Here is a 71,872-nt window from a genome sequence, read left to right as displayed (position 1 = left end):
CAGAACCCGTGCGAGAAAGAAGATTGCGGAGGAGAAGAAGAGGAAGATGGAGGAGGAGCAGAGGAAGCGGGACTATGAACGCCTTCAAGGCCTAGAAGCAAGTCAAGCGGAATTGGCAGTCAAATTCCAGCGGCAGCAGGAGTAGATCGACTCACTTACCCAGCAAAGGGGGTCTCAGCAGCTGCAGCAGCTAGCGGATGATCCAACATTGGATAGCACCGGCCCATCCATGCCGAGAAGCAGCGTGGGTTCCGTCCCGGACGATGCAATGCTGGGTAGATACCCCGTGGATGACATCACGGAGAACACTAACTGCGAGCTACACGTTAAAATGAAGAACATATCCATGAAGGTGGCGGACGGCGTTGCTTTTACAAATCCCCCCGAGGCGACCTTCCATTGCAACCCGATTCCAGCGGGCTATACTCGTGTCTTGGTTGATGAGATGGTGGACCCACCATATTCGGAGCTACAGCTTGACATTCTTGGAGGTGACGGCGAGCGCTTTCTCGGAGAGGCCAAACATCGTATCATCCTATGGAAAAAGGATTGCATCATCTTTCGAAGGCAACCGACACCGCGTCAGCCGACTCCTCGTCGAAGTCCGCCACCAAGTCAGCAGACTCCCGCTCCTGCAAGTCCACCAAGTCCAGGAAAGTGTCAGGCCACTCCTCCTCCAAGTCCGGCAAAGTGTCAGGCCACTCCTCCTCCTCCAAGTCCGCCACAGCGTCAGACGTCCACTCCTCCTCCAAGTCCGGCACAACCTCAGGCCACTCCTCCTCGTCCAACTCAGCCCCGTCAGCCGTCTCCGCCGCCTCAGCAATCACAAAAGAGACACCCCACAGCTATGGTGCGTAGCGGTACGAGTCGAGGTAGTACAGGAAGTACAGGCGGAGGCAAGCGATATAAATATGGTCCAAGCCTCACGCCTCTTCCATAGAGGGCTTATAACAGGTCCGAGGAGGAAACCGCAGCCATATCGAAGGCCGAGGTGGAAGCCCATTTTGCCGAAACCGCCACCGCCGCCAAGGGAGAAAGTGCCTGAGGAAACGATTGACCACTTCATTCGTATGGCTCAACCACCAGCTCCCAAGCCTGTTGACACGGACTATGAGCGCCACATCAGGAAGTTAAATCGAGCACGTCTACAAAAGTAGGCGAGCACGTCTACATCGGGATCGAGCAAACAAGAAGCAGCTGTCAAAAAATGCGGGAAAACCATTCCCCAGCTGGGAGAACAGGCGGCGCAATCGATCCCCTCGCTTGTTGTGCCAACAACACGTGACAGTACGCGCGCCCAATATTATTGTGGGCAAACAGTGCACGTTCCCGAGGTGGGCAATGTGGTAATAACGGAGGAGCATATAATGCAGGCTGAAGTTCTCAACATCACTGTTGGAAACCTCTTCGAGATCGAGCCCATGCCTTTGCTTAGAGAGAATGAAATAAAACGGAAATATGTCTGGGGCCAACCTTTGGTCGAGTCAGACAAGGTCAAGAACCTCCCAACGAGAATGTATGAATTGCATCAATGGTACATGAACATGACCAAGATTTCAGATCGATTGTCCCTCATGGTGAATGTCAAGGAGGAGCATTACTTCCATGAGAAAGCTGTGTCCGTTGAGTATACTGAACTGTTTCAGTTATACAATCAAGACGCACTCGACAAATCTATTGTCAGTTGCTATTGTCTGTAAGTGATTTCTTTCTGTAATTTAAGTCCCAAGCTAGTTGTATGATCCTTTTGATCAATCATAACCTGTAATTATCCTCACTATATTCTTTTCTGTGGTATTATGCAGGATGAAGATGTATGAAATGAGAAAAGGTGGACGCTTTGGCATTGGGTTCATTGATCCAAACACCGTTAATGAATACACATGGCTAATAAATCCACGTCAGCAAAAGAACGTAGAGGACAACATGCTAGAGTTCTTGAAGCGCCTCAAATACAATGAAGATATACTACTTCCTTACAACTTTCAGTGAGTCACACTGTCTTGTACTACAAATTCTCTGTTTTTGCCTACTAGCTAGCTACATGTTTTTGCTTACATATGCCCGCTTAATTAAGACATGCAAACGTGTGTGCATGCAAATTTCACTGGGTCTTTTGTATCATTAAAGTTGACGCCGGAACAGTTGAAGTACTGGACTCACTACTCAAAGAAAAAACTGACTATAACATCTTGTTTGGGATAGTCAACAGGTAATTTCAATCATTATTAACTATATATCTTGGCCTATTTAGTTCGTCATTTCATGATATGAACTATTTAATAACCCCTTTATTCATTTTCTTTGTCAGCGGGCAGGGCTTGGGCAAGTTCATCAGCGTCACGGAAGGCGAATGGAAAAAAGGCTTAGATGGTTTCGACCCAAGGTAAGTAATTAAGTAGTACTAGCTAGCTAGCTAGCTGCCATCTCTTTAATTATCATGCTTGATTAATTGTTATCTAATCAAATTCCATTCTCGTAAAGGCCCTGAAGCAGACGCAGGGGGCTGATCTGTGTGCATTCTGCGTTTGCGAGAACATTCGCATGATGGCGTCCGAAAGGAGCAGATCTCAAAGACAGGAATGGGTACGCTTGTCAGAACACTATTCATAATTTTTACACCATTATTGATATCTAGTCACAGAACTAATACACATGCATATTGATCTCCTTCTTAACAGTTCAAAGAGGTGCGGGAGAAGCTCCTAAAAACGGAGCGCGTAGAAGCACTTCAAGAGAAAATAGCGGGATTTTTGCTCGACCAGGTCATAAATCCGAAGGAAGAATACTATTACCCGCTACCGCCCCCATGAAAACCACTTCCAATTGTCATCGTGCTCCGAAGGCACCAATTAGGCTAATGCCACTGGCTCCGAAGGCAACATGCATATGTAGGAGAAATTGTATATAGCTATACATGTGTGTATGTGTGAATTAATTAATATGGTGGTTTGTGAGACATTGATGAGATATATATAACGTGTACAATGTGTAGTATCGTAAAATACCAGCAAACGAAAAAGAATTAAAATGGAAACACAAAATTAAATGAAAAAGAAATCATAAAACTAAAACCCCCCAAACCTTATAGTACCGGTTGGTCTTACCAACCGATACTAAAGGGCTCCAGGCCTCCGGAGCTGGCTCGTGCCACGTGGTTGCCCTTTAGCACCGGTTCATGCTGAACCGGTACTAAGGGAGGGGGGGGGCCTTTAGTGACCACAATTTAGTGTCGGTTATGGAACAGACACTAAAGGGCCTTACGAACCGATGCTATTGCCCGATTCTGCACTAGTGAGGGGAGCGGATGTGTGGGAAGGGGGTATATGGAGGAGGATGAAGGAGCAACTATCGACAGTTGATGGAGGATGGGCTGTGCTGAGCCATGGAATCCTCAACGTTGAAGTTTTGTACTACACGGCCTTGAGGCGGAAGTGCAGCCTTGACTTGACGGGTCCTTCCCCATCTTAAACTAGCGCGGCTGCATGTCATGGACGTCAGATTAGCCGGCCTTTAATCAAGACTACATGCGCGGCTGCCGGTCAGCAAATAGGCACATAGATACTTGGCTTGATTCGCTGGGACACACGAGTACTCCCTCCGTAAATTAATATAAAAGCGTTTAGAATATTAAAATAATAATTTAAACACTCTTATATTAGTTTACAGAGGAAGTATATGATTTGGCTTCGAAGGCAGGCAGCTGGATCAAAAAAAAGCTAGCTTTCCGACCGGCCGGAAACGAGAAAACACACAGGCGTACCCTGGGCTAATTGATTTCCTTGGTGAGCTCGGCCAATGCTTTTGTCTAGCGGCAAGACATGCCCGCGGTGCACTGCAAGAAGCCGAGAAAATTCAAGGTACGGTTTTTATTTTGTTGCCTTCTATTCCTTTATGTCGGCTGACTCGGCTCCATTGTCATGTATAAACTGCCAAACTGCACATATAGCATAGATATCTACAGTATGATGTTTTTTTACAGCTAGGCTTCCGCATGAATAAGAACATGAATGAATGTGGTTCTGTTATAATATATTGTAATAGCTAAATTTAGTCTGATGCTTTCTAAGTACTGTCGTCCATCAACAAATTAGTACGAGACCCTTGCTTTTTAATTATGTCGTCCTACTAACGAGGATTATAATAGAAGCGCAACAAATTTGGACCGGCTGAGTAGTGTTAATTAGTACAGCTTAGAGTAGAATATTGTTTCTTTTCTGGCTGCTTGATTTCTCCATCATAAAAAGAAGAGGGAGCGAATATGCTTTTTTCATTGTGGATGATAGAGAAATAAACTTCCCTAATAAGAATGAAATTATACAATGTCATATCTAGCTAGGAAAAAGGGGATGAGTACTACATGTAAAATATTCAGATATGATGTGGATATATTCTGCTTCTAGATTTATGGGTTTCTTATATTAGTTGATCCGACAATGTAATTATTTAATACAATCTTTTATATATAGTATCTGATATTAGCTGAATTTTACCAGCTTCCTTTGTTGTATGTAATTACAACAACGTGAAAGCTAGCGCGGATGATTTTGACTTCGGGTAAATGTAGTATTTCCTCTCTATGTTTTGTACTTCTCAAAATTCGTCTATGGCTCATTCTGTACACCTACATGCTAATTTCAAAATCACGTTTCTGTTCGTAAAAACTAGATAACGTTTTGCACGTTACTCAAAAATACAATTGTGGAAATTTTGACTAAATTCACTAACATGTAGATTAATATGATAAATTTGGATTAAAGTGGCCTAAACTCGAGTGATGGAACAAGCTCCAAGCCATATATACCTATATTATGTTTGGCTTACATCTGTTGCTAGGGATTTTTTTAGGAAGGTTGAGAGTAGTTATGTGTTTGCTTATGTGATGTGTCCTTTGAAAACAGTTTGAGCTATATATTTGTTCAAACAAAAGCATTTCTACAATATACTCTTTATTTGGCTCGGAATTTGTTCTTTCACACATATCACAAGGTAATTTACCTTCTAACCTCAGAATAACTAAACGAAATATATTTTCTCATGTACTATACATGGTTATGAACAATTATCTCTCTCGAGAAATTCGATAATTGTCTATATTGTATGCCAAAAAATTCATAGACAAAAAAAGTATTAGACAAAGCCTTCAATAATTTATGTTTTTTCTTTCAAAATTTAATACTAGCCCGTGCGGCTGCATGGGTTGATGACTAGTAGCCATAATGGTGATGGTATTGATTGTTTTTTTCTGAAGGGGACTGAGGTGCTGGAGTTACAGATAATGATCCAAACTGAACTTAAGGACATCACGTGCCAAGTTACTACCTGTACAAGGGAGAACTTAGGGACTTGCTTCAAATTGCAGGCATTAAAACAGTGAATCACGCCTTGTAATTCAGAAGCTGAGAACCAAATAGGCATGCGGCAATACAATGACCAGATTCTGCACTTTTTTTATTTTGAGTGATACTTTCTGGTTTATCATGACTCTGAAGTCTGAAGGCACATCAAGTACAGTGGAAGAATCGCTGACACTGAGAAGGAGAACCCAAGTAGCGCTTATGAGCTCAGCAATCCAGAACAGGGAGAGTCTATACCTTGCTTACGGCGAGCTAGAAGCTCGGGTCGCTTACTATGAACCTATATCGAGCCGGCTCAGGAACAAAACTACCACACACACAGAGCAAGGTTCACTGGCTTTTCTGTTCTTTTTTGTTATGGCTATAGTCTGGTTTTCCATACGGCTTTTTCTCTCCGTCTCTGGCATTTCCTTTTCCCTTTCTCTAATTCTTTTTCTTGTTTTCCTGCTTTTTTTCATTCCTTTTCATTTTTGCGTTACTTTTTTTCCGTTCTTTTCTTTTTGAAAACGATGCATGCATTTTAAAAATATACTAGCAGTTTTTAAATAGAGTTAAATACACCTATAGTACATAAACTCGCGTGGTGGGTACAAAATCATACATAAAGTTGAAAAATGATACAAATGGGTCACTGAACTATAATTTCTGGTACATTTTGCTACATCTTCTGTTAAATCTAATGGTAATTGCAAGGCTTGCCGTTAACTCGCAGGCCAGCATGGTAGTGGGTATATGTATACGCTGGGTCCACTTGTTAGATGACTAGAGAAGGAGAAGCAAACATGTAGACGTAGGATTTGACCTTCGGACGTGAGATGTTTCAAGCACAGGGCTAAGGGCATTTCCAACGCGGACGCAAACCTCCCTCAACGATTCAAATCACATAAGCCATCCAACGTTGGTTTGTATCAGTCCCAAGCCCGTTTGCGGGAGTCCAGACCGATCCCAAGCCCGCTTCTGACCGCCCTGACCCATTAAAAACTCTCCCCCTTCCCGTGCGTTTTCGGTCAGCACCGCTCTAAAGCGTCAGCACCCACGTACATGCTCGGTCAGAACGGATGCGACTGCTCACTGGCGCCGGCATTGAAGCAGCGCGCCGACCGAGAGAGTGCCACCCGCGTCGCTTCCCAGTGCAGGTGATTGCCTCGCGTTCAAACGACACGACGGCTGCTCGCCCGTCCGTCTGCCGCCTGCATTGATGGCACGCGGTTGCCGAGGTGTCTTCTCCGACGCCACCCGTCCATTCCTCTGCCGCTCACCGGCGCTATATAAAACCGCTGCCCCGGCCATATCCACAGTCATCCCTATCCACACCACTCCCCGCCATGGATCCCTCTGCGGCCAAAGCTCTCTAAGACGGGCTTACGTCGGAGCAGAAGAAGGCCATGCCCGCCATTGCTGCCGATTGGCAGGCCGGCAGGCAGCCGAAGGACGTGCAAATGGAGGACACCTCTGACAACGAGCCAACGCCACCCTCCTCTTCCTCCGCGCCACCCTCCTCTTCCGCTCCACCCTCGCTAGTGCATTGCACCATGACTATCGGCGAGGCTTGTGCCCATTATATGGACATGGTGCGGCAGGAGCAGTCTCGGGAGACGCAGGCCGAGGCCAACTACAACCACAACCTCCTTCAGGAGCATCTGCACGCGGAGGAGCAGGTCGCCGCTGGCAGGGCGGTCGTGCCGGACGTGGACTTGGTGGAGCAGGAGGCACGGCTCGAGTATTATACGAAGAAGGATACCTGGTCGATCTTTTTCGCAATTGAATGAACTCAATATCTCACGTACAAGCATGTGGTTTCTCAACCAGGCTAGCTAGTGGACTGATATTGCAGCTCGACACGTTAAAGCTAGCTAGCTTTGTACACCGGTGAGATCGTATTGCCAACGGGCAACATACCGAATACACAGGCCGGTGATTCAACCTCTCCGTCGGCAGTGAAGGTCAAGGCCGCAAGTATGATACCCACGTCAACTTTGCTTTACGAGAAGTCCAACCTCTCCGCCGTCGTCACCAGCACATATCTAGTCAGCTGACAGGTGGACCCGCATATACGTATACACAGAACATAGTGGGCTGCAAGTTAATGTCACACCGTTCGATTTAACAGCAAATGTATCAAAATGTACCCGAAATTATAGTTTAGTGGCCCATTTGTATCATTTTTCAAGTTTATGTATGAATCTGTACCCACCACGCAAGTTCATGTACTATAAGTGTAATTAACTCTTTTAAATATACAGGAATAACTTTTTAAATGAATGTGAACACTTTTAAAATTGTACACTATTTCATTTATAACCGTAAACATTTTTAAATATATGATGACCAATTTTACTACACAATAAGAATCTATTAGTTACACTATGAAGTATGAACATTTTTTAATTACAGAAGATATATTTTTTAAATAAACAATGAAAATTTTACAATATACTATGAACATTAATTAGTACATGATGAAGCTTTTTGAAAAATACATACTACATTTTGTAACATGTGAAGAATAGTTTAAATATGTGATGAACATTTTTTATTTTTAGTACACGATAACCCTTTTATCGGTACGAAACTACAGCACAAACAATATTTTAATAATTGCAAACATTCTTTAAATGCACAAGGAACATGTATTTTCAAAATATGTTCCATGTATTAGGAAAATGTTCAACATGTAATAAAACAATGTTCAACATGTATCAATATGCATTCAAAATATTTTGAATGAGTATTAAAAAATATTCAACGTGTATTAGAGAAAATAACATGTACAAAAAGGTAAAAAACAAAAAGGGCAAACAAACTGAAGAAAAAAATCGACATGTATTTGAGAAAAAAATATTCAAAAAAGTAAGAAAACCAAAAAGGCAAACAAACTGAAGAAAAAACATTCAACGTGCATTTGAGTAAAAAATATATACAAAAAGTAAAACAAAAACAAAAAGGCAAACAAACTGGAGGAAAAATAGAAAAATAAAAAGAAGCAGAAAACAAAAAGGAAAGTGAAAAAAGGAAATTAAATAAATGAAAATGCTTGTACGGAAAATTTAAAACCTCGGCGTAGTAGCATGAAACTAGCAGCAAACGAAAAAAGAAGAAAATTTATTACCGGGCCAGCCTAGGTGGGAGCGCTATATGTGCATTCAAAAAAACAAAGTCATATGGCCTAGCCTAAGTAGTATTGGCATCACGCATGCATCGGCCGATATCCAGTGCGGGAGCTATATCTCGCATTAAGAGAGACATGAGCTACTCTTGCGTCGAGAGTCTACAGCGACGGGTCGCGCACAACACTTTAGCCGCCAAAGATATCTTATATGCGGGAGGGGCATGGAGATTGAGGACCATAAGTGCTTCCTCTGCAACTCTAGGAACAAGTCTGTTAAACATTTATTTGTTGAATGCCATGAGGTTAAGCAAGTGTGGAGGGGTCTCAATCTTTAACATGTCAGGCAGCGGCTAGCAGAATGTGCAAGTGTTGACGACACCCTAGATTTGTTGTGGCAACTGCCAGAGAAGGACCGCATGGAAATAATTGTCATGTGGTGGCAGTGGTGGACTCAACCAAACAAGGTCCGTGAAGGGGAGAAGCCGATGGAGACTATACAATTCGCATTTAGGGCTGCATGCACTGTTATGGAATACCATGGGTGCTTTCTGCAAGTCGCCCATGCCATCCGAGATCCGGCCGTGATGGATCTCGCCATCACGAGATACTCTAAGTTTAATGTTGACGGGGCTTATAACCCAGGTGATGGGAATGGTATCTGGGGTGTGGTGGTGCGGGATAGTGCTGGTGAGGTGATGGCTGCACGGGCTGGTCGGATGGACCATGTCGCTGATGCATTTAGTACTGAACTGCGAGCTGTGGAGAAGGCAATGGACCTTGCGGCTGAGCTGGGTGTGGTGTGTCTGATGATCAGAACGGATGCGCTCCTAGTTGTGCAGTCCCTTAACAGACATGCTCCAGATTGTTCAAGAGAGGCCCATGTGATTGAAGATGTCAAAGTACAAGCCAGCTTATGGTTCTCCTCTTGTGTGTTTGTCCGCTGTAAGAGGGAGGCTAATATGCCTGCCCACCACCTAGCTAAGTTAGGCTTGGTTCTCCATGTTGGAGAAGTCCTTGTAGCCGATGATCTGGTTCCAGCCAGTGTTGCTGAGTCTGTAATGGGCGATGTAGCCCAGACTATTGAGTAATAAATCTAATTGCTTGCCCTAAAAAAGAATTTAATTTTTGTTGTATTTTCTTTGCCTTTTATGTTTTTTTTCAATTTTTAATTTCATGACCATTTTTTAAACTTGCAAACATTTTTTGAAATTCATCAACATTTTTCAAACCCAAGAATAATTTTTGAACCCATGAAATTCTTTGGAATTCGTGAACAGATTTCCAAATTCATGAATAGTTTTTGAAATAAGCAAACTTTTTTGAATCCATGAACATATTTTCAATTCATGATTTTTTTATTACATGAGCAATTTTTTTAATTTTTAATTTTTTCCTAAATTAATGAATATTTTTTTAAAATTCAGGAACATTTGTGGAATTCAAAAATATATTTTTAAATCATGAACTTTTTTGAAATTGAGACATTTGTTGAATTTGAGAAAAAAATTCAAACTCACAAACATTTTTTGAATTCCATAGCATATTTGAAATTCATGAATATTTTCTGAAATTAGTTTTGTTTGAAATGCTAAACATTTCTTAATGAAGGGAAAAAGCTGAAAGGACAACAAATTGGGGTACGAGAAATATTAATCGTACACTTTTTTTATGCACATCGTACATTTTTGTATGCACATTTAAAATTTTGTGTATGTAAAAATTATAGGTTTTCAGAAAATGTTAAACATGTATACAGTAATGTTTCCGATGTATACAAAAATGTACGATGTGTATGAAAAAAGTAGAAATTAAAACAATATAAGTTTTCAAAAAAATATTAGTCATGTATTTGCTTTTTTATAACATGTGAATAAAAAATGTTCCTAATGCATATGAAAACTGTACAAAGGAAAACTAAGAAAACCAATAATAATCAAAAAAGAAATAACATAACCAAAAAATGAAGAAAAGCAAAGAAAGAAAAAGAGAAAATCAATGAAACCGAAAAAGAAAAATAAGAAGAAAAGAAAATAAAACCAGTAAAAGCAACGAAAAACAGGTGAAAACAAAAAAACTATAAAGAAACAAATAAAACCTAAAGTAAAGAAAGAAAAAAGAATAGAATGAGCGAAGCGCAGCTGCAGCGAAGGAGCGAACGAAAATGGTATCATACGCCGTCATTTCGCCTCGCGCCCACTCCTGCGCGCACACAAAGATCGCGGCAGATAGCTTTGCTAATTCTCAAAAAAAGGAGTAAATAGCACTGGCGGTCTAAGAACTTGCACCGCGGGTGCAGTTAAGTCACACTACTTGCAAACTGGAAAAACCGGTCACAGAACTTGCCTTTTGGGTGCAATCAAGTCACACACGCCAGCTGAACCGCGCCGACGCCCGGTTTTTTCTGTTCTTTTGCACAAAAGTCCTTCCCAATATTGTGTGAGGGCCGTATTGCAAAGTCGCCAGATTTATAACCGAATCGAAACCTAGTTCCCAAATCGAACCGAAATCCCTAGCTCTCGTCCACTCTCACACCTTCCGGCGACGCTGACAGATGGGCGGCGGCAGCGGGAGCTCGAGCGGTGGCAGCGGGAGCTCGAGCGGTGGCAGCGGGAGCTCGAGCGGTGGCGGCGTTCCTTCTGGCAGTAGGTGTTCCTCCTCCGTGGCCGCAATCATCGTGGCGGGCAGTATGGCAGGCGTGGGCGGCAGCGAGGAGAGCGTGGCACTGGCTAGCCGCGTCGCCGCCGGCGTCGGCGATGGCAGGTCTTCGGAGACCGCCGTGGTATGGCCTCACATCCCAGACTCGCGTATCTTTCCTCAAGAGGTGTGGCAGCGGGGCGAGCCGGAGATGCGGCCAGAGCGCGGGCGGGTTGTCATCGCTCGCACTGCTGGCATGGCGGCGCTCGAGCGAGATTTCTATGGCCGTGTCCTGTATGCCACCATCATTGGACAGCCGCGGAGCGTGGTGACGCCGGAGGCACTAGCGGCGGCGATGGAGTCTCACTGTGCTGTCCGACGGACGACAACTAAGGTGGAGGTCACTTGCCCACCGTTCCATTTTTTCGTTCGCTTCGTCTCGACGGATGATTGCACTCGTGTGGCGCACGCGTCGGAGCAGCTTCGTTGTTGTGGCAGCAGGATTTCTTTCCAACGCTGGTCAAGCTTTTCGCGTGGCAAGCCGGACAAGCTCGAGTACAAGACGTTGCTGAGTTTGGAGGGGCTCCCGGAGGAGGCTTGGGATGCACACACCGTCAACCTGGTGCTCGCTGGTGTCGACGGCGAGCTCATCGACATGCTCCCGGCCACCGACAAGTGGGTGTTGCCGGTCACCGCGTGGCTGCGCAACCCTTCTGGTGTGCCAAAGGTGCTCAACGTGTCTGTTCCTGCACCTCCTACGGGGCCATGGAAGCCAGACTCCGACGACGAGAATGCACATTCACCACCGGCTCCAAATTCTCCCACAGAGCGTGCAACCGTAGAATTTCCAGTAATTATGCATGTCAAAGAGGTCGTCGACCGTGGCCCATTGCTAACTGAAGGCTTGGCTGTACAATTTCTCCCTGATGAAGATGAAGACCTTACCCGCAAGCATACTTTCAGCACATGGCGCGGCAAGATAGATGACACTGGCCCTGGTCAATATGGCCAAGCTTAATTGAGAAGCACTGGAGCTGGAGTACTTATCAACTTGTACCCTATTATGTCTGTTTCTGTCAGTTCCTATCAGTTTGGTTATTGTCAGTTTGTAATGTTTGGATGATGAACCAATCTGTTTTGTGAACTTTAGTGTTATAATGTTGTAATGTTCGCTATTGTGTTGTGTGTAAAACAATGTTCTGCAATTTGTTTATGCACATCCTACTGAACTATTACCAGGACACATTTGTTAAGCAATGCTGAACAAGTTTACACAGACTGATAGCATGCAAAAGACCACACCAAATAGTAGTAGTACTTAAGTTACAAAATACCAAAGCAAATGCAATGTAAACCATCTCATTCTTCATCTGCTGGAACATGTGTGGTTCTGCTAGACCCTTCTCCAAGTAGCAGCCACTTCAGTCCCTTTGTTTTTGTTTTCTTCTTTCTTGTGGCACTTCCTCTTCTTCCTCTTGTTCCTCTTCCAGCTCCAGCTGCTCCACCTCTTCCTGGTGCTTGTGCAGAATCACTAGCTCTTCCAGCTCCTCTTCCTCTTACTTGTGCTTGTTCAGAAGCACTAGCTCTTCCAGCTCCTCTTCCTCTGCCTGGTGCTTGTGCAGAAGCACTAGCTCCTCCAACTCCTCTTCCTCTAGCTACTATGTTGGACCTGTGCTCGACTACAAATGCACTTTCCTCTGGAATTTGGTGTATCCTAGTAACTGGAATTCCTTGTGTTGTTCCCTGTACAAAGAAACATTGGTACTGTCCCAGGAACATGCCTGTCCCAGGAACATGCAAATCATCTTCTGGCAGCTGCAAATCATCTTCATACACATCATCTGTCCCAGGAACATGCCTGTACTCAGCACCCATACTTTTGCCTTTCTCAATCAAAGCATCATGCACAACATCATCTACATTCTTGTCATACTCCTCATCATCCTCCTCCATTCCATAATCACTGTCATACCAAGTAGGATCTATGTCTGAATCACATTCATACTCTTCTTCTGAAACTTCTGAATTTTCTGATAGATCTGAACTTTCTGCCTCCTCTGTACCAGCTGCATCTTCTTGTTGCTCTGAATTCTTCCTATTAGATGCATTGTTTGAACTACCTGACAGTTTCTCTGATTTCATCTCCCTAATCTTGTCCTTGCTAGGTGGACTCAGTATAACTTTGGGTAGAACAGGGCAACCTTTGAATAGAATGTCATCTTCCTCCTGCATCTCAGGTTTTCTCATATGCCTGACAAACAAAACCAGTACCTTTGAGTGAACAGAGGCTTTGGCCGTCTTCTGGCAGTCAGCTTCTAGGTTTATTTCCACCAGATCTGCAAGTGTTTTTCCAGGTGGGCACTAATACATAATTTTCACTTCATCAGGATAATTCAATAGTGCTAGCATGTAGTAGATGCAGTCATTGCAGAAAGTTCTTCTGTCTAGGTTGTCAAACCAACATATCTTCTCATCCAAATATGTCAGATTCACTCCCTTCCCCACAAAAAACCCACCATGATGCACCTCCACACTGAATTTCACTGATTCAAAACCTACATTCAACAATGGACAGTGCATTCAATAAATACATTCAAAAAAGGACACTACTAACCCTAGCTGCCATCCCCAATAATATTGTGTGATACAAATCGTAGGTGAATACCAACATACCCTAACTACTACTGTTGATTCATGGAGTAAAACTACTACGATGCACCGGCGATCGTCATCTATTGGCGAAGGGAGAAAACCTTAACTAAATTGGGGAAAAACTTACCGTATATCGGCCTCCCGTGCGCTTCGGTCCTCAGGACTGGCAACTCCATCGCCGGATCCTCCGTCGTCGCCGATGACTGGCTTGCCGCCGACCAGCTCGCCACTCCAGTGGCGCCGCCTGTCTCCTCTCCCATCGGCGAAGAACACGAACAGGCAGAGAACAGAGGAGAACAGAGGAAAGGGGGGCTATGTGCCTTTTGCCCTGGATCCAGGGGTCTTTGTGCAAAAAAACGATGCAGTCCAGAGGCCTCACGTGCGCCGCGCGTGACAGCGAAACAGAAAAAACCGGGCGTCGGCGCGGTTCAGCTGGCGTGTGTGACTTGATTGCACCCGAAAGGCAAGTTCTGTGACCGGTTTTTTCAGTTTGCAAGTAGTGTGACTTAACTGCACCCGCGGTGCAAGTTCTTAGACCGCCAGTGCTATTTACTCCAAAAAAAGGGCAGATAGCTTTGCCTTTTTTTGCGGTTGATGAGGAGGCCAGATCGCAAGGGACGCGGCTGCGCACCGAAGCTCAGCGGCGGACCAGCGCTGTGTCTCATCTATGGAGCTGAGTGTTGTCGGCCGGTCGATATTTGTATCATTAGACGTTATGTTCCTGTGGTTTAGACCTCAAAAAGATCAAGAACGAAGAGCGGGTTTCTGGATGCTGGTGATGATGGGTAGCTTTCCGATGAGCCGAGCAACGACGGTACAAATATAATGGGGTAATTCACTCTTAGGTAAGAGCAACTTTGCACCATCATGGTACTGTTGGTGTAGAAACATTTTGTTGTGTGTGTCTCTGTTGATGCAGATGCCTGAAGAAATAAAATTCTTCTTTTTTCCAGAAAGAAACACACCCAAAAAGCCGAAAATACAAGTATTTTGCTGGTTTAGCCTTACTTTCTCTAGGTGATGTTACACTCTCTTATGTAGTTTGCTGCATGCATCCATGCACGGGAACTACAATCAGGCTGTGTGATCTGCTCTGCGAACATTAAAAGGGAACTGCAAGGATTGCTCTAAAGTAAAGCAAGGGATAAGAATCTTAAGAAAGAAAAAGAAAATGTAAACCAGACAAGAAAATCATCATGACAAACACATGACATGAGTGGTACCGATATTACAGCAAACACACAAGGAAAAGCCTAAAATATTGTGGTTGAAGCTGCTGAATCGTATGGGTTCACCTTTACCCTGAGATCACTGCGAACAAGAGACAAGAATTGCTCAAATAAAGGCAAAGGGTCAGAGAATCTGAGAAACAAACACCATCGGTTATTAAAGGTACTGGTTGAACTCTTATCAGTTTCATGAAAATGAAATTGGGAGCTTGAGCTCTTTTGATCGAAAAAAAACCGATTAATAAAGGTGTTGGCTGCCCGGGTTTCGGTCTGCTTCTTCAGCCAGTCTGCCCCTCTATTTTCGGTCATTTTTTTCTAGTGTTTGGCCTTCCTCTTGGGCGTCTGGAAATTCATCACACTGTCAACGAAATATGTGAAACGCAAAATCACTGTTTTATTTATCTTACTCTGAAATCAACATAGTTCCAGAAAGAACTAATTAATCTGACATATGCCTATCATAGAGTAGAGAGGCAACTGCGCTTTGGTTGGGAACTGGTCCTTGAGCATTCTGAGACAAAGCGGTGGATGTGGATGTGGTCACCTAGATCTAATCCTGGCCTCATAAGGTGATTTCTTTTCTTCTTTACAACCCATCACACCTAAAGTGCAATTTTCGTGTAGGTTACCAAGATATTGTGGGGCAAACTGAGATGGATGGAACATTACAGACTCTTATGAAGCTTGCTTCAGGCTAATGAGATATATGCACATGCTTCCCTGAATCTGGTTCTGAGCTGCACCTCAGACAAGCAATGAGAGAACCAGTGATTGCTCTAAAACAAAGCAAGGGATAGGAATCCTAAAAATGAAAAAACAAAAGGCAAAGAAGAATGTGATCATGATCAACACGTGAGTTAGTATGTACCAGTATTACAACGAACACACAAGGAAAAGCCAAGAATATTGTGCTTGAAGCTGCTAAATCATATGTGCGCACCTTTACCCTGGGATCACCGTACCACGAACAAGAGGCAAGAATTCCTCAAATAAAAGCTAATTAAAGGGTGAGAATCCTAAAAACAAAGGTAAAGAAGCAGGATATCGATGCGTTGTTTCGATTGAGAGCAGGGCTGGCAGGAATGTTACCACGAGGACTCCAGGTACGACGGCATCAAATGAAAGCTCTGTTGTGCACAAGTTGTCGTACTCTCTCCATTTCCTTTTACTTCACATATTTGTTGCGTCTCGAGTTAAACTTTCCAACGTTTAACCAAAGTTTTAGTTCCTAATGGATGATTTTCAAATTAATTAACCTACTTTACATCACAAAGGCAGCCGCCAGTAGCACCACTCGTGCATCATGTATATATATGGTCATCCACACACTGGGTCGCCCTGGAAGAAATTAAGCTTAGCTAGCTAGAACCAAAATACCCAAGTGAACAAGAGAGGAAGATAAAACACCGCATGCATGGGTCTCTCAGACGCAATGCAATGGTGGGATGAGTGGAAGCTGCGAGTCCTTGTCTTGTGCAGCCTCGTTATCCAGTTCTTCCTCTTCTTCTCTGGTTGGGTGCGCATATACCATAAGCTACGCCGGTTGAGGCCGCTGGTGTGGATGGCGCACATTGGTGGGGATGCACTGGCGATCTACGCTCTCGCCACCCTCTTCAACCGCCAAAAGCAGCGAACTGCGGTTGATGGGAGTGACGCCCTCGAGCTCATATGGGTGCCTATCCTCCTCATTCACCTTGGTGGCCAGGACACAATTGCCTACAGCCTCGAAAACAATGAGCAATGGATGCGGTATGCCATAACCCTGGTGTCCCAACTCGCGGTTGCCTTGTACATCTTCTACAATTGGTGGTCTGGGCAGAAGAAGCTCCTGCAGGCGGCAGTCTTGCTCTTTATCATCGGTATCATCAAGTTCAGTGAGAAGTCATGGGCGCTCAAGAGGGCCAGCTTTAATAGCATGGCCACCAGAAGTCTGTCCGTACGGAGTGAAAATAGATCCATTCCTCCATATTGGACATTGTGCACTTCGGATTGCATGGGCTTTTTTTCAGCAAAGCATAAAGGAGAGGAAAAACACCACTGCAACCTTTCACTTGAAGACTATGTACAAGAGGCACACAAGATTGTACAAGAGACGGGGAGAACAAGTGACCAAAAAGCAGCTATTATCAAGTTTACTGCCGCTACAATGGACTACATCTCTATGATGCTTGTGGACCGATCTACTCCGTACTATGTTCGTCTCAACTATCTACAATGTTTCCACCAGTCGGATGACGAGTATGGACACAAAAACTTACAAGTGTGGATTAGGAATACATATGGTGCCCTGTACACCAAACAGAGGTCAAACAAAACTTGTTTGGGCTGCTGCTCATGGTTATTGCTTCCTTTTCTGGCCTTAGCTTCCCTGGTGCTCTTCGCCAAGAGTGACAAGGATGATTACAATGAGAAGGACATTATAGTATCATACATCATGTTCTGTTGCACAGTCGTGAATCAATTATCACCCTGGTTGCTCGGGCGTTGCGAGATGTGGTGCGCAAACAACCTTGCTTTTTCGCAAGACATGGTTTCACAGCACAACCTCATGTCCTTTTGTGCTCGCGAGAAGCAGCTCACCACTTTCAAGAAAATTGTTGCTTTCATGTGTCCCATGGAGTACATTAACAAGCATTGCTACAATTGGCAAGAGACTGCGGCTCTCCAGATTGAAGTGCTGATTCGCGAGTACATAAAAGATGGGTGGAAGGAGTATATAGGTGATCCTACCGCATACAGAAGATTCAATAATTTCAGGGGGCAACACACTCTGTCGAGGCACCCTCAACATCTTTGGAGCCTCAAACTAGGATTCGATGAGAGTGTTCTTGTGTGGCACATAGCCACAGATCTCTGCTTCTACCACCCTGACACTTTCTCCCAAGGTCCAAGTGGAGACACCATCCTACGCAGCACGCAGATATCCAACTACATGATCTACCTGCTTTACGTGTGCCCTGAGATGCTAATGGCAGGGACGAGGCAAGATTTTTTCACATATGCTTGCGATGAAATCAAGGACATTCTCACGGACCAGAATGATCCACCAAGCATTGCACGGAGGATTCGTCATATGAAACATGATCAACTTAAAGGAGTTGTGCTTCAGAATGCGCACAAACTCGCTGAGGAGCTCATGGAACACCCCGACGAGGAAGAGAGGTGGAAGGTGATCCAAGGTGTTTGGGTGGAGATGCTCTGCTATTCTGCCAGTAGATGCAGGGGCTACCTGCATGCCAAGAGCCTGGGTGAAGGTGGGGAGTTCCTTACAAACGTCTGGTTCTTATGGTCGTTCATGGGAATGGAAATCCTAGGTGACAAGATCCACCAGCCTCTTGAAAAAGAAGGAATCACGGATGCTCTCGTGTGAAATTATATTCTCGTTACTTGTTCAAATAAACTGGTGTGGTGTTGTTCTGATTTTCTCTTCATTCATTTTCCTATTTTGAGTTGAGTGCGTTGTTGGTTTCTAAACTTGTGTGATTTGCTTTCAATAAGAGAGCATGAGCGTGCAGCCTGTGCACGTCGTGCCTTGTCGAGTGCTCGCCCGGTGTCGAGCATGTTCGCACTGGGCGATGTCCTAGTGTTGCAGCCGCCTCCATAGCGCCTGGTTCTAGCTGTGGGATGGCACAGATACAAAAGAATCATGGCGCCGAGTGAGCGGATTGTTGTAGCACCCATGACCCATGGGGTCCGTTTGATCTTGTTTATTTAAGCTATTTGTGTGCCCTATGATGTGCCCCAACTTGTCTGCCGCGAGTGGTTATGCTTATACGATTTCATGTACTTTTACATTTGCTAGCATTACTTCTAAACTGTTACAAACAAGTTATCTTTAGTTTATACTAGAAGTAAACCCACACATTTATTACATAAAATTGACCAACATTATCAACAAAAATATTAACATCTACAATACAAATCAATATCACTAGATTAATCATCAAGTATATTTTCATACTAGATTTATACGACGTTGCGGATGTTAAGAAGCCCTCGGAGGATAGATACCATCGACTAGATAGTAGCCAAAGTTGTACTCATGTCCATTGACAGTATAGTGGCAAGGAGGAGCTTTTCCTTCAGTCACCTTCGCAAACAACGGTGATTGTTGCGGCACATTAATGTCATTGTGAGGCCCGGACATGCTAAAGAAAGCATGCAAGATCCAAAGATCATGTGATGCAACTTGTTCACGAATGATGATGGTCTTCTTAACATGACCCTGATATTGCCCTTGTAAAGCCTTCCGGCAGTTCTTGCAATTTCAATGCATGCAATCAAGAGATCCAAGCAAACTTGGCCACCCTCTTACTTATGAGATTGCCAAGAGCCTCTCGGTGTTTGCCACAGTTGGTTCTCTCAGGTACTGAGGTCCGAACACCTCGACCACGGCAGTTGCTAACCTGACCATGGCATCTCCGCATGTGTTCTCAGACATCCATAGGTACTCGTCCCACGAATCAGCAGGCGCGCCATATGCAAGCATCCGTAGTGCGGCCATGCACTTCTGGTAACCAGAGAAGCCAATCATTCTCGCGGCGTCGTTCTTCCAGACGAAGTAGTCGCCATAGGACTGAACGCCATGGTACAAACGATCGAAGACAGTCTTGCGCATCAAAAAACGCCGACGAAAATGGTCAGCGAAGAGTGCATCCGGGGCAAAGTAGTCGGACATCAGTGTCAAATGGCCGCGCGCCCTGTTGCGGTTGAGCATCGTGACCCTTGATCGAGCCCTTGAAATTGAGAACATGCTTCTCCGCACGCTCTGCATCTTCAAAGACTGCCTGCACATCATTGCCGTCTCATCCAGGTAATCCACCTCGTCGGACGAGCCGTTGGACTACTCAACATAGTGCTCATATATGTACTCCAAATCAGAATCCATTGCTAGATAGAAGAAGGGAAAACTGTTTTTAGCTCAGGCAATTCATCGAACAGTTGCCGGGCATGATGAGTATAGCAGTAGCCGGTGGTACCTGGCGGGGCAGTCGGAGGACAGGGGTTGAACAGGGACGGAGGAGAAGCGGGGTGGAGCCCTGCTAGAAAGTTGGAGGTAACAGAGACGTAGAGTTTCAGCAAGGGTGTGGCGTGACGGCCGAGGTGGTGGAGCGGCGGCGAAGGCAAGAGAGAAAGAATGAATGAGAGAAAATGAGGAGGATGGAGGCGCGGGGTCCGTAGAGCGTTTTAGGTGGCCAGGGATGTCATAGTCCTACATGTCTAGTGTCCGGACTCCCGCAAAGCAACCCCATGTTTGTCTCTGGCGGAGAAAGTACGTCCGGACCGCACCGTGGACCGATAGAGACCCATGTTGAATGGCTTATACGGTCCAAACGGATGCGGGCATTTTGCGAGTCCGACTTGAAGATGCCCTAAAAGCACTTCACCTGCCCCCTCTTGCATCCAAGACAAGTCTTGTGATGCTCTTCCCAACCCCTCTACTTTCTGGCGCCCAAGTCACGTCATATTGTGATTTCTTTTCTTATGCACTTACTTTCATTCAGTTTACAATACCAGCAAATAAGCCTCATAACCTTTAGGGCTACATTTCTTTACTTATCGCACTTGGAATAATGCCCCATAACTTGTGGCTATATTCCTTTACTCTCTTTTTTTTACAGGACATCCCTTTACGTTTTTGTACTCGGAACGAACTAACTTGGTGATTGAAGAAAGAATCTGGCAATGCTCTAGCGGGGAAGAAACCGTCCGGAAAAAAAACAGTCGCTGTGGCGCACAACGTGTGCCCTGAAATGTGGGGCATCTGGCAAAACGTTAAAAAAGATTTATAAAGGGTAAAATCTGGTTCATGTTGGGTTAAATGGGGTAAGTGGGTGTTTTTTTTCCTTAATATGGGGCATCCCTATCCTAAATGACAAAACATATGCTCCCTCCATCTGGAATTAATTGCAGTAGAAATGAATGTCTACACGTATTTTAATTTTAGATACATTCATTTTTATCCATTTCTGTGACAAATAATTTGGAACGAGGGGAGTATATAGTAAAAAAAAGGAAGTTAACTCAAAGAAAAACGGAAATGTTAACGCCCACACGTGTGGGCGTTTGCAGATCGCCCACACGCCTCCACCACCACTCATTTTGCCACATATAAATACATGACATCAGCAGAAATCTTTTTAGTTTTTGGCTTAAAAATGTTTTATCTCCTAAATAAAAAAGCGAACTAAAAATCCGTTTTCACCATTAAATCCGTCTCGACGAGATCTTCAAAACTAGACCCCATGTTGATATGTTTCGACGAAAATTTTTTTTTGCCCAGAAGTTGCCATGATGTTTACACTATAGTTGCCATAGTGCTTAAACTAAAGTTGCCATGTGGCAATTTTAGTTTTTTTATGATGGCAATTCCAGTATTTTGACCATGAAAATATTTTTTTATTGAACCATGGCAATTTTAAGTGCATGTATCGTGGCAATTTTAGTTTATGGTGCATGGCAAGTCTAGTTTCTTAATTCTTTGGTTTATAATATGTTCAAATTGCTTTTAAATATAAAAGAAAATAGTTGAAACATATCATGGCAACTTCAGTGTAAATATCATGGCAATTCATGTGCAATAGACATGGCAACTTTTAACCAAAAAAAAAAATTCGCCGAAATATATCGATATGAGATCTAGTTTTGAAGATCTCGTCGCGAGGGATTTAATGGTGAAAACGGATCTTCAATCGGATTTTTCATTTAAGAGATAAAACATTTTAAAAACTGAAAATCCAAAAAGATTCTCGCATGCATGCATGCGATGACGTGGCAATCTATTTACATTAGAGACATGCGGTGCGTCTACTTTCCCGCCACACGTGTGGCAGTTATCGGGACCCAAGAAAAAAGGAAAGCACAAAAAAAACCATCATGAAAAACACGTGAGCAGCAGTAATATGACAACACACACAAGGAAAGCAAAAAATATTGCGCTTGATGTTGCTGAATCATATCGGTTCACCCTTTCTTTTTTTGCGGAATATATCGGTCCACCTTTACCCTGAGATCACTGCGAACAAGTAGTAACAAACATTGCTCTAATAAAGGTAAAGGGTCTGAGAATCTGAAAAACTGAAGTAACAAAAGTAGACCATCGATTATTAATCATTTTTTTTGAAGCGGCCAGCAAAGCTGACATTTCATTGATTTGAGCAGAAGAGAGAGTACAAAGGGTGATCAAGTGATCAAGATGGTGGAACACAATACAGCCGCCCCCGAAACCGGGCCTAAGTCCTATGGGATATTTTCACGTTACTTCCCCGAAGGGTGACTCAATGCACTTGGCCCCGGCCATTCGCCATTGTTCCATGTCGCGCTTGTAGGCCTGAATGATATGTGTTGCGTCTGGCTGCTTTCCTCTGAAGGTACAGGCATTGCGTTCCAGCCATATGTGCCAGCAGATCAGTGCCGCCACGGTCCTTACACCCTTTCTGTGAACTGGTGCTGCCACGCTATTATTCTTTGAACACGGCCCGTTGTAGAAGTTTCGTTGCACCAGAAGGCCTGATTCAGAGAGGCACATCCGTTCCAAGCTGCCCCTGCCTGCCATACTTGCAAAGCAACCGGGCACTCCCAGCATAGATGAACAGATGTCTCTAGATTGCGCATGCACAGCCGACAGAAGTATCCGTTTTCCCAGCCTCTCCTTTGCAGACGGTCATTGCACCACAATCTATCTAGATGCAGCAACCAGAAGAACATCTTGATCTTGCCAGGCGCCCAGGTTTTCCAGATGATGGACTTGAAGGAGGTGATCTGTCTATTACTGAATTGGGCCTTGTACGCAGAGCTTGTGGTGTAGCAGCCTGATGCGTTGAGCTTCCAGGTGATGGAATCATTGATTCCAGGAGTGGGAGTGGTGGCAGCCTGCCTGATCTCCCTAGCCAGCTGCACCACCTGCGGTGCAATGTCATCCGTGCCACCGCGCCTCAGGTCCATGATCCACCTGTCTTCGTGCTATGCGTCCTTGACCGAGCGATTCTTCCTGGCTGATCTTGCGAAGAGGGTGGGGAAGGCTTGGCAGAGTTGGCGTCCACCTAGCCATGAGCAGAACCAGAACGAGGCCGTCGCTCCATCTCTGATGGTCACCGCTGTAGAGGCTGCAAACAGGGCCTTGTCCGCGGCATCACAGGGCGATCCAGTTCCAACCCAGGGCCTTTCTGGGTGTTGCGATGCTTGCCATAGCCATCGCAGACGAAGCGCCCTGGCGAATCTAGGAAGGTCGTGGATGCCGAGGCCACCATACTCCTCTGGCGTGGTCACCGTGCTCCAGCCCACCTTGCATTTTCCGCCAGACACCTCCTCGTCTCCCGCCCAAAGGAAGCGCCACCGTGATTTGTCTATATCTTTAAAGAATTTCTTTGGAACTCGCAGGGCTGTGAGAGCAAAAGTGGGCATTGCCGAAAGCACGCAGCGCACTAAGACTCGCCGGCCGGCCAGCGGCATGAGTCTGCCTTTCCAGCCGGCGAGGCGAGCACGAATCCTGTCCAAAAATGCCTGAAAGTGTGCTAGCCTAATACCTCCCGTAGTAACTGGAAGACCTAGATACCTAATCGGGAATGCCGTCGTGATGCCACCGAAGTTTTGAAGGACATCAGGAACGTCTATGTCTTCGCACCTAATGGGAGCTGCGAGAGATTTGGCAAGATTGACCCGGAGGCCTGTTGCGTCGCCGAAAAACCGCAGCAGCTCTACTAGACTATCTACTTCTTGACGAGCAGGGTTAATGAAGATGACGGCGTCGTCCGCGTAAAGACTCGTTCGCATCCTCGCCGCCGAGCCCGGGATTGGGTTCAGTACGCCTATCCTAGTGGCCGCATCCAGGATGCGATGGAGAGGATCCATGCAAAGGATGAACAGGAGCGGCGATAGGGGGTCTCCCTGCCTGAGCCCGCGAAGATGGACAACTATGTCGCCTGGATCGCCGTTGAGAATGCAGGCTGAGGTTGAAGAAGATAGCAGTAAGGCGATCCAATCCCTCCAACGGGCTGAGAAGCCCAGCTTCTGGAGCAGCTCTAGCATGTACTCCCAAGAGATACTATCGAAGGCCCTAGCTATGTCCAGCTTAAGAAGAAGCGTCGGGGTTTTGTTTCTATGGAGAGATCTAACTGAATTGTGCACGTAAAGGTAGCTGTCATGGATTCATCTCCCGCGCTGAAAGGCAGTTTGGGCCGGCGACATAATTTTGTCCATGATCGGCCGCCAGCCTCATTGATAGCACTTTTGTGATCAGCTTGGCAATGGAATGTATCAGGCTTATGGGCCTGAAGTCGTTCATTCTAGTGGCTCCGTCCTTCTTGGGCAAGAGAGCGATCATGGCTGAGTTGATCTCTGCAAAGTTCCCATCAACTAGGTTGTAGAAGTGATCAAACACTGCCATGACGTCATTTTTTATGGTGCCCCAGCAAGCTCTGAAGAAAGATCCTGAGAAGCCATCGGGGCCTGGTGCTTTCTCTGCTGGAGATGCCATGATGGCAGCCCAAACTTCAGGTTCTGAAAGAGGGTTGTCCAGCCCCTCGTTCTGTATACTTGGCATATCCAATTCCTCCCAGTTGATGGAGCAGCGCCTTTCTTCCTTTTTCCCCAGCAGATTTGCAAAGTGATCGTGCACGATCTTTTTCTTCTCCTCGTGCACAGTGGCTGTCCTTGTTTCTGTTTGCAGGGAGTGAATAAAATTCTTCCTCCTCCTGGAGTTGATCTTTGCTTGAAAGAAGGCCGTTCTTGCATCTCCTGCCTTGAGCCAGGTAATCCTTGAAGCCTGTCTCTTCCTTGCTCTTTCTACTGCAGCCAGACCAAGAACCCGGAGCTTCAGCTGTTTCCTTAACCAGAATTCCTGCGGCGTTAGGCCTCTTCTTTCTTGAGCTATGTCAAGTCTCAGGATTACTTCGCATGCCAAGTGGAACTGGGTCTTTGCATCTCTAAAAAGAGACTTTGACCAAATTTTCAGATCGTGCGCCGTCCTCTGCAGCTTTTTCTTGAGTCTGATGATTGGGCAGGTGTGATTAACTGGGCGCTGCCAAGCTCTTTCTACTATTTCCCGAAAGTGAGGAAAGTGTGGCCAGAAGGACTCGAAGCGAAACGCTGCCCTTTTGCGTGGTGCCGCAGAGTTGGCAAGCAGTAAAGGGCAGTGATCTGAACAAGCTGTTGCCGAGGCCATCAACATGAACGAGGGGACGAGGGCATCCCATTCCGAGTTGCAGAACACTTTGTCGATGCTGACCATCGTTGGGTTCAGCCGCTCGCTCGTCCATGTAAACCTTCTGTTTTTGCATTTGATCTCCTTCAAACCTGCCCTGTCTATCGCTGTTCTGAACATGCCCATGGTCCTCCTGTTCAGGTTGAGATTGTTTTTGTCGCGTGCTTCATATATGATGTTGAAATCTCCATTCAACAACCAAGGTTCTCCTTGTGGTGGTGCAGCTTGGGTCATTTCAGCGAGGAACGCATCTTTGCGCGTGTCGTCTACTGGTCCGTAGACCGTTGTTAACCAAAACTCTAGTCTGTCCTGGATCAGATACTCCTTTCCGGTGATTGAGAAACTTCCAACTGCGTGTGTCACAAAACTGACCATGCTCTGAAATTATCATATGGTCGATGAATGTGTGAGTTTTGAAATTATTAATCATCACATGGTCGATGAATGTGTGAGTTGCCATTTTCTCTATACTCTGAAATTATCATAGTTCTGAAAAGAACTAATTAATCAGAGAAATGGCTATCATAGAGTAGAGAGGCAACTGAGCCTTGCCCGAGAACTGGTATTTAAGCAATCTGGGACTAGCCGCGGATGTGGCTGCATACGCTTATAAAGTTTGCCTCAAGCTACGTACTGAGATATGTGCATGCACATGTTTCACCGAATCCGATTCTGAGCTACACCGCAAGCAAGCAATGCAAATGCCAACGATTGCTCCAAAACAAAGCAAGGGATAGGAACAAAAAATGAAATGAAAAAAGAAAAAGAAAAAGGCAAAGGCAAAGAAGAAGGTCATCATGCTCACACATGGCCTTTGAGATATCCTATATATCACATCAACAGATGTGGCGCACAGCGGCCAAAAGTGGAGCCTGACGGGGGGTGCCTCGACGCCGCCCTTGGTGGTCGTGCAGACTTCCTCGAGGCGACCTCAGGCAGCGGCGAGGGCTGCCAAGGGGTCCGGAGGGGTTGGCTACAGCAGCGTTTTAGCTTTGATGTTTCATTTTCCTATTTAATTAATCAAAAGATTAAAGGAGAGAACTGGACTAGTGCCCACCGACATTACATCACAAGGCAGCACCACTCTTTCATGTATGTATAGGGTCATCAATCACATTGGGTCACCCGAGGAGATAGAAATTAAGCTTAGCTAGCTAGCTAGAATCAAAATACCCAAGTGAACAAGGGAGGAAGAGGAAGCACCGCCACCGCATGCATGGGTGTCTCAGATGCAATGCAATGGTGGGATGAGTGGAAGCTGCGCGTCCTCGTCTTGTGCAGCCTCTCCGTCCAGTTCTTCCTCTACTTCTCTGGTTGGGTGCGTCTAGTAGCAAAGCTACGAAGGTTGAGGGTGCTGGTGTGGATGGCGCACATAGGGGGGGATGCCCTGGCGGTCTACGCTCTTGCCACCCTTTCAACCGCCAAAAGCAGCGAACTGCGGATGAGGGGAGCGACGCTCTGGAGCTCATATGGGTGCCTATCCTCCTCATTCACCTCGGCGGCCAGTCCAGTAGTGCCTACAGCCTTGAGGACAACGAGCTATGGAAGCGGCATGCCATAACTCTGGTGTCCTAAGTCGCGGTCGCCTTGTACATCTTCTGCAAGTGGTGGTCTGGCCAGAAGAAGCTCCTGCAGGCGGCAGTCTTGCTCTTTGTCAGTGGCATCCTCAAGTTCAGCGAGAAGCCATGGGCTCTTAAGAGAGCCAGCTTCAATAGCATTGCCTCCGAAAGCTTGTCCAAGCGAAGAGAAAAAGCATCCATGCCTCCATGTTGGGCATGGTGCACTTCGGATTTCTGGGATATTACTTCAGCACTGCAGAAAAAAAAGGAAGAACATCAATGCAACCTTTCACTGCAAGACTATGTAGATCAAGCAAAGAAGAGTGTACAAGGAGGGACGGAGGTGGTAGCAAGTGAAAGCGACAACAAAACAGTGATTGTCAGCGTTTTCCGGCATGTGTCGGACTACATATCTATGATGGTTGTGGACCTATCTATTCGGTACTCTGTTCGTCTTAATTATCTGCAGTATTTCCTCAAGTTGGATGACCAGGAAAGCCACCAGTATTTACGGTTATTGATTACGAGTGCATATGGTCTCATGTACAGCAAACAGAAATCAGCCCAAACTTGTCTTGGCTGCTCCTCAGAGTTATTGATTCCTTTCCTGCCCTTAGCTTCCCTGGTGCTCTTCGCCAAGAGTGACAAGGATGGTTACAATGACAAGGACATTACAGTAACATACATTCTATTGTGTTGCACAGTCGTGATCCAATTGTTACCCATTTTGATCGTGCCTTGCTTCTTGTGGGCCTTAAACTATATTGCTTTATCGCAAGACATGGTTTCACAGCACAATCTCATCTCCTTTTGTGCTCGCAAGAAGAAGCCCACCACTTTGATGAAACTTGCTGCCTTCAAGTGCCTCAGGGACTACCTTAACAAGCACTGGTACAATTGGCAGGTGCCTGCGGCCCCCCAGATTGAAGTGCTAATTCGCCAGTATGTACTAGAGGATGGGTGGAAGGAGTTCATACATGGTCCTACCACGTACAGAAGATTCAATAATCTCTGGGGACAACGGTCTCTGTCCAGGCACCCTCAGCTGGGACAACAACTAGGTTGGAGCCTCGACCTACCGTTCGACGAGATTGTCCTTGTGTGGCACATAGCCACGGATCTCTGCTTCCACCACCCTAACACATCCTCCCAAGTTCAAAATGAAGACACCACTCAACGCAGCACGCAGATATCCAACTACATGATCCACCTGCTTTTCATGTGTCCTGAGATGCTAATGCCAGGGACGAGACAAGATTTGTTCACAGTTGCTTGCGATGATATCAAGCACATTCTCAGGGACCAGAATGATCCACCAAGCATTGCACACGGGATTCTTCAAATGCAACAAGACGGCGACGAACATGGAGGAGAGATGGTTCCCAAGGCGCAGAAACTCGCCAAGGAACTCATGGACCACCTCGACGAGGAACAGAGGTGGACGGTGATCCAAGGTGTGTGGGTGGAGATGCTCTGTTATTCTGCCAGCAGATGCAGGGGCTACCTGCACGCCAAGAGCCTGGGTGAAGGTGGGGAGTTCCTTACAAATGTCTGGTTCTTATGGTCATTGATGGGAATGGAAATTCTGGGCGACAAGATCCACATACCAAGTCATCCTCTCGGAGAAGAAGAAATCACAGGTGCTCCCGTTTGAAACTCATTATACTTTAATTGCTTGTTCAAACCAATTGGTGCCTTCTCCTCCACCTCTTCCTGTTGTGCTGATTTTATTTTCATATCATTTCCTACTTTTGAGTTGAGCGTGCTGTTGGTTTCTTAACTTGTGTGCTTTTTGCTTTCAATAAGAGAGTGCCAGCGTGCGGTGTGTGCACGTCGTGCCATGTCTGAGTGTGCGCCCCGGTGTCGAGCATGTTCGCACTGGGCGATGTCCTAGTGTTGCAGCCGCCTCCGCCGTGCCTGATTCTAGCTGTGGGATGGCACAGCTACACAAGAATCATGGCACAGAATGAGTGGATTGTCGTAGCACCCATGACTCATGGGGTCTGTTTGATCTTGTTTATTTAAGCTTTTTTTTGTGTGCCCTGTGATGTGCCCCAACTTGTCTGCCACGAGTGGTTATGGTTTTGCTAGCATAACTTCTAAACTGCTATAAATAAGTTATCTTTAGTTTATACTAAAAGTAAACCCACACATTTATTAATTAAAATTGACCAAGATTGTCAGGAAAAATATTAACATCTACAATACAAAATCAATATCACTAGATCAGTCATGAAGTATATTTCCATACTAGATTTATACCAAGTTGTAGATGTTAATATTTTCCACGATAAACTCTGGTCGATGAGCCTTGTAAATACGCCAATAGGGGATTACATCCCCATCTATACAAATCTGATTGGTTTGGATAACCGATGCAAAAACAGAGTACCAGCTGAACTTCTGAAGGTGTTCGCAGTAACAATTCAGAACAACACACTAAAACCTAACCCAGCAGCGGGTGCACTGCGCGGCGCAGTCCCCTCGGCAATCCACATTGTAGCCCAAAACCTTGGGATTCCGCAAAAGAACACTCCGGAGAGTCTTCCCGTTTATCCCCCAATCGCTGTCCAGCTTGCCGACATTCAGCTTCACCTCGCTCTCAAGATCGCACCCAAGAACCTCTGGGAATTTCTTGAGCAGCTTGTAAAGGTCGTCATCAGAGAGCCCCAGGCCCCTGACGTAGTCCAGCACTCCGCTTACCACCTCGGCGCTCGGAACCTCCTTCTTTCTCTCCTCGGTCCAGTACGGCGAATGGAGCCACCCGAACGCCTTCTTCAGCATCTTCTCGGCGTCTTGGGTGGAGAAATTCAGTGAGGTGAGTATCTGCTTGCACTCTTCCCATGTCTTGCTGTCACCGGCGTCCACGACAGCGGCGGCTTGAGCTGGGTCAGACGACAGTGTACGCCATTTTCCTTGAATCCCACTTGCACCTTTAGTGTTTCCATGCGGAGTGTTTGGCTGGACAGTTAATCTTGTTCCATGTTTCTTCTTGGAGAAGGTGACACTTGGAGAAGTGGAGAGATGGCACTGGAGGAATAGAAGACGAATCCCACTCACTCAGAAGTCATCGGCATGCGTTAAGCCAACAGGCAGAGAAACTAAGAAAACTGGGGACTCCAAGTGTAATAACACAGTACATTGCAGAGAAAACAAAGGAGCGGGGGATGTTAAGTTGAGATTTGTAGAGCAAGCAATGAATGTCAATGTAGTTGTAGTCTGGGGGACTCAGATTCCAAACTGTATAAATGTGCTTGGTAGTAGTAAAGCCTAAAAATAAATAGTTGCACATATCATCTGAATATCCCGAACAGGTTGGAGTAGAGAGCTACTCCCTCCCTCTGTTGAGAAATGTAAGACGTTTTCTTACATTTGTGAACAGTCAGAGAGGCAGTAGCAAAAGATGTAGTGGATTTGCTACTGGCATGTATGAATATGATTGATGCTGGTGCACTGAAAGTAACTGCACTAGCTAGCGTATATAAGGAGTGTGCAGTTTAATTATATTCAGGAGGGAATTCATATATTATCTGGTAGTATGATGGATGGGACAAAATTCCCCAATAAACAGAGTAAAGAGCGCGCGCAAGCTGTTGAAACCAAATCAAGGGGCTAGGCTAGTTGGTTAGTCTTAGTCAGGTAGGTAGGGCATCGCATCTTACGGGTTGGAAGAAGGCCGAGGAGGCGGCGGCAGTTTCAGTGGCCGTCAGGTAGGGGACGGGCAGCGCCGGCGACCTGGCCAACATCCTGCATACACAGAGTGCGATACAAATGGTGAACAACCCAAAAAAGAAAAAGAAATACGTATCAAGAAAGTCGTCGGACGCAGTCACAGATGGACTCCTGGGCCGGGATGAATCGGGGTTCGATTGCGATTCGATAGCCACGCGCGGTGGGTGGAGATGCGGGGCGGGAGGCGGAACCGGCCAACCAGGGAGGAAGGGGGAGGGGTAGCAGTACGTACGCACGCATGGGGCCGCCGCCGCTCTTGGCTTTCTCTTCTTCCCTGCGGCTGCGGCTGCCTCTCCTCCCCACACCTCTGCTTCTATTCTCTTGTCTGTGGCGTGGGCGTGGCTGGCTCCTCAGCGGGAACGGGTCTCGGCAGAGGTGGGGAGGCCGGAGAGGAGATGGCCCTTGGGGGCGCCTCCAGGCTCCAGTCCAGCCACTTGCGCGGCCTCGCAAGAGCCACCGCAAACGAAACAGAGCGTTTTGTTTTTGCAGGTGTCTCTCTTTTGACTGACAGCAGCGTAGACGCATCACCCACCACACACCACACTATAGTAGCCTCGTTGGATATCCTGCAGGTGCTCTTTTCCTTCTCGCGCCGTGATGAACTGGAAATACACCGTGGACGCGTTTGGTTGTCCGCATCCATCCCAACCTGACCAAAGAATTTAACCTGTTTCATTGGCTAGGTCACATCAAAATACTAACCCGCACGAACCTTAAACCACCTTTGGGCCTGGCTCGGTGGGAACGGGTGAATCGGCCATTTTTCCAAAGCCAGGTCCAAGCGATGCAACTAGAGGCATGTGGGCAGCGGCGGTCACACGCGAGGAGGTGGGAACGGGTGAATCGGACATTTTTCCAAAGCCAGGTCTGAGCGATGCAACTCAAGGCATGTGGGCAACGGCAGTCACACGCGAGGAGGCGGTCTCGAGATGTCGTGTTGTTTCCCAAAGCCTCAAGAAACATGTGGTCAGGCCTCCTCATGCCCAACCTGTCATCACGGTGACGCCTGATCCTGACCATCATGTGCTGGTGGTGGACGACAACTAGGCTACAGGCCTCCAAACTGTTAGGGTTATGTTGCATTTGGTCTGCTGATGCTACCGCTTGCAATGTGTTCATAATTATGCAGATCCACTAGTTCATGCCCAGTCAATGTTGCATTTGTGTTGTTCATTGACCTCTATTCGTGTTGTTGATCATTATGCAGATCGAGAACGCTCCTTTGGGAATCACCAAGGGCAAGTATAGGTGGTGTCGGCAGAAGAGAAAGGCAAGGAGGTGGTGGAGCTCCCCAGCGCCCCCAAGCGGTCCGGGAACTTCGGCCATTTCCATGTCAAGGTCGGGCCAACCCACTTCTGCAAGGTCATCCTTGCATCTGGAGTGCAAGTCGATGCCGCTTGACTTCACCAAGCACTTCCCCATCGTCCCTGAAGAATTCAAGCTGAAGACCAACACCGGCTGCAACTAGAGGGTGTGTATAATGGGTGATGAACGGTAGAGTCACCCTTGATAAGGGTTGGACCCCCTTCGCTGCCGCTCATCATATCAAGATCGGGTACTTAGTCACTTTCAAGCTGCTGACTCCGAACAACCTGAGGGTGATTGTGTTCGACAAAGACGGCGTGGAGGTGGTGGCGAAGTGCAAGAAGCACAACGTGGCCTTCACGATGGATGCCTAAAAAGTTTACTCTTGCCTGGTTTGATTAGAGTGAGACTGTTTGTTTAAAGCTCTGTTTATGGTACTTGTGTTGCTAAACTTTGTTTAATTCTTGGCACTATCTTGAACTTGTTGCTACCTATGCCATACTTGCTAAAGTGCTGGTAAACTCACCACTCCGAAAGGAGATTATTAGACCTCGTTGTCTGTATGCAACCAAATAGCGTGTAATAGTATTAGCTCAGCCAATGGAAGCAACGATACAGGGAGATAAACAACGTTTAGGGCATGTACAATAGTGTTATCTTAGGAGTGCCACGTAGGATAAATGATGAGGTGGAAGAGAAAGAACTCGTAAGAAAAGGTTTGTCTTCTCTTATTTAAAAGAAGACAAGAGATGATCTCTTAGTACAATATGTCTCACCACGTTTTTAGGAATAGCTAGTTATTGAAGATAAGACTAAGGCATGACCCATTGTAGACGTCTTTTTTTGTCATCTCTAAATTACATGCAAGACTTAAGATAAAACTATCTTACAACCATTGTACATGCCCTTAGATGTTGAATTTTTGCCAGCATTTGCTCAACGGTGCTCGAAAAAACCACCCCACTAATTCCACAGGAAACAGGAAGGATAGTAGGGTCTGATGTGGTAGTACTCCCTTCGTTCCTAAATGCAAGTGTTTTTAGATATTTCAATATCGGTAATCCATTTCTGAGCCTAGGCTCAGCTGCACCACCCCGACGAATAAAATCAAAACAAATACAAAAAAAATTCAAAAAAAATCTAATTTTTTTGTGTGATAGATATTTTGATGCATGAGGTTCGCTCCAATTTTCAAATCATTTGGACATCCGAGCAGTTCTTGGCAAAAAAGACAAATCTGGGGTGTTCAAATGATCTTAAAATTGAAGCGAACCACACGCACCAAATTATCTATCACACAAAAAAATGATTTTTTTTTGAATTATTCTAGTATTTGTTTTGATTTTTTTACTGACTGGGTGCAAATGAGCCTAGGCACCGAAACGCCGCACTCTTTCAATATGGACTACATACGAATCAAAATGAGTGAATCTATGCTCTAAAATATGTCTATATACAGTAGTCTATATTGAAATCTCTAAAAAGACTTATATTTAAAGACTTATATTTAGGAACGGAGGAAGGAAGTATCAAACAGCATTGGAACGAGAATAAACAACTTCCTGTTGGTTGCCTTTTTCTTTTCTTGGTTGATTGATCGAATCAACTAGCACTGACAATGAGCTAAAGTACAGCGTGTTTGTTCATCATCCACGATCCATCTAGTAGCAAACCCAAATAAAGCCGCTCCACCCTCATCAACACAGCGATACATTTAATTCCCGTACAGTACAGATCAAACCTCAAACTCCCACCGGCGGCGTGGGAGCACGTACAACCGCGGCCGGCCACCAGCTACTGCTACTATGCATCATCAGCGGCCCGCCGAGTCCGGATCAGTGGCCGCCATGGCGGTACAGGAGCAGCGACCGGTACACGGCCGCGAGGTGGAGGAACACGATCACCAGGATGAGGAAGTCGTCAAAGAACCCAAACAGCCCCAGCACGCCTGCACATCCAGCAACACCCATCAAAACACTCGGTTCACTGACTGACTGACGCATCAAACGACACCACTGACTTCCAAAGGGAAATGAACTCGCTTACTTTCTGGGAGGATGTCGACCGGGCTCAGGACGTACACCCCACTCAGGATCACCTACATATTTCGAATCAGCAACCGCGTCAGGTTCGTATTTACGTTCTGATCGGTCTCATGCCTCGCATCCATAGCACCGGTCACCAACGGATGGTACCAAGATGAATGAAGTAACAAACAGCGTGACCTGTTTGGTTTACTTCCACCGTCTCAGTAGTTTTCCAGTGTAATAGTGTTAACATGGTATAAACATAGCTTAATGGCCTACAACATACGTACCATCAGAATCATCCTCGCCCTGAATACAAGTGGGAGGGTCCTCTGGGGATCCATTAGTTCTCTGAACAGCCTTCGTATGAAAAACGGCAGGTCTTGCAGCCTCTGAAAATAACAATAATGAACTAGTGGTTACCCATAACCTATTATTAGTAAATGCTAGAGTTTGTCTTTAGATTACAAAATACAGCCAATTCATTTACAATACTAACGTCTATTATGAAGAGTATAAATCTTGAATACTTGTAACTAAGCAATTTGCAATGTTCAAATCTGGCAACACCATTAGTGATGCTCTAGAACTATTTCCCTTCCCTACAGTCATTAACACGGGAAGTTTTAGCCTACAAGAACATGGGAGACTTAACACATTTCCCCCTTGGCATTGCTGAAGTGCTATCAGGAATTTTGGCCAATCAAATGTCAATTGTACTCCCTCTGTACCGAAATAGTTGTCGCTGGAGTAGCTGAATTCAGCTACTCCAGCGACAACTATTTCAGTACAGAGGGAGTAATATTTATATCAGGAAAACAATTCTCGGTCTTCTTGTGGTGGCTGAAAAATTTAGATCATTTGGCTATATCTCTTGTGTCCACTATCTATCTGAAATAAATGAAGTCAGCTTTCGTGGCAGAACAGAGTATAAACCTGGGTTAGGCTGCGTGGTGCTCCACCAAATATGTGATTGTAGTGCTGAATCTCTCCCAAAACACGCTGAAGTTGGGGATCATCATTCTGATCGTCTGATACATTAGCAGGTACCAGCAGATTTATAAGGCGACGGCAAATGGGACACTTGCAAGGCTGTACAGCAGCTCCATGGTTCCAAACACGGATGATGCACTCTCCTGCAAAACCTTGGAACTTAGAAGAACTAACTAAATCTTCAGTAATAGAACTATAGAAGATAGTACCCAACACAGGAATAAGTAAGTTGGATAAGGTACGGATAGACAATGTGCGAATCAGCAACAAGATATTACTACATATTGTATAGAGAGGAAACTGGAAGAAAAGTAATAATCTGTGCAGCAGACATCTGCACTATAAAACACCATATAGTTTATATCCATCAGCGTATCACACTGGTACTACATACAAAGTAAGCAAACTGTTTATTCCTAGTCCTAGTGAACAATGTTAGCAGCACATTTCCTTAAAATGATAATTATTATCCTTCATCCAAGGTACAAGAAAGCATATGGTAGCCCTGAAGTAAATCATCAAATTTCCAGGTAGATATGATCTGAATCCAACTCAAACGTTTCCATGTGATTTTCTAGCTTCAGCCCTATGAGTGAGCACTGCATGGGCCAAGATGATGCTTATGGGCCAGGTAATGAAGTTGATTTTTGGTATGTTCTATTCTGAACCCCTAAGCTAAGGGTTGTATCGAACCTTGCTTAGTGAACAAACTGTTTATTCGTCCTTGGTGAGCAAAGTTATTGCCACATTTCCTTGAAATAAAAAAGTAGCATTATACATCCAAGGGAACTCAACGTGAACACGCCCAGGTGAGTTGCTCGAGCCCTATGATCAAACATTGGCTGAGCCGAGATGATGCTTATCGACTTGGCATTTCTCTACGGTGGTTGCACTAGGGGATTTTGCTCTTTCATCAGCATCAGTACTGGCAGGAAACAATCTTAAATCCTGATTTTCCAGATAGATAATGAGAAATTTTTTGACATCTAGTAGGTACTCGTTGTGCATCAAACAGGTGGTGCACAAACATTCTAGTTCCCACTACCCTGTCATCCCGTTACACACTACCAGGTACATGAGTTCCAATATTTCACCCCCAAGCAAGCAATTCACACCACCCTAAACCCTCATTTCGGATCGATTTGAGCAAACACATCCTGGGCGAACTCCGGGGGAGCAACGGCCAGTTCTCGATCTGGGCATTCAGCTTCTCAGCTCGCCATTGATCGGAACAATCGAATGAATCTGTGACACTCGTCGGCAATTTTGATCAATCCAAAGCACCCCTTCCCCGCATCCTTAAGGAAGAACCGCTCCCACCTCCAAACAATTTGAGCGGGATCGGGGGAACAGTAGAGATGGATCGGGGGAGGAAAGGAGGGAGGGACGAACCGCAGAACCAGTGGGAGCAGTTGGCCTGGCAGGGGATCCGGAAGCGGTCGTGGCAGACGGAGCAGACGTCGTCCTCCGGCGGCACCGGCGACGCAGACGAGGAGGCGGCGGCGGCGGCGGAGCTCATCCCCTTCCTTCCTTCCTTCCCTGTCGCCCTCGGAGACGCACACGGACGGGAAGGCACACGTCACACGCGTTGTTTGTTTTCGTTTCCCTTTCACGGTCAAGTCGTCGGACGGAAACCGTTTTGCTCTGCTCTGCTTTTACCCGTCGTCGGCTCGACGCGCACGCCACGCGGTGCTACCCCCACACGAAGCAACGACTGCCTTTTTTATCACTTAGGTTAGCATCTGCACCCGAACGTCTCAAAATAGCCTCAAACATCTGGACAGACGAACTGATCACTGGCCAAGTGGCCATTTAAAAAAATGGGCAATTCGAGGAAATGCCACACTTTTCCTGGTACTTTGCTCCTATAGCACACCTTTCATTTTATTAGATTGAATACCACACTTTATATTGGTAACTAGATAAAACACCACAGAATGGATTTTTTCCTTCGTTTCCACGTCCAGACCCACCCTTCATATTCGATTTTATAAGACGGATTTGCCCTCCGAGTCGTTTCCATCGAACCTTTCCTGGTCTTATGAAACGATGAATCCACATGAGATAAATAGATAAAGCAGTGTGCCGCTGCCTCGTCATGCCTCCTCCGGTCCTCCTGAACGCTGCCGCCTCGCCATGCATTCTCCCCGGTGAACCGCCGCCTCGCCGTGCCTCCTCCCCGGCGAGCCGCCCGTTCCTATGCAGGAAGCAGCGCCGTCCGCCGCGCTCCAGCCCCTCCGCCTTGCGAGAGAAGAGAGGCGCCGGCTCTTGAAGTGCCCCTGCAGCACGCCCCCCGTCCAGGTGTAGCTGTACAAGCCTGCTAACTGTTGATGGCTGTACTGGCTGTCTGTTGGTCGTTGTACATGCATGTTGGCTGGAGCTGCTCGTTGCTCAAATTATTAGCTTTTTAGCATATGGCTCAACTAAAAAACTAGTGGCACAGACTAACAACTTTGTACGTGCTGATGGTTTAGATGTAGGAACTGTTACAAGAGGATATGGAAGCTTCTTCATATGGATGTAATCAAACTTCAGATTGAATGGATGTAACACGTTTTGATGTTTAGTTTAGTGGATATGGGAGAGGAGTGGCAAGCTGTTGGGCGGTGGGAGAACATACGTGCACGGGAGGAGAAGAAGCAGTATGAATCACAGCGAGGCGGCAGCGCGCCGGGAAGGAGGAACGGCGATGTAGTGTTCTGGGATAGGAGACACGTTGAGGCGGCGGGGCGGTGCTTCGTTCTAGTCAGCTGCGTTCATCGTTTCTCCTTTTTTTGATCTGTTGATCGTGGAAACGGCCTGAGGGTAAATCTGTCCTGCACAATTTTGTTGTGGGTCTGGGTGTGGAAAAGAAGGGGAAAAATCAATTTGTGGTATTTCGTCCAACTATCAATTAAAGATGTGCTATTTACTTCAATAAAAAGAAAGGTGTGGTATAGGAGCAAAGTGCCAGGAAAGCCGTGGCATTTTCTCAAATTGCTCTAAAAAAATTAACCCATCCGGACGTCTTAAACCGGTCTCAGGCGCACAGATTGACTGTTACTTCTCATATCCAGCCTTTCATGACCCTATGGCCCATCATGACCCTACAAAAAAAACCATCTGGATCGAACCCTAGCCTCGTTTCACTCCGCTCCGCTCCCCCTTTCTCCAATCCATCAACTTCCGATATCCCGCGACCATGTCCAGCACTGCAACCATTCTGACGGCTTCTGCGACGATGATTGGAACGCATTCCTCTGCGATGCTGCCTGCAACGAGGACGAGCTGGCCCTTTGCATCGCACCGCAACACTCGTGGGTGGACACGGACGGCAATGCGAGTATGGTACATTGATGGATGGATGAAGTAGTACAACTGAATGTATAGGCCTCTCTTCACAAGGCAATATTTGTGTAACAACAAGAATCGGGTAAGAGCTAATTCAGGTCTTACAAACAAATGCAACACTCCTCTAACTTAGCCCATGTCCACCACACAGAGCACATCTAATTAATGACTCTCATTTGCTCAGTACTACTTCTTTGTGAGTGAAGGACGATTTAAATACTGAAGTTGTAAAGCACGTCCGAAAACGAACCCTCACCTCTGAATCCCTGAAGTTTGTACCCTCTCCTCTTTGACCCCGGTTGTTATTTGATGACGCGGCAGAGGGAATGTCGTGTTTACCGACTAAGCTTTGATTCACGCACTCGGGGGGGGGGGGGGGTCATGATATGTTTGCCTCGGGCCTTCGAGAGCCGCCGAAGGCCAGTAGAATCTAGTCGGCGGCCGGCGCGGAGGCTGTTTCTTGATGTCGTCGTCTCCCCCCTCATCCTCTGCCCCTCCCGCCCACGACGGCGTGTTCAGCCGCTCCATTCGTGACCCCTCCACTTAGAACTTAGAACTTTGTGTGCTCCCCCTCCCGCTCCCGAGTCACCCCCCGCGTGGGCGGCCGGGAGGCCCCTAGATCCCGTCGGCCGGCCCTCCCCCTCTCCTCCTCCTCCTCCCTCACCGCCGCCCAAGGCCGCGGCCAGACGAAGCCTTGCCATCGCCGCCGGCGGCGGGGACTCGGGCCCTCTCGCTCGTGTGGGGCTGGCGCGGGCCGGCGCCCCCGGGTCGGAGCGTGGCGGCGGGCCGGACGCCACATTGGGTGGTGGCGGCGCCTCGGCGATTTCGCTCCCCCGCGGCAGAAGGCCTCGCTATCTGGTGCGTCGTGGTCGCCGGGGACGCCGCCGGCGTGACCGGATCGGTTCACGGCGGCGCGACCGGATCTATGCCCAAGCGTGGGCCTTGATCGGTGGACTGCCGTCGGCACGGTGGCGGGTGCGACTCGTCGGCAGCTGGGCAGATCCGCCGGGATTCTACCCTTGTCTGACCGGATTGTGACCCAGACCCGGTATGTGGCTCGGCTGGGGCTTCCGGCTTTTGATGTTAGGCTTAGGTGAGTGGTCTGGGTAGTGTCCCAGCTAGCACCCCTTCATCATATGGACAGGAGTAGCGGCAGATGTTGCCAAGATGGTGGATTCAGGCATATCGTTGTAATACTTTGTAAGGTCCTCGAGAATAATCAATAAAGTGGCCGTATGTGTCTCCCAGATGCAGAGGCCGGGGGTCATCCTCCTTTTCTAAAAAAAAATTCGTGACCCCTCCATCGTAAGCCCGTACACGCGCGTACACAGCGGCGCAATGGCTGTATTGATTGATTATTGAGTGCATAGCGTACGTGTGTTTTGGTTGTATGGATGCATGAACGAATCAAAGCGTCAACGGCCAAATGCATGCAGAGTAGTACATCGCGGCGTACGCAGGGGGTGGTGTATGGTATGGGTATGGCGAGCAGCCGAGCACGCGGCGCTGCGGGGGGTGCAGAGCATGTACGCCGCGGGGAAGGTGCGGATGCGCGTGTCAGAGTTCCACCTCGGCGACCAGACCGTCGCCGCCGCGCAAGGCCGCGCCGAGGTGGGCGGCTTCGTGCTCTGGTACTTCGAGTTCATCATGGGCGGTTAAGAGATGAACGCATGCTGTGCTGTGCCGCTTGGCCTCCGGCAGCGCGACGTCATCGGCACTCCACGTCGTGGACAAGGTCGGTTACATGAAGTCGGAGCTGATCCAGATGGCCGCCATAATGGCCAGATCAAGGGGCAAGCGGGCTGCTTGTGGCCTCGCGCAGCGCAAGTGAGATCGTCGACGACATATAGTTCGCGTGCCGTCATTGCCGCATCCTGTGCGCTGCGGCGGGATGCCAGTCGCCACGAGCCACTGTCGGGCCGCCACTGCACACGCACGCAAAGCCGCGGCCATGCTCTGGTTGCAGGCGGTGGTGATGTCGAGTAGGTGAGGGTGCGTCGTTCGTGAGGACGCCGGCGGGCCGCGCCCTGCACGTGCAGAGAGGAAGTGCGCACTCGCGGGATGCGATGGAGTCGCTGGAATTCGTCGGGGACACCTTTGCTCGACTTGGCGTACTGCCGGACCGGCGAGTTCGGACTGGCGATGGAGACGCTCGGCCAGATGATGAGGCCAGAAGACGCACTGCATGTGTTCGACAATATCCATCCTCGTCTTTCCTGATGCCACCAAGGGAACCCTTGTTTGGATACAACCTCAAGGTTAAAAAATGACCGGGATTATAGGACACAAGGTACAAATTTCAAGGACTTAAATGTGAGGGTTCGTTTCTGACTAGGTTCTACAACTTCAAGGTTTTAAGCAGACTTCATTCCTACTTTGTAAATTTAAAAGGTGTACAAATGTTTAAAAAAAAGGGAATAATCTTCTCCAAAGCTTCATGATTACAATATATCTTCAGCATATACGAGTATAATAGTCTCTTTGTTGGAGACATGTGTGAAACTTGTTGATTGCACAGATTAGTATGGGCCAGAAACATGAAACTTTATATACGCTGTACAATTTTAAAATATACATTGAACATTTTCTGATATATGTTGAAGAGATTGTTTTTCTGTTAAATTTTTTTTCTTCTCCTTTTTGTGTATTATAAACAGTTCACCGTGTATTAAAAAATGTTCATCGCATATTTAAGAAAATATTCACCATATATTCAAGAAAAAGTTCACCGTATATTAATAAAATGTTCAACGTACTTATTGTTTTCATTGTGTATTTGAAAATTGTTCAGTGTATATCTCAAAAAGGTTCAACGTGTATTAAATTCTTTTTACCATATATCACAAGAATGTTCAATGTATATTTTTAAAATTTTCAGTGTATATATAAAATTGTTCATTTTTTTCAATTTCGGTACACCTTTCCCTTTTCCAAGGTTTTGTTCGGATTTTGAATTTTCTTTCACATTTTATTTTAGAACAACGCCGGCTTTTGTAGCCAGAGGTCCGGAGGTCGACTCCGCGCGCCGCCTTTTTATTTCTCGTGAAGTTTTACATTCGGTTCCTGTGAATGGGCCAGCCCGTTTGTTTCTTAAAAGAGGCTACTGGCGCTGGCGGTCCACCAAAGCCCATATGCCCCAGCGGTCGCCGAACCAAATCCTCGTCTCCTTCCTCCGCTATGCCCAGGTCGACGTGTTTCTCCAAGGCCCCCTAGCCCCTAGGTACCGTGGCCGCCGCCGTCTCCACCCGCACAAAATCCCTACTCACCGCACGTTCGCGCCCACGACAGCCGACCCCGCCCCCCTCCCGCGACCGGTGCCCCGCCGTCAAGGGTCTCCGAGGCCGATTCCACTCTGTTCACGGCGGCGGCAGAGCAGAGTGCTCCGGCGGCCGGCGGAACCCGGGGTCCGTCAAGCTCGTGGAGACGGGATTGGGAGCACCGCTTGACCAGACAGGCGTCCGCTCGCCTCGGCCCTCGGACCCCACCCCCGCCGATGACGCCGACGCCGGCGCGCGCCTCCGCCGCCGCGGCCCACGCCCTGCTGCGCAGAACGAGGTCCGCGCCAGCCCTCTCTCTGCCCCCCTCCTCCATCCGCGATTTGTTCTGCTCCGGCTCATCCATTCTCCACCTTCTCCCCCAAAACCGCAGATGCTTCGCCGCGGCGAATCGGATCCGGACGGCCTCGAGGGCCTTCTCCAGCGCTCCGGCGGGAGCGTCCGAGCCGCAGGTACATTTCCTCTCCGCGAATCGCATGTGCAGTGGCCCATAGAGTTTAGAGAATTACGAGATCGATTGAGGTTTATTCTGTCCGTGAACATTTAGGGCCCGGAGAAAGTTGGTGGTGTGAGAGCCGGAGACGACGAGCTTGATGTTGCTATCGTCGGTGGAGGCATGGTGGGCCTGGCTGTTGCTTGTGCACTCTGTAGGTATTTGCTGCCTTTGTGTACCTCTGTTCCTTACTTCCAATTGTTCATGAGCTCAGCTTCGTGTTGCTCTTAGTCTGAGAATCGATCCTTATACGCCGCAGAATTAGTTATAAAAGGAATGTTGACACCATTAAGGAATGTTGACACCATTGGAATAAAGTTCTCCCTGCCATTTTACTAGTTCAATGTCAAGTAGTATTGCAAATATTGGTAGTGCAGGATAGTCTGGGGGCTGTACGAAAACATCTTGTGTATGAATTTGACAATCCTACGCTATGGTTGTTTTAGATTAGAAATACCAGTTCTGTATATAATATTGGGTTTACTCTTATTCACCCTTACATGCAGCCAATATGCCATTGACCAAACACCTGCGAGTTGCCGTCATCGATAGCAATCCTGCATTGAAGTCAACGAATTATCTGAAGAAAGATGGTATACCTGATTCAAGGGTCAGCACTGTTACTCCTGCAACCATTTCCTTCTTCAGAGGTAAGTTTGTTAATATAAAATCGATATGTCATTGCTTGTTTCAAGCCAGAATTCTGCGAATGTTTGCTGTGTACAATATCTGGAGCTAAAGCATGCTTAGTATGTTTTGGTGATAATTCAGAAAGGTCGATCCCTTTTGTTGGGTTTGACAGTTGTTTAAACAAGACATGCTACTAGCCTTTAAATTGATCTGGAGAACCCATCTATGCTTACATTAGATTTGTTCCTATAATCTCGAAGTGCTTCACTCATAACCTACTGCTTTGTGATGTTAGCTAAGTAACTGATATGTGCTTAGCACTTGTCATCGTGCAATATCCAGCTGAGCTGCATTTCTTGTTTACTGTAGTGATAACCTGGAACTTCATGTCAAATAGGCACAATCACGGATGGTGCTGCCAACTCTGCTGATCTATATATACCCATTGTTCCTTTTTTGCCACTGGTTGTGCCTAATCATAAATTTGATTAAATGTGTGGCACTATTTTCGCTTATTGAGGATGAAAAGTGGAACGCTTGACAACATGTAGTTTCAGAAGTACAACATCTTAAAACATTCCTTATTATGTGTTTGTAGCTACTTCATTTTATTTAGTAGCTATAGTATTGTATAGTTTGACATATATTTCATACTTGTATGATGTCACGTGACAGATATTGGTGCATGGGAGCATATTCTACAGCAGAGACACGCTTTCTTTGGTAAAATGCAGGTGATGACATGCAATTTTCATCATATGGATGGTGATTAGCTTTCTGTGTTCACCTGCTTTCTACCACTATATCTATTCCTACACTAGATATAATAATTTATATATGTTGGTGTTCCTATGATTGATAGATTTGTCAAATCAAACTAAAATGTACATTTCATGATTCATCTGTCCTGGTTATTTCATATTTTCTTCTATTCCAGGGGAAAATAGATATGGGTTAAGAATGTAATCAAGTTTGTTAAAAAGCATAGAAAAACCATAAATAGCCTTGGCAGTTAATGGGCAATAGCATTTTTTGTGGGCCTTTTGAGCTTGGGCTGGAGACATATGGTGATCCCCCCCTGTGCAGTTTTCGAAATCTGCATTGATAGGGGTGACATTCCTATAATCCCCCGGTGCTAAAGTATGCATGCCTGTCATGTTGTTTTTTAATATATGGATGATTCTATATAGAGGACAAGTACATCTAGTTCTATCATATCAGTTCCCTATACATGAAAAACGGGTAGCATAGCCAAAGATTATCCACTACAGATGCAGTATCCTGTAGATATATTGTGCGTTGTTTGAAAGCTGACCAGTTGTATTCAATATTGTGACCTGAACTCTTAAGCAGATTCTTCTGTCATCTTTGTATAAGAATCATATCTTGACCTCCCTTACGTGTCTTCTGACATCATGGGGTTAAATATGTTTTGGTAACTGAACTCATGTTATGTTTCTGATATTAATATATTTTCCGCACAATCTTAATAAACTTTAAATTTCCAGTGCTGAAGCTTGAGAGGGGAATTCAGGATTATGCTAGGCAGCCCTTACATTGCATAGTAACTGTAACTCCGTGAATGGATATGTTGATATTGTCACTTACAAACACCATAAATAAATGGTATAAATGCTATATAACGTATGAGAGGGACAAACGTTGACTTGCTGTTCTTGGTTAGTTTTAGCTGTCAACGTTGTTTATCAATCTGATTATTGTGTGTGCTCTATTGAACCTATGTGATTAAGCATTATTATTTTTTCCGGTCTGCCTTTGGTCCCTATCCATTGCTCATTGAGGAAAACTACCGAGTCTCCATTCGAGTCCATGGTTTCTTGCAAGATCTGGTCTGACTAACTTTATATAGGACATTCGAGGGTTTCATGGTTTGTTTTAAAAGCATGATAAGCAAAGAAGTTTCACTAAATATGGCAGATGCTCATTCAGTAACCCTGCCCTCATAGAACATGGCAATAAATTGTCATGCTTACAAGCATGTAAGCTTGTCCTTAGAGTGCATCCTGGGGAATTTTTGCAAGTTCATTGTAGTGACTTGCAGCACTGCTGCTTTATTTTATTGACTACCTGAGGTGTTATGTTAGATTTGTAGCATATAGTCTCATTAAACTAGTTTATTTCTGTCCTGATATGTTGAAATGATTGGTGAAGTACTGGCTTATATCCAATCTTAGGGTACAGCTTAACTCTCTATGGTCCATAACATGGCTGTTTCATGGCACATGTTTAAATATGGGGAGATTTCGACTTAGTTTGTTTCTTTACTAAATAGACTGAATATGGTGCAAACCTCAGTGCCAACTTGATTTCTGCAATCGATGGTCCATGTATAAAAATATGTTGATTAACTTCATCATGTGATTGATAACTCAGAACAAGTCATTGATGCTTCTCTATTGAATCCATTTGATTCATTTGTCCCACTGAACCAAATTGAATGAACTATTGAATCGATCACAATAAAATGGTGAAATGGAACATGCACAAATGCTTCACACTTTCAAAGTTTTCCCACTCAATTTCCGAATGGAACATAAATACATTGACATAATGGTATACCTTATTCGGCCCCTGTTTTACCTAGCTCATTTCATTTAAATTTTGGATATTACTTGAAGCTTAACTATGATTGGATGGTACATATTGTATGCCTTATTTCGTGCATATTAGGCCATTATTATGTGATCTTTTCATGGCAACTGTTCAGCCATATGTATATGCATTAGCATGCCTCCTTTACCTTTGGTCTTGTCCTCTTTTATTTGTGGCGCTTGCAAACAATGACAGCAACAGTTTCTTCATTCTTATTTATTGTACTTGCACACAACAAGAACAACAGTTTCTTCCAACTTATTTGCTGCGCCTGCACACAACAAGACCAGCAGTTTCTTGCTTTATATAGTGGGTTTTCAACATAAGCATTGATTGCAATTTGACTCATTTTCGCTGGCAGGTGTGGGATTACACTGGACTGGGATACACAAGGTACAACTCAAGAGATGTGTGCAAAGAATATCTTGGGTATGTTTGAACGGGAGCTGCTGTAAACCTCTAATTATCTGATAAACTTTTTTTTCCCACTGGTTCATTGATAACCTTTTGCTTTGCTTTTCCGTTATTTAGATGTGTGGTGGAGAACAAGGTGCTTTGCAACTCACTTCTGTTACGCCTACAGGTCTGTATTTTTCGATAAAATTTCGATGATTTTGATCCGCATCTAGATGTTAGATGTTTGAACTTGTCTAATACGACCTCACTCCATACAAATGGTTTGTTTCCTAGTTTATAAACTTGTTGAATACAGTACAGCTTTGCAGCCCACACATTCAAGAGAGCAAAGTAAATCTTATACAAGAGACCTTTGTCATAAAAAACAGATGTACTTGCTTTTACGGCACCTAATTCCCATATATTAGATTTTTATTAGCTGTACACGATGATTAGTTACCGACAACATATTTTGTTAGAACTGTTGGTCATGAAGCACAGTTCAATTTTGTGTGTGGCATTAATAGTCCTCATAAGGTAATCTCAAATATCCTAAAAATGTCAAAGAACAGAACACATGGAAATTAATGGCTGCGTGGTTTCCAGCTAGATGTTGCACTTATATTGTTATCTGACTTTCTTTTCCATCTTAATAGTCACCTAAATTGCTACTTAAGATGTTTGCCTTACCAGGAGCAAAAGGAAGACATTAAAAAGATGGTCTACCCTACCCGATTGGCGTCTCTTGCTTTCCCATCAAAGAGCAGAAATGTAGGAGTAGCAGGACTGAAGCCACCATCAACTGAGGCGGAGGAACTACGCCGTAGTAATTTGGTTAAACTTGACCTAAGTGATGGACAGACTTTATATTCAAAGTTGGTGGTAAGTTCCTATATATGATTCTCCATTCATTCAAACTTTTGTATCTCGTTGTTGCCGTCAGTCACTTATTTTAAGTTATGGTCGCAGGTAGGAGCTGATGGTTCCAAATCCAATGTAAGGCAGATTGCGGGCATAAAAACTACTGGTTGGAGCTATCCTCAGAGTGCGATTATCTGTACAGTAGAGCATACTGCAGCGAATGACTGTGCATGGCAGAGGTTTCTCCCTTCTGGTCCGATTGCCCTGCTTCCAATAGGCGACAACTTCAGCAATATAGTGTGGACAATGAGCCCAGAGGAGGCATCACGCCATAAGTCAATGAGCCCTGAAGATTTTGTGATGTCAGTGAACCGTGCATTGGATTTTGGTTATGGACCGCATCCCAACTCTAGTAGTCTTGACCATTACGTGGAAAGGTTATTTTCTGACTTTGGAGGTACTGCAGCGTCTACAAAAGAATGCTTTGAAGTACCACCAAGGGCAACTGGGCTGATCTCAGAGAGAATGGCATTTCCATTGTCACTGATGCACTCCCATGATTATGTTTCAAAAAGGCTAGCATTAGTTGGTGATGCTGCTCATACAGTGCACCCCTTGGCCGGTCAAGGTGTCAATTTGGGTTTTGGAGACGCAGCTGCCTTAGCGGAAGTTATTTCTGAAGGAGTTTCTGTTGGTGCTGATATTGGGGATGTAAGTACCTAATATTGCTGTGTTTTGGTTAGATTTATGCAGATACTACTGTATCTAGCTTCATGAGCAACTCTTAATACTATGATGAGCTGGTCATCCAGCAAGCTTAATCTTCCTTACTTTGACTCTTAATACTATGATGCATATACTGGTTACTCTAGTATAAACAAGATATTTATCGTCACAGCAGACTAACCAAAACTTTTTCCGTTTGTCAGCTGTCTTTGCTGAATCGGTATGAGAATGACCGCAAGGCTGCCAATGTTGCGATGGCGGCAGTTCTAGATGGCTTCCAGAAGATGTACTCTGTCGATTTCGGACCCCTCAATGTTCTGAGAGCCGCTGCATTCCATGGTGCCCAGTACATATCACCACTGAAGAAGAACATAATTTCTTACGCAATGGGCGACAGGAAATCGCCTCTGTTTTCATAAGCAGCAGGTCTTACAAACTTGTTGGTTCTTGGCTGTCACTGCAGCACTGTACCGAAATGCGTTAGTTCTAACTAGTATCGTGTATGTTTGGCAGTATCTTCTAAGCCAGTACCATATCCCACCTGAGAAACGTTAGGTTGATAAAATGTAACAAGTGCTCCTTCTGTCTCAAAATGGAAGACATTTTTTTGACACTATCATAGATTTGTAGTGTCAAAAAACGTCTTACATTTTGAGAAGGATGGAGAGTAGTTAATACTAGTAAATAAGATTATGTATATCCTGGATTTGTTTTCATCTGTATAAGGCTTGTTCAGTACTTTGCTTGCCATGGAAGATTAGTTTATTTTTGTTGGCACCATTTTTTATCTGGATGTTATATATGCAAAATGCAGAGCATTATACAGTCAGGGTCCAGGGGTTCAGGGTATCTGCCCTAAGGGGGGCAGGCTATATGTTTTTTCATTTCTCAGCGGCACATGCCATCTGTTGTTTAGAGCGCTATATTTTGCAGCACATTATCTGGGTACGCTTGTTTTTATATATATAAAAAAAAATCAACCAGGATTTCGACTTGGGGGTTCGTTTCGCCCAACCTCTACGAGTTTAGGGTTTAAAATGGACTTTTTTCCTTTGAGAAAATGTGTAACAATGTAGGCACGTTTAGAAGGTGAAGCCTTATGATTTTGTCAGACTGTGACAGTTGTTTACCTCCTGCCACGGGACAGATCAGGATAAATGTACATGGAGTTCTGATGAAGATTACGAATGGCCAAGGCTCGAGGCTATTGCTACCCTTGTTGTTATGCCTGAATATTCGAGTACGTACGTACGTCCCGCGAACTCAACCAAATCTGGGACTCTCGCGAACCACAAAAGCATTGGTTCTGAATGGGTACTCTGGGATTGAATTTGATGTGGGACTCTCGCGAAACCTTCACCGAACCGGACAGCTACTGATGCCTTCCTTTTATACCGGCCATATGTGACGTGAACAATTAATATGAACGGCTTGCGCCGCCTCCTCGCCCGGCTCCTCCGCCGCGAGCCCATGGCGGCCGTCCGCGCACGGCAGCCTCGGGTGCCGCCCGGGTACCACGGCCACCACGTCGCTAGACCTGCCATCCGTCCACGACACTACTGCGCTTCGCCGTCTAGCCCGACCACACTGACCCGCTTGGGCTCCCGTTGGTACCACGACCCACGGAAGGTCGCCGCGTCGGTGTCCGTCGTCGCTGCCGCCATATGCTACCAGTCCCTCGAGGTGATTCCATGGACCAACCGCGCGCACTTCATCTTCCTGTCCCCTCAGTCGGAGTGAGCGCACGGACTCGCCGAGTTCACCGACTACAAGCAGGAAGTGGCCTCCAAAATCCTCGGCCCGCGCCACCTTCACAGCGTCCGCGCCCGTCGCATCGCCGAGAGGATCATCCACGCCGGCATCGACGACACTGTCATCCTCCGCGTCGCCAGCAACCGGCACAAGGGAAAGGCATGGCTACCTCCGCCTCAGACGAGGCATCTCCATGGGCTCGATTGGGAGGTGATCGTGGTGGACCATAAGGGCAACACCGGCGCGTACTGCACGCGCGGCGGTAAAATCGTACTGTACACGGGATTGCTAGACCACTTCAAGACCGATGGTGAGATTGCATTTGTCATCGCTCACGAGGTAGATCCGTTGGACTAATGAGTTCATCTCATGTTTCCTTCATTTTATGGGATTATTTTCAGGTGGGCTCAAATTAACATTCACATCTTTTTCTTAGGTCGCGCACATCATCGCAAGGCACGAATCTGAAATCAGCTCGACCAAGTGGGTGACTAAACCCCTCTATTATTACTTCCGGCGAAGGTACGTCTGCTTCTCATTTCACATATTATTGTTCATGTCGATTTATATTGTACATGTAACACATAAATACCTTGTATGGTCAGAAAAATGAGTGCTCATGTATTCTTTGACAAAAAGACCCGATGGTATGTGTTGTTACCTATGTAGGACGGAAACAGAGGCAGATCACATTGGAATCCTACTACTCGCTGCCGCTGGTTTCGATCCACACATGGCACTCACGTGCTTTAAGAAGAAAGCAAAGCTGGTACAATTTGTAACATTCAAAGAGTACTATTTCTCCACTCATCCTCCATACCAGAGAAGATTGCAATTTTTGTCGCAGCCGAAGATCATGAAGACGGCACTTGAACTATATAGAGAAGCCACTTCCATTAAAGATAGTATAAAGCGATAGGTACCAGGCGTTTTATGGAGATATCAAGCAGAGATGAATCTAGATTTGACATAGTTCAGTTTCCATTCTGAGTTCTTTACAGTGTCCCCAAAGTTAATATGGGCCATCCATGTATGCCAATCCAATGGTTAAATTCATCTGATAATGCGACACAATTCTACGGGAGTACCATCACCTAAGAGGGTACCTGCGTTCCAAGGGTAAAGTTGTAGCTTTGATTGAACAATTGTGTAGTGGGGAACTAAATTGAATTACAAGAGGAAATTTACCAGTTTTTCATTTGATTTGTGATTATGGTCATGGGGGAATTGTGTTTGATTGATGATTCCTTCCACTAAACGCTAGATCACCATTCGTTTGTTAAACACAGTTCTTTTCGCGTTTGATATTGTGGCCGACACAAACAATTTTGACAATCTTATGAGAGATCCTCCTGCAGCTTCTCGATGTCCCATGTTCTTGTGGCCGACACAAACAATTTGGACTCCAAAACATGAGCGGTAGGTGATTCCATGCACATCGGTCTTAGCATATGATCCCGTGGTAAGTTTTCTTGCATGATCCTGGTATTCCTTGGCGTAGTACATCACACCCTTCCAAAATTCCTCTCTAAACCTGTCAAGATGAGCTTGCAAGGGCCGCTTCCGAGGACATTCAGATCGTGCCTTCAAAAGTCAGATACTTTATGAACTAGATGATTCCCCGCGCGTTGCAGCGGGAATTAGTAGCTCAAAATTCCTCTTGCAAGTCATGGTCAAGAAGATGTCAGGCTTCCCGTATGTATGGACAATTGCCATGGCATCCATATGCCTCTTCTTCATGTCACGTTCGCCACCTGGGTATGTTCCAGGGAGCACTATCCTTGTCCCAACAGCGCTTGCTCGCGTCTCCCTCGATGTGATGGCATCAACAACTCCTTTATACAAGTCGGCCTGAATCTCCGTCTGGTTCTTCCTATACCACCTCAACCGACAACTCTCAATCTTGACATACATGTCGGCCGCCCATTGCTGCAGTAGGCGTGCTCCATAGAGTATGGGATTGAAGATCGCAGGCCGTGTCTACAGCATGTAACAGTAATAGTCTCTAACAGAGACGCACAACCTACTATTCCCCTCTGCATGTGATCGACTACCATCAGAATGAGGATATATTCGAGAAGTATTATATTATTTGAAACAAAATGGGACCCATAAGTCATACCTGCATCCTCCTCATCATCATGGACCAGTTGAGGATGTAGTACAACCTCCCAAGGAACATTACGTTTAGGTAGCTTCGGATGCCAACCTAGTTCCCCGCTTGGATAGAATAGGGGATAAGACAACGGGTCATATGCCCCGGAGGTCACACGTATACTGTGCCTTTCGTTGTTGTTACCACAAAGTGTTATCATCCGGTCAAACCTTTTTGCTAGGTCGTTGCCCTCAACCCAAATTGCAGCGACCTCTGATGACGACGGTCTATTATATCTTCTTTGGTCAAGCCTCTTATCGGTGTTTAGGTCTATCCTATAATCATCGAGGTTGTCCTTGTGTGCACCCAAACTCCTAAATTGCTGGGAGTACGGGTTTTCTTTGAGTATGTCTACTAACTTCTTCACGACATCCTGGTCTAATTGCTTGGTGGCCGCCTTACGATGAGTTATGGTTGGGTCGTCATCATAGAAGTATAACTGCAGATGTTCTGGGCGGGAGCTTGGGCCGAACGAGTGCACATTGTGGTAGATGGTGCCGTGTGACCGAAATGTGCACACCCCAGACTTCATGTTTGTGTAGTTCTCATCAAGGCTGACGCCAAGGGTTGTGAAGGCGAAATGCCCGTTGAAGAACCGTATGTTCTCCCGAAAATGTCTAGAATCTGCATCCATGCTAGACCATAGCCTCATCAGCTCTGGGACTGGTTCCAGTTGTTTAAGTTCGATCTGTCCATTGCGACAGCAGAACCCGTCAGTCTCAGACACAAACTTTTTGGCCTTGCAGTGTTTGTAGTTTTCGTCGAGCTTCAGGATGTGAGTGCTGTCTGGGATGTTTGTGTAGACAAAGTCTAATGGATCAACTTCGCTAGGTATAGCAGACGACATGCTCGTTTCATCGTCATCCTCAATTGTGTCATTATCGGATCCTATTAGCATTTGTTGGGACATGATGTTCAAAACAATATTCACAAATAACTATAATTACAATAAAGCTCCACGACTTCCAAGTTCCAAGTTGACCATACCTTGATCGCGAAACATGTAGAACTCCTCATCCATCAAGTCGGATGGTGTCGGTTCATCGCCCATGATGGGGTCTCGGAACACATCGATGTCGTCTTCATTATAGTTGTGGTGAATGTGACAATAGACAACATCATGTCAGAAAAGGGTTGATGAGACTGAGCATAAATGCCGGACAAAAGCATTTTCATACCATTGGTGCCAACACCGTAATTCGGCATGACTGGCAGAGGGTCGCCATCCGATGAATCATCTTCGGCGCCCAACCTGAGGGGTATTCCACGGCATTTGGATGCGGGGCATTCAGAGGTTAACTTTGCTAGGTATGGACGTGGAAGAGCAAGGGATTCTTTGCACGGGGTGTTTTTTCCTTTTAGCATAGCTGCCCTTCCTTTCTGCACTTGACTGCCCCTTCTCAATCACCGACATGCTTTTGCAGCGTTGCACGCGCTTCCCTCGTATCTTTTCATTCAGATCTTCTCTGTCGTCAACTGTTAGTTCATCCTTTTTCTTCTGATAACATGCTCGTCTACGTGAGTTTCTCTGCTCCCTCTTACATCAGTCATTGTCATGCGTAACACCAGATGTGTCTAATGATGAAGGGGGTAATGTTGCTTCGTTGTGCAAGAAGTCTGTATAGTTTGTGCCATCATCAGAGGTGAATTTATGAAAAAAGTTGTGAAAACATCATTACAAGAATCTGATTTAGGGACTAATGAATATTAGAATATTCACTATCTACTCAAATACAAATCATGTGCATTAAGATCATATGACTTGACGGTATGCTTCACGCCTAGTGGTCGCTAAAAGAATATGTTGGTTTGTCTTAACAAATCTTTGTACGTCAACGTGATACTAAAGGTAATATTTTACCTGATGTAGATAGTGGTTGCACATTTTCATCTCCTTTTATCTGATCCTTTTTCCTCCGATAAGAAGCTCTCCTCAGTGCATTCCTATGATCTCTCTTGCGCTCTTCATCAGTTATTTGATTTATTTCTTCAAGGACATTGATGCGACCTCCTGGTGTCATTCAGGGCATACAAATAATGTAGAGAGTAAAACATAATCTGACCTCAATTCGTGACATCTTATGCACAAGTTGATTACCTTGTTGATCATTGTCATTAACCAGACCAGATGAGACTGTAGGTGTAGTAGTAAATGCTGAATCATTATGGGACAATGTTGTATAGTCGGAGCTAGTCGGGTTGTCTGGTTAAACATGGTTTATAAAACATACTCAACACTCAATGGTTAAGACATGAATTCAAGGTACTAAATATTATTGTTAGATCATTTAAATCTTACCAGATAAATTAAGGTCCCGGAGTTTAACTTCTTGGAGATCCCGATCTTTCTTCCGCCGATAAGAAGCTCTCCTCAGGGCATTTCTATGGTCTCTTTTGCGATCTTCTTCCGTTTTTAGCGGGTTCTCTTTGGTGTCATTCACCTCACCTGATTCAACTTGCGTGGTCAGTATTCTTACTTGATATACCAAGGGGACGCTGACCTTGCTCTTTGATATACCAAGAGTACTTGATGTACCTGGTATCGCATTAGCAGGTTGACGAACATTCGTGATATCACCTAGGGTACGACGTTGAACAATGTGCCTATCGTCTTGCTGTTTTTTCAAACCCTTTGACTTGCTAATGCGATAAGATGCCCGCCTCCACGCGTTGTTAAGTTCCCTATGATCTACAAGATGAATCAAACTTATGAGAGTTAGTGAATGAAAAAAGCCATAGCATGTATTAAGGTTATATTTACAACTCACCTAGATCACATTCATACCACCTATAAGAAACCAGCTTAACAATTTATATGCCGCAAATATTAGTTAGCTAACTGGCGTTAAAAAAATTACCAGAATTTGTCAAGGAGGGCTGATGAACCTTTTGCAACAACACATTATCCTGGTCCTTTTTCTTTTGATAAGCAGCACACCTTTGTGCGTTGAACTGATCCTTTGTGTTGCCAGCGTAATCTATGCAAGTGATATCGTCTGCAACATGTCAAAAGTAATAACTACAAAGCCCATAAAGAAAAATCATAATTGATGGATGATGGATCCACTACCAAATACGTCAGTATGGACATTCGAATTCCCTTTTAGCTTTGTCGCACCATCTATCTCATCGTTTGAAGGTTCACAGCCTACAACTTTCCAATAAAAAATAAATGCGGTATGTTGTACATGAAGGTGAACACCCATAATTATAAGTTATGGCATATGATATTTGGATGAGACAGTACATATGTAATGCGGCCATCTCCAATAGAGCCAGAATCGAGAGTTAGATTACTCGAAGCCAACAACGTAGCATCACGATGATTTCCAACCCGTAGCGATCTGTAGACGTGTAACAAGTAGGAAAAGAAAACCAATGATATATATGATAAAATATATGCAGCTAACACTCTTGGCATATGAAATGCGGATGAGTGAGTACCATATTCATCTGTGCAACATTCCACTGTTAGTGTAGTCAGAGCCGACAATGAAGCCTCATTGTGCTCTCCAACCGGATACGTCCCTTCTGTAGAGTTGTAACCAGGATGAATATAAGGCCAATGATACAGGTGACAATGTATGCGGCAACAAAACCACACAAGCATTATACCTGGAACCATAGCATAAGTTTCGTCATCATTTCGAGCTACGGGTATGATGCTTGCATTGTTATCTTTAACATTTCTCACGCTTGAAAGGCCTGTAAAACATTATGCATATAGCTTCTCAATATCATACATGCGCAGAAACGCTAAAGTAGCACTTTATGATAGAAATGCAGCATACCCGTAGTAACGTCCGCTTCTGGTTGCTGTTCAACTGCCTTGCTTTTCGAATTACCCATACGCACCTATGTAAGGGCAGTACACTTACATTAGATGACTACAAGCAATTTCAATTATGATCCTGCTGTTTGCATGTAAACTGGGTGATATATGCCTGACTGGATCTATGAAATGGCACAAACTCTGCTATTTACTATTTTTGTCATACCAACTTTTTTTTATTCAGTTTATTCAAATGATGGTCATCTTGAACTGTTTTAAAGATTGGGGACTTATACATATTGATAATGCACTCAGATTCTTATTACTTAATTGTGTCTCCTCAACAAATGTCCACTTGGTATATCAAGTAATTGTAAATGCAATCAATACTACATATGTTCACTATTGCATGGAAACCACATCATCTATTTTCCATAAGTGTCCTAACTTCCAATTGTTTCTGTCACTTATTGCTGGTGAATTTGATGTGAGCTGGAAACTCGGTAACCGTTGTCAGTTGCTGCTTCTGATGACCCCGACACCGAGGTAAATCACCACCTTGCAAACTCTTAAAGTAAGTGGCAGTTATGTGATGATACAAATACAAGAAATTTCAAATATGATCCTGCTGTTTGCATGTAAACTAGGTGTCTATGGCACAAACTCTGATAATATGGTTTCCCCTTGATATATGTCTGACTCGATCTATGAAGTGGCACAAACTCTGCTATTTTCTCTTCTAGATGGTAATCTGGAACAAGTTTTAAAGAGTAGCATCATATGTCAGTATGTCCAGCCTTATTACTTGATTCTTATTACTTGTTTGTTGACTATTGCATGACAATCACATCAGATATAATCCAAATGATGTCCATCTGGAACTGTTTCAACTGTATAATATGTTTGAAGCCTTATGCATATTGAAAGTGCACTAAGTTGCTTGGTATAGCAAGTACTTCAAAATGCACTCAATCATACGTATTTGTGTCCTAACTACCTTTTACTTGTGTCACTTCTTGCTTGTGATGATCTTGAGAGTTGCAAATTCGGTTGCTGCTTCTGATGACTGATACATCTCCAATGTATCTATAATTTTTGATTGCTCCATGCTACTTTATCTACTGGTTTAGGAAATATTGGGCTTTATTATCCATTTTTATATTATTTTGGGACCAACCTATTAACCGGAGGCCCAGCCCAGATTTGCTGTTTTATGCCTATTTCAGTGTTTCGAGGAAAAAGAATATCAGACGGAGTCAAAACGGAACGAAATCAACTGGAGAAGTTATATTTGGAAGGAAACCCACCTGATGGACTTGGACCCCACGTCAGATGATACGGGAGGTGCTCACAAGGGTGGGGGGTGCGCCCACCCCCCCGGGCGCGCCCCCTACCTCGTGGGTCCCGCGTAGCTCCACCGACGTACTCCTTTCACCCATATATACTCTTGTACCCTAAAACTTCCAGAACAGAAGATAGATCGGGAGTTCCGCCGCCGCAAGCCTCTGTAGCCACAAAAAACCTCTCGGGAGCCCGTTCTGGCACCCTGCCGGAGGGGGAACCCATCACCGGTGGCCATCTTCATCATCCGGGCGCTATCCATGACGAGGAGGGAGTAGTTCACCCTCGGGGCTGAGGGTATGTACCGGTAGCTATGTGTTTGATCTCTCTCTCTCTCTCTCTTGTGTTCTCTCTCGTGTTCCCTCTATGGCACGATCTTGATGTATCCCGAGCTTTGCTATTGTAGTTGGATCTTATGATGTTTCTCCCCCTCTACTCTCTTGTAATGAATTGAGTTTCCCATTTTGAAGTTATCTTATCGGATTGAGTCTTTATGAGAACACTTGAGGTATGTCTTGACGTGATTATCTGTGGTGACAATGGGATATCATGTGCCACTTGATGTATGTTTTGGTGACCAACTTGCGGGTTCCACCCATGAACCTATGCATATGGGTTGGCACACGTTCTTGATTCTCCGGTAGAAACTTTGGGGCACTCTTTGAAGTACTTTTATGTTGGTTGGATGAATCTGAGATTGTGTGATGCATATCGTATAATAATGCCCACGGATACTTGAGGTGACAATGGAGTATCTAGGTGACATTAGGGTTTTGGTTGATTTGTGTCGTAAGGTGTTATTCTAGTACGAACTCTTTTATAGATTGATCCGAAAGAATAACTTTGAGGTGGTTTCGTACCCTACCATAATCTCTACGTTTGTTCTCCGCTATTAGTGGCTTTGGAGTGACTCTTTGTTGCATGTTGAGGGATTGTTATACGATCTATCTATGTTATTATTGTTGAGAGAACTTGCACTAGTGAAAGTATGAACCCTAGGCCTTGTTTCCTATCATTGCAATACCGTTTACGCTCACTTTTACCGTTAGTTACCTTGCTGTTTTTATATTTTCAGATTACAAAAACCTTTATCTACCATCCATATTGCACTTGTATCACCATCTCTTCGCCGAACTAGTGCACCTATACAATTTACCATTGTATTGGGTGTGTTGGGGACACAAGAGACTCTTTGTTATTTAGTTGCAGGGTTGCTTGAGAGAGACCATCTTCATCCTACACCTCCCACGGATTGATAAACCTTAGGTCATCCACTTGAGGGAAATTTGCTACTGTCCTACAAACCTGTGCACTTGCAGGCCCAACAACGTCTACAAGAAGAAGGTTGTGTAGTAGACATCAAGCTCTTTTCTGGCGCCGTTGCCGGGGAGGCTAGGTAACTGAAGGTATATCTTTAGATCTTGCAATCGAATCTTTTTGTTTCTTGTTTTAGCACTAGTCTAGTTTATGAAAGAAAACTACAAAAAAATGGAATTGAGTTTGTCTCATACGCTTCATCTTTTTAATATCTTTCGTGAGTATGATGGAAAAGAAAATTGTGCCAAAGTGCTAGAAGAAGAATTACATAGAATGCTTGGCATTAAATGTGTGAATGATGAGCATGATTGCAATGTTGATAGTATGAATTCCTTGAATATCCATGATGCTAATGATATGCAAAGCCACAAGCTTGGGGAAGCTACGTTTGATGAAGATGATATTTTTTGTCCCCCAAGCTTTGATGAGCACATTTACTATGATGAAAGCATGCCTCTTTTCTTTGACGATTATTGCGATGACACGTATGCTTTAAAGAATAATGATAACCATGAAACTTGTCATCTTGATCTTAATTTTCAATCATATGATAGTTATTTTGTTGAGTTTGCTCCCACTATTATTCATGAGAAGAAATTTGCTTATGTGGAGAATAATAAAATTTCTATGCAAGTAGATCATGAAAAGAATGATTTAGGTGCTGGTTATATTGTTGAATTCATTCATGATGCTACTGAAAATTATTATGAGGGAGGAACATATGCTTCTACATATTGCAATAATATTAAGTTTCCTCTCTATGTGCTTAAAGTTTTGAAGTTATGCTTGTTTTACCTTCCTATGCAAGTTGATTATTGTTCCCGTAAGTTGTTTGATCACAAAACCCCTATGCATAGGAAGTGGGTTAGACTTAAATGTTCTAGTCATATTCTTCATGATGCTCTCTTTATGTTTCAATTCTTATCTTTTATGTGAGCATCATTGAAATCATAATGCCTAGCTAGGGGCGTTAAACGATAGCGCTTGTTGGGAGGCAACCCAATTTTATTTTTTTCTTTATTTTTGGTTCTGTTTAGGAATAAATAATCCATATAGCTTCTTATTATATGTGGTTTTGTGTTTTAATTAGTGTTTGTGCCAAGTAGAACCTTTGGGAAGACTTGGGTGCAGTCTTTATGATCATGCTGTAAAAAACAGAAACTTTAGCGCTCACGAGATTAGCTAGAACGTTTTACTGGAGAGTGATATTTAGTTGATTATTTTTGAAGATGATTACTAGAAAAATTCCTCAGGTCCACCAATTTATTTTAGAATTTTTGGAGTTCCAGAAGTTTGCGTTAGTTGCAGATTACTACAGACTTTTCTGTTTTTGACAGATTCTGTTTTCATTGTGTTGTTTGCTTATTTTGATGAATCTATGGCTAGTAAAATAGTTTATAACCATAGAGAAGTTGGAATACAGTAGGTTTAACACCAATATAAATAAAGAATGAGTTCATTACAGTACCTTGAAGTGGTGTTTTGTTTTCTTTCGCTAACGGAGCTCACGAGTTTTCTGTTAAGTTTTGTGTTGTGAAGTTTTCAAGTTTTGGGTAAAGATTCGATGGACTATGGAATAAGGAGTGGCAAGAGCCTAAGCTTGGGGATTCCCAAGGCACCCCAAGGTAATATTCAAGGATAACCAAGAGCCTAAGCTTGGGGATGCCCCGGAAGGCATCCCCTCTTTCGTCTTCGTTCATCGGTAACTTTACTTGGAGCTATATTTTTATTCACCACATGATATGTGTTTTGCTTGGAGCGTAATTTTCTTTTGATTTGCTTGATGTTAATTAGATTAATGTTTTGAATCTTTATTTTCAATAAAAAATTCAAGGATAGCCTTTGCCATGCTTATTTTGCAAGTATACATGTTGCTGTTTGAAAACAGAAAGTTTACCGCTGTTGCAAAAATTCTCTAGAAAAGTCACAGAGTGGTATAATGTTGAATCTTTTTGTATATTGAGATCTGATAAATTTATTACAGTTGGAATTTTAGTTCATAATTTTTGGAGTTAGGAAGTATTGATACTCTTGCATTCTTTACAGACTATACTGTTTTGACAGATTGCTGTTATGTTTGCATTGTTTGCATATGTTTGCTTGTTTAATGATTCTATTTGAGGATAGGAGTATTAAATATGCAGAGGCATTTAGTATGCAATGTTGAATAATAATGTTAGTGATTTGTTACAGTAGAAAATGATAAGGTTTTGCATTGGTTTATACTAACCCATCTCACGAGTTCTTGTTGAGTTTTTTGTGAATGAAGCTTTTGATAAAAAGAGAAATCATGATATGAGAGGAATTAAGGAGACACAAAAGTTAAAGCTTGGGGATGCCCAAGGCACCCCAAGATAATATTTCAAGAAGTCTCAAGCATCTAAGCTTGGGGATGCCCCGGTAGGCATCCCACCTTTCTTCTTCAACAACTATTGGTTAGTATCGGTTGAGCCTAAGTTTTTACTTCTTCACATGAGTTGTGCTATCCTTGCAATGTAGTTTTCTTTAGATTTGCTTGCTGTTTGAATAAAGTACCAAGATCTGAAATTCCTAAATGTTAGAGAGTCTTCACATAATTGCGTAATTATCCGACTACTCATTGATCTTCACTTATATCTTTTGGAGTAGTTTGTCATTTGCTCTAATGCTTCACTTGTATCTTTTAGAGCACAATGGTGGTTTTATTTTGAAGAAATAGATGAACTCTCATGCTTCACTTATATTATTTTGAGAGTCTTAAATAGCATGGTAATTTGCTTAAATAATCATAATATGCTAGGTATTCAAAAATAGTAAAAACTTTCTTATGAGTGTGTTGAATACTAAGAGAAGTTTGATACTTGATAATTGTTTTGAGATATGGAGGTAGTGATATTAAAGTCATGATAGTTGGGCGATTATGAATTTAAATAATGCTTGTGTTGAAGTTAGCAAATCCCGTAGCATGCACATATGGTTAAATTTGTGTAACAAATTTGAAACATGAAGTGTGTTGGAAATATGCCCTAGAGGCAATAATAAATTAGTTATTATTATATTTCCTTGTTCATGTTAATCGTTTATTATCCATGCTATAATTGTATTGATAGGAAACTCAGATACATGTGTGGGTACATAAACAACACCATGTCCCTAGTAAGCCTCTAGTTGACTAGCTCGTTGATCAACAGATGGTTACGGTTTCCTGACCATGGACATTGGATGTCGTTGATAACGGGATTACATCATTTGAAGAATGATGTGATGGACAAGACCCAATCCTAAGCCTAGCACAAAGATCGTAGTTCGTATGCTAAAGCTTTTCTAATGTCAAGTATCATTTCCTTAGACCATGAGATTGTGCAACTCCCGGATACCATAGGAATGCTTTGGGTGTACCAAACGTCACAACGTAACTGGGTGTCTATAAAGGTGCATTACAGGTATCTCCCAAAGTGTCTATTGGGTTGGCACGAATCGAGACTGGGATTTGTCACTCCGGTTGACTGAGAGGTATCTCTGGGCCCACTCGGTAGGACATCATCATAATGTGCACAATGTGACCAAGGGGTTGATCACGGGATGATGTGTTACGGAACGAGTAAAGAGGCTTGCCGGTAACGAGATTGAACAAGGTATCGGTATACTGACGGTCGAATCTCGGGCAAGTACAATACCGTTAGACAAAGGGAATTGTATACGGGATCGATTGAGTCCATGACATCGTGGTTCATCCGATGAGATCATCGTGGAACATGTGGGAGCCAATATGGGTATCCAGATCCCGCTGTTGGTTATTGACCGGAGAACGTCTCGGTCATGTCTGCATGGTTCCCGAACCCGTAGGGTCTACACACTTAAGGTTCGATGACGCTAGGGTTATAAAGGAAGTTTGTATGTGGTTACCGAATGTTGTTCAGCATCCCGAATGAGATCCCGGACGTCACGAGGAGTTCCGGAATGGTCCGGAGGTAAAGATTTATATATGGGAAGCCCTGTTTTGGTCACCGGAAAAGTTTCGGATTTTTTCGGTAACGTACCGGGACAACAGGGAGAGTCCCCGGGGGTCCACCAAGTGGGGCCACCAACCCCGGAGGGATGCGTGGGCCAAGTGTGGGAGGGGACCAGCCCCAGGTGGGCTGGTGCACCCCCCCACAAGGGGCCCAAGGCGCAAGGAAGAGCGGGAGGGGGCAAACCCTAGGGCAGATGGGCCCTAAGGCCCACCCCAGGCGCGCCTCCCCTCTCTCCCCCTCTGGCCGCCACCCAGATGGCATCTGGGGCTGCCGCCACCCTTGGGGAGGGAACCCTAGAGGGGGCGCAGACCCCTCCCCTCCCCCTATAAATACATGAAGTCTGGGGGCTGCCCAACACACGAGAGTCTCCCCCTCTTGGCGCAGCCCTGCCTCTCTTACTCCTCCTCTCCCGCGGTGCTTGGCGAAGCCCTGCTGGACTACCACGCTCCTCCATCACCACCACACCGTTGTGCCGCTGCTGGACGGAGTCTTCCTCAACCTCTCCCTCTCTCCTTGCTGGATCAAGGCATGGGAGACGTCACCGGGCTGTACGTGTGTTGAACGCGGAGGTGCCGTCCGTTCGGCACTAGGATCTCCAGTGATTTGGATCACGACGAGTACGACTCCTTCAACCCCGTTCTCTTGAACGCTTCCGCTTAGCGATCTACAAGGGTATGTAGATGCACTCTCCTTCCCCTCGTTGCTAGTTTCTCCATAGATAGATCTTGGTGACACGTAGGAAAATTTTGAATTTCTGCTACGTTCCCCAATAGTGGCATCATGAGCTAGGTCTGTTGCGTAGATTCTTTGCACGAGTAGAACACAAAGTAGTTGTGGGCGTTGATTTTGTTCAATATGCTTACCGTTACTAGTCCAATCTTGTTTCAACGGTATTGTGGGATGAAGCGGCCCGGACCGACCTTACACATACACTTACGTGAGACAGGTTCCACCGACTGACATGCAGTTGGTGCATAAGGTGGCTAGCGGGTGCCACTCTCTCCCAGTTTAGTCGGAACGGATTCGATGAAAAGGGTCCTTATGAAGGGTAAATAACAATTGGCATATCACGTTGTGGTTTTGCGTAGGTAAGAAATGTTCTTGCTAGAAACCCTTAGCAGCCACGTAAAACATGCAAACAACAATTAGAGGATGTCTAACTTGTTTTTGCAGAGTATGCTATGTGATGTGATATGGCCAAGAAGAATGTGATGAATGATATGTGATGTATGAGATTGATCATGTTCTTGTAATAGGAATCACGACTTGCATGTCGATGAGTATGACAACCGGCAGGAGCCATAGGAGTTGTCTTAATTTATTGTATGACCTGCGTGTCATTGAACAACGCTATGTAATTACTTTACTTTATTGCTAATCGGTATCCATAGTGGTAGAAGTAATAGTTGGCGAGACAACTTCATGAAGACACGATGATGGAGATCATGATGATGGAGATCATGGTGTCATGCCGGTGACGATGATGATCATGGAGCCCCGAAGATGGAGATCAAAAGGAGCAAAATGATAATGGCCATATCATGTCACTATTTGATTGCATGTGATGTTTATCATGTTTATGCATCTTATTTGCTTAGAATGACGGTAGTAAATAAGATGATCCCTCATTAAAATTTCAAGAAAGTGTTCCTCCTAACTGTGCACTGTTGCGAAAGTTCGTCGTTTCGAAGCACCACGTGATGATCGGGTGTGATAGATTTTTACATTCACATACAACGGGTGTAAGCCAGATTTACACACGCAAAACACTTAGGTTGACTTGACGAGCCTAGCATGTACAGACATGGCCTCGGAACACAAGAGACCGAAAGGTCGAGCATGAGTCGTATGGTAGATACGATCAACATGAAGATGTTCACCGATGATGACTAGTCCGTCTCACGTGATGATCGGACACGGCCTAGTTGACTCGGATCATGTAATCACTTAGATGACTAGAGGGATGTCTATCTGAGTGGGAGTTCATAAGATGCACTTAATTATCCTGAACATAGTCAAAAACCCTTTGCAAATTATGTCATAGCTCGCGCTTTAGTTCTAGTGTTTTAGATATGTTCCTAGAGAAAATATAGTTGAAAGTTGACAGTAGCAATTATGCGGACAGTAGAAGGCTTATGTCCTTAATGCACCGCTCAGTGTGCTGAACCGCGAACGTCGTCTGTGGATGTTGCGAACATCTGACATACACGTCTTGATAACTACGTGATAGTTCAGTTAAACGGTTTAGAGTTGAGGCACCAAAGACGATTTCGAAACGTCGCGGAACATATGAGATGTTTCGAGGGCTGAAATTGGGATTTCAGGCTCGTGCCCACGTCAAGAGGTATAAGACCTCCGATGATTTTCTTAGGCTGCAAACTAAGGGAGAAAAGCTCAATCGTTGAGCTTGTGCTTAGATTGTCTGAGTGCAACAATCACTTGAATCGAGTGGGAGTTGATCTTCCAGATGAGATAGTGATGTTTCTCCAAAGTCATTACCACCAAGCTGCTAGAGCTTCGTGATGAACTATAACAAATCAGGGATAGATATGATGATCCTTGAGATATTCGCGATGTTTGACACCGCGAAAGTAGGAATCAAGAAGGAGCATCAATTGTTGATGGTTGGTGAAACCACTAGTTTCAAGAAGGGCAAGGGCAAGAAGGGATACTTCATGAAACAGCAAATCAGATGCTGCTCTAATGAAGAAACCCAAGGTTGAACCCAAACCCGAGACTAAGTGCTTCTGTAATAAGGGGAACAGCCACTTGAGCAGAATTACCCTAGATACTTGGTAGATGAGAAGGCTAGCAAGGTCGATAGAAGTATATTGGATATACATTAAGTTATTGTGTACTTTACTAGTACTCCTAGTAGCACCAGGGTATTAGATACCGGTTCGGTTGCTAAGTGTTAGTAACTCGAAATAAAAGGCTACGGAATAAACGGAGACTAGCTAAAGGTGAGTTGACGATATGTGTTGGAAGTGTTTCCAAGGTTGATGTGATCAAGCATCACACTCTCCCTCTACCATCGAGATTTGGTGTTTGCGTTGAGCATAGACATGATTGGATTATCTCTATCGCAGTACGGTTATTCATTTAAGGAGAATAATGGTTACTCTGTTTATTTGAATAATACCTTCAATGGTCTTGCACCTAAAATGAATGGTTTATTGAAATCTCGATCGTAGTGATACACATTTTCATGCCAAAAGATATAAGTTAGTAATGATAGTACCACTTACTTGTGGCACTGCCATGTAAGTCATATTGGTGTAAAACGCATGAAGAAGCTCCATGTTGATGGATCTTTGGACTCACTCGTTTTTGAAAAGTTTGAGACATGCGAACCATGTCTATTGGTGTATACGCATGAAGAAACTCCATGCAGATGGATCGTTTGGACTCACTTGAGATATGCAAATCATACCACATGGACAAGATGACTGAAAAGCCTCAGTTTCAGTAAGATGGAACAAGATAGCAACTTGTTGGAAGTAACACATTTTGATGTGTGCAGTACAATGAGTGCTGAGGCATGCAGTGAATATCGTTATGTTCTTACTTCACGGATGATTTGAGTAGATACTGAGTGTATTTACTTGATGAAACACAAGTCTGAATTATTGAATGGTTCAAGTAATTTTAGAGTGAAGTTGAAGATCATCGTGACAAGAGGATAAAATGTCTATGATATGATCATAGAGATGAGTATCTGAGTTACGAGCTTTGGCACACAATTAAGACATTATGGAAATTGTTTCACAATAAATACCGCCTGGAACACCATAGTGTGATGGTGTGTCTGAACATCATAGTTGCACCCTATTAGATATGGTGGGTACCATGATGTCTCTTATCGAATTACCACTATCGTTCATGGGTTAGGCATTAGAGACAACCGCACTCACTTTTAATAGGGCATCACGTAATTCCGTTGAGACGACACTATTTGAACTATGGTTTAGAGAAACCTAAGCTGTCGTTTCTTGAAAGTTTGGGGCTGCGACGGTTATGTGAAAAGTTTCATCGTGATAAGCTCGAACCCAAAACGGATAAATACATCTTCATAGGACACCCAAAAACAGTTGGGTATACCTCCTACCTCAAGATCCAGAAGCAAAAGTAATTGTTTCTAGAAACGGGTCCTTTCTCGAGGAAAAGTTTCTCTCGAAAGAATTGAGTGGGAGGATGGTGGAGACTTGATGAGGTTATTGAACCATCACTTCAACAAGTGTGTAGCAGGGCACAGGAAGTTGTTCCTGTGGCGCCTACACCAATTGAAGTAGAAGCTTATGATAGTGATCATGAAGTTTTGGATCAAGTCACTACCATACCTCGTAGGGTGACAAGGATGCATACTACTTCAGAGTGGTACAGTAATCCTGTCTTGAAAGTCATGTTGCTAGACAACAATGAACCTACGAGCTATGGAAAAGCGATGGTGGGCCCAAATTCCAACAAATGGTTAGAAGCCATGAAATCTGAGATAGGATCCATGTATCAGAATAAAGCATGGACTTTGGTGGACTTGCCCGATGATCGGCAAGCCATTGAGATAAATGGATCTTTAAGAAGAAGACGGACGTGGACGGTAATGTCACCGTATATGAAGCTCGACTTGTGGCGAAGAGTTTTTCACAAGTTCAAGGAGTTGACTACGATGAGATTTTCTCATCCGTAGCGATGCTTAAGTCCATCGGAATCATGTTAGCATTAGCTGCATTTATGAAATCTGGCAGATGGATGTCAAAACGAGTTTCCTTACCAGTCTTCGTAAGGAAAGGTTGTATGTGATACAATCAAAAAGTTTTTGTCGATCCTAAGGATGCTAAAAGGTATGCTGGCTCCAGCGTTCCTTCTAAGGACTGGAGTAAGCATCTCGGAGTTGGAATGTATGCTTTGATGAGATGATCAAAGATTTTGGGTTTATACAAAGTTTATGAGAAACTTGTATTTCCAAAGAAGTGAGTGGGAGCACTATAGAATTTCTGATGAGTATATGTTGTTGACATATTGTTGATCAGAAATGATGTAGAATTTCTGGAAAGCATATAGGGTTGTTTAAAAAGTGTTTTGAAATGGAAAACCTAGATTAGGCTACTTGAACAATAAGCATCAAGATCTATAAGATAGATCAAAATGTTTAATAATACTTTCAAATGAGCACATACCTTGACATAATCTTGAAGGTGTTCAAGATGGATCAGTCAAAGAAGGAGTTCTTGCCTGAGTTGTAAGGTATGAAGTTAAGAGTTAAAGCTCGACCACGGCAGAAGAGAGAGAAAGGACGAAGGTCGTCCCCTATGCTTTAGACGTAGGCTCTACAGTATGCTATGCTGAGTACCGCACCTGATGTGTGCCTTGCCACATGTCTGGCAAGGGGGTACAAGAGTGATCCAGGAATGGATCATTGGACAGCGGTCAAAATTGTCCTTGGAGTAATAAGGACATGTTTCTTGATTATGGAGGTGATAAAGAGTTCGGCGTAAAGGGTTACGTCGATGCAAGCTTTAACACCTATCCGAGTGACTCTGAGTAGCAAACCGGATACGTATAGTGGAGCAACCATTTGGAATAGCTCCAAGTGGAGCGTGGAAGCAGCATCTACGATATGACATAAAGTTTTGCGAAATACATAGGGATCTGAATATTGCAGACCCGTTGACTACAACCTCTCCCACAAGCATAAACATGATCAAACCCAGAACTCATTGAGTGTTAATCACATAGTGATGTGAACTAGATTATTGATTCTAGTAAACTCTTTGGATGTTGGTCACATGGCGATGTGACCTGTGAGTGTTAATCACATGGCGATGTGAACTAGATTATTGACTCTAGTGCAACTGGGAGACTGTTGGAAATATGCCCTAGAGGCAATAATAAATTAGTTATTATTATATTTCCTTGTTCATGATAATCATTTATTATCCATGCTATAATTGTACTGATAGGAAACTCAGATACATGTGTGGGTACATAAACAACACCATGTCCCTAGTAAGCCTCTAGTTGACTAGCTCGTGGTTCATCCAACGAGATCATCATGGAACATGTGGGAGCCAACATGGGTATCCAGATCCCGCTGTTGGTTATTGACCGGAGAACGTCTCGGTCATGTCTGCATGGTTCCCGAACCCGTAGGGTCTACACACTTAAGCTTCGATGACGCTAGGGTTATAAAGGAAGTTTGTATGTGGTTACCGAATGTTGTTTGGAGTCCCGGATGAGATCCTGGACGCCACGAGGAGTTCCGGAATGGTCCGGAGGTAAAGATTTATATATGGGAAGTCCTGTTTTGGTCACCGGAAAAGTTTCGGGTTTTATCGGTAACGTACCGGGACCACCGGGAGAGTCCCGGGGGGTCCACCAAGTGGGGCCACCATCCCCGGAGCGCTGCATGGGCCAAGTGTGGGAGGGGACCAGCCCCAGGTGGGCTGGTGTGCCCCCCCACAAGGGCCCAAGGCGCAGGGGAGAGTGGGAGGGGGCAAACCCTAGGGCAGATGGGCCCTAAGGCCCACCCCAGGTGCGCCTCCCCTCTCTCCCCCTCTGGGCGCCACCCAGATGGGATCTGGGGGCTGCGCCACCCCTGGGGAGGGAACCCTAGAGGGGGCGCAGCCCCTCCCCTTCCCCCTATATATAGTTGAGGTCTAGGGGCTGCCCAACACACGAGTTTCTCTCCCTCTTGGCGCAACCCTACCTCTCTTCCTCCTCCTCTCCCGCGGTGCTTGGCGAAGCCCTGCAGGTTTGCCACGCTCCTCCATCACCACCACGCCGTTGTGCTGCTGCTGGACGGAGTCTTCCTCAACCTCTCCCTCTCTCCTTGCTGGATCAAGGCGTGGGAGACGTCACCGGGCTGTACGTGTGTTGAACGCGGAGGTGCCGTCCGTTCGGCACTAGGATCTCCGGTGATTTGGATCACGACGAGTACGACTCCTTCAACCCCGTTCTCTTGAACGCTTCCGCTTAGCGATCTACAAGGGTATGTAGATGCACTCTCCTTCCCCTCGTTTCTAGTTTCTCCATAGATAGATCTTGGTGACACGTAGGAAAATTTTGAATTTCTGCTACGTTCCCCAACAAAGTGTACCTTGCTTGTGCATCCTTATAAGTGGCGGTCGGGGACGAGCGATGGTCTTTTCCTACCAATCTATCCCCCTAGGAGTATGCGCGTAGTACTTGATTTTTGATGACTTCTAAATTTTTGCAATAAGTATATGAGTTCTTTTGACTAATGTTGAGTCCATGGATTATACGCACTTTTACCTTTCCGCCTTTGCTAGCCTCTTCGGTACCATGCATTGCCCTTTCTCACATTGAGAGTTGGTGCAAACTTCGCCGGTGCATCCAAACCCCGTGATATGATATGCTCTATCACACATAAACCTCCCTATATCTTCCTCAAAACAGCCACCATACCTACCTATTATGGCATTTCCATAGCCATTCCGAGATATATTGCCATGCAACTTTCCACCGTTCCGTTCATCATCATCATGACATACTTTACTTTTGTCATATTGCCATTGCATGATCATGTAGTTGACATCGTATTTGTGGCAAAGCCACCATGCATTATTTTTCATACATGTCACTCTTGATTCATTGCACCATCCCGGTACATCACCGGAGGCATTCATATACAGTCATATCTTGTTCTAGTTTCGAGTTGTAATCCTTATGTTGTAATCCATTATTAGAGCATTGCCCAAACAAAAAAAGAAGAAGAGAAAGGCCAAGAAAAAAGAAGAAGGCCCAAAATAAAAAATAAAAAATAAAAAGGGCAATGCTACTATCTCTTTTTCCACACTTGTGCTTCAAAGTAGCACCTTGTTCTTCATGTAGTGAGTCTCATATATTGTGCTTCAAAGTAGCACCATGCTTTTCATATAGTGAGTCTCATAAGTTGTCTTTTTCATACTATTGGGAATTTTTCATTATAGAACTTGGCTTGTATATTCCTACGATGGGCTTCCTCAAATGCCCTAGGTCTTCGTGAGCAAGCAAGTTGGATGCACACCCACTAGTTTTCTTTTGTTGAGCATTCATTTATAGCTCTAGTGCATCCGTTGCATGGCAATCCCTACTCCTCATGTTGACATCAATTGATGGGCATCTCCATAGCCCGTTGATTATCCTCGTCAATGTGAGATTTTCTCCTTTTTTGTCTTCTCCACACAATCCCCATCATCATATTCTATTCCACCCATAGTGCTATACCCATGGCTCACGCTCATGTACTGCGTGAAGGTTGAAAAAGTTTGAGATTATTTAAGTATGAAACAATTGCTTGGCTTGTCAACGGGGTATAGAAGTTGGGAACATCTTTGTGTGACGAAAATGAAGCATAGCCTAACTATATGATTTTGTGGGGATGAATTTTCTTTTGCCATGCTATTTTGAGAAGACATGATTACTTTGATTATGTCAATATGAACTTTTGTCTTGAATCTTTCGGATTTGAATATTCATACCACAATTAAGAAGATTTACATTGAAATTATGCCAAAGTATCACTCCGCATCAAAAATTCTCTTTTTATCATTTACCTACTCGAGGACGAGCAGGAATTAAGCTTGGGGATGCCTGATACGTCTCCAACGTATCTATAATTTTTGATTGCTCCATGCTACTTTATCTACTGTTTTAGGCAATATTGGGATTTATTATCCACTTTTATATTATTTTTAGGACTAACCTATTAACCGGAGGCCCAGCCCAGATTTGTTGTTTTATGCCTATTTCAGCGTTTCGAGGAAAAAGAATATCAGACGGAGTCAAAACGGAATGAAATTAACTGGAGAAGTTATTTTTGGAAGGAACCCACCTGATGGACTTGGACCCCACGTCAGAAGATATGGGAGGTACTCACGAGGGTGGGGGGCGCGCCCCCCTGCCTCATGGGGCCCCCGTAGCTCCACCGACATACTCCTTTCACCCATATATACTCTTGTACCCTAAAACTTCCAGAACAGAAGATAGATCGGGAGTTCCGCCGCCGCAAGCCTCTGTAGCCACCAAAAACCTCTCGGGAGCCCATTCTGGCACCCTACCGGAGGGGGAACCCATCACCGGTGGCTATCTTCATCATCCCGGCGCTATCCATGACGAGGAGGGAGTAGTTCACCCTCGGGGCTGAGGGTATGTACCGGTAGCTATGTGTTTGATCTCTCTCTCTCTCTCTCTCTCTCTCTCTCTCTCTCGTGTTCTCTCTCGTGTTCCCTCTATGGCACGATCTTGATGTATCCCGAGCTTTGCTATTGTAGTTGGATCTTATGATGTTCTTCCCCTCTACTCTCTTGTGATGAATTGTGTTTCCCCTTTTGAAGTTATCTTATCGGATTGAGTCTTTATGAGAACACTTGATGTATGTCTTGCCGTGATTATCTGTGGTGACAATGGGATATCATGTGCCACTTGATGTATGTTTTGGTGACCAACTTGCGGGTTCCGCCCATGAACCTATGCATAGAGGTTGGCACACGTTCTTGATTCTCCGGTAGAAACTTTGGGGTACTCTTTGAAGTACTTTTATGTTGGTTGGATGAATCTGAGATTGTGTGATGCATATCGTATAATAATGCCCACGGATACTTGAGGTGACAATGGAGTATCTAGGTGACATTAGGGTTTTGGTTGATTTGTGTCATAAGGTGTTACTCTAGTATGAACTCTTTTATAGATTGATCCGAAAGAATAACTTTGAGGTGGTTTCGTACCCTACCATAATCTCTATGTTTGTTCTCCGCTATTAGTGGCTTTGGAGTGACTCTTTGTTGCATGTTGAGGGATTGTTATACGATCTATCTATGTTATTATTGTTGAGAGAACTTGCACTAGTGAAAGTATGAACCCTAGGCCTTGTTTCCTATCATTGCAATACCGTTTACGCTCACTTTTACCGTTAGTTACCTTGCTGTTTTTATATTTTCAGATTACAAAAACCTTTATCTACCATCCATATTGCACTTGTATCACCATCTCTTCGCCGAATTAGTGCACCTATACAATTTACCATTGTATTGGGTGTGTTGGGGACACAAGAGACTCTTTGTTATTTGGTTGCAGGGTTGCTTGAGAGAGACAATCTTCATCCTACGCCTCCCACGAATTGATAAACCTTAGGTCATCCACTTGAGGGAAATTTGCTACCGTCCTACAAACTTGTGCACTTGCAGGCCCAACAACGTCTACAAGAAGAAGGTTGTGTAGTAGACATCAATGACCCCGGCGCTGAACTGTATCACCACCTGCAAACTCGTAAAGTGAGTGTCACTTATGTGCTTCGTACCTCTTGTCAAACATGATTCTGCTGTTTGAATTTAAACAGCGTGTCAGTTATGTGCAGATGGAGCTTGTAATACTGTCCTTCCTACCTCCAGTTTGTGTCACTTATGGCTGGTGACGTTCTTGTC

The 71,872-nt window shown here is 44.8% G+C and overlaps 3 protein-coding genes across 4 annotated transcripts; 1 reads left to right on the top strand and 2 right to left on the bottom strand.

Annotated features, from left to right (window-relative positions):
• Positions 1 to 28,902: 28,902 nt before the first annotated feature.
• Positions 28,903 to 30,963, bottom strand: LOC123114198 (uncharacterized). The gene is made up of 3 exons (XM_044535584.1): positions 30,706 to 30,963; positions 30,404 to 30,488; positions 28,903 to 29,771 (listed from the first exon to the last, which is right to left on the bottom strand). The coding sequence occupies exons 1-3, from the start codon at positions 30,711 to 30,713 to the stop codon at positions 29,181 to 29,183; spliced, it is 684 nt and encodes a 227-aa protein (XP_044391519.1). The 5' UTR covers positions 30,714 to 30,963; the 3' UTR covers positions 28,903 to 29,180.
• Positions 30,964 to 33,317: 2,354 nt separating this feature from the next.
• LOC123114197 (E3 ubiquitin-protein ligase RNF170) lies at positions 33,318 to 36,476 on the bottom strand. Its single transcript, XM_044535583.1, has 5 exons — positions 36,191 to 36,476; positions 34,742 to 34,941; positions 34,096 to 34,197; positions 33,825 to 33,876; positions 33,318 to 33,726 (listed from the first exon to the last, which is right to left on the bottom strand). The coding sequence occupies exons 1-5, from the start codon at positions 36,315 to 36,317 to the stop codon at positions 33,614 to 33,616; spliced, it is 594 nt and encodes a 197-aa protein (XP_044391518.1). The 5' UTR covers positions 36,318 to 36,476; the 3' UTR covers positions 33,318 to 33,613.
• Positions 36,477 to 41,268: 4,792 nt separating this feature from the next.
• On the top strand, positions 41,269 to 47,860 carry LOC123114196 (ubiquinone biosynthesis monooxygenase COQ6, mitochondrial). Of its 2 annotated transcripts, none has more exons than XM_044535580.1 (10): positions 41,269 to 41,683; positions 41,777 to 41,855; positions 41,951 to 42,050; positions 42,403 to 42,546; positions 43,202 to 43,260; positions 45,501 to 45,568; positions 45,671 to 45,722; positions 46,229 to 46,417; positions 46,505 to 47,107; positions 47,326 to 47,860. In XM_044535580.1, exons 1-10 carry the CDS (start codon positions 41,622 to 41,624, stop codon positions 47,539 to 47,541), a joined length of 1,572 nt encoding a protein of 523 aa, XP_044391515.1. In that variant the 5' UTR covers positions 41,269 to 41,621; the 3' UTR covers positions 47,542 to 47,860. The 2 variants fall into 2 exon arrangements, with proteins under 2 accessions (XP_044391515.1, XP_044391516.1); XM_044535581.1 differs by having other exon boundaries at positions 41,270 to 41,683; positions 41,951 to 42,054.
• The last annotated feature ends 24,012 nt before the right edge of the window (positions 47,861 to 71,872 follow it).

The sequence above is a fragment of the Triticum aestivum genome, chromosome 5B, assembly GCF_018294505.1.
Source record: "Triticum aestivum cultivar Chinese Spring chromosome 5B, IWGSC CS RefSeq v2.1, whole genome shotgun sequence".
Taxonomy (NCBI): Eukaryota; Viridiplantae; Streptophyta; class Magnoliopsida; order Poales; family Poaceae; genus Triticum; species Triticum aestivum.
The sequence above is the reverse complement of the archived record's forward strand: the minus strand, read 5'-3'. Positions and strand labels throughout refer to the sequence as shown.

What these genes read in the sequence shown, in the direction of transcription:
- LOC123114198 (XM_044535584.1), bottom strand. An exon ending in CCTCGGCCTTCTTCCAACCC is followed by an intron (nt 29,772 to 30,403) that starts GTAAGATGCGAT and finishes CTATTCCTCCAG; the next exon opens with TGCCATCTCTCCACTTCTCC.
- LOC123114197 (XM_044535583.1), bottom strand. Translation starts at nt 36,317, where the DNA reads ATGAGCTCCGCCGCCGCCGCCGCCTCCTCGTCTGCGTCGCCGGTGCCG. An exon ending in CTGCTCCCACTGGTTCTGCG is followed by an intron (nt 34,942 to 36,190) that starts GTTCGTCCCTCC and finishes AAGGTTTTGCAG; the next exon opens with GAGAGTGCATCATCCGTGTT. An exon ending in CACCACGCAGCCTAACCCAG is followed by an intron (nt 34,198 to 34,741) that starts GTTTATACTCTG and finishes TGTTATTTTCAG; the next exon opens with AGGCTGCAAGACCTGCCGTT.
- LOC123114196 (XM_044535580.1), top strand. Translation starts at nt 41,622, where the DNA reads ATGACGCCGACGCCGGCGCGCGCCTCCGCCGCCGCGGCCCACGCCCTG. An exon ending in GCCCTGCTGCGCAGAACGAG is followed by an intron (nt 41,684 to 41,776) that starts GTCCGCGCCAGC and finishes CCAAAACCGCAG; the next exon opens with ATGCTTCGCCGCGGCGAATC. An exon ending in CTTTATATTCAAAGTTGGTG is followed by an intron (nt 46,418 to 46,504) that starts GTAAGTTCCTAT and finishes TTATGGTCGCAG; the next exon opens with GTAGGAGCTGATGGTTCCAA.